This window comes from Odocoileus virginianus, chromosome 13, assembly GCF_023699985.2.
Source record: "Odocoileus virginianus isolate 20LAN1187 ecotype Illinois chromosome 13, Ovbor_1.2, whole genome shotgun sequence".
NCBI classification, from domain to species: domain Eukaryota; kingdom Metazoa; phylum Chordata; class Mammalia; order Artiodactyla; family Cervidae; genus Odocoileus; species Odocoileus virginianus.
Genome location: NC_069686.1, coordinates 49,248,007 through 49,320,095, shown reverse-complemented (window position 1 = coordinate 49,320,095; position 72,089 = coordinate 49,248,007). Strand labels below are relative to the sequence as shown.

The following is a 72,089-nucleotide window of genomic DNA, read 5'->3' as shown; positions in this document are numbered from 1 at the left end:
ATTTATTCCTCCCTCTGTCTGCCATCTAACCACAGTGAGAGGACCCCGTTTTCACTGAGACATTGCTTTGAATTCTAATTCTAATTTGAGTTTTTATACATAATTTTGGTTCGTTCCATGGGTTTATCTAAAATTATTTGCTTGACTATCATCAATATCTATCTCCCCTTCTCCTTCCATTTTCACTATAAAAATCATTCTGGATAAGGCTATTAAGGAGTGTGAGGTATCTCTTCTCAATACTGGATTATAGTTAGTATTTTAAAACCAAATTAAACAAAATGAATTCCCTACACAAATGAAATTCCAATATGCATTCATTTCTTTTCCTGACTGGAGATAAAAAGCTGATAAAATGAGACTTAAGAAAATGATTCTAGCAGTAATATGAAAAAAAGGTGAACTTTTCAGTTTATCTGACTAGAGAAAGGCCAAATACTGTGAAAAGTTTTAATCAACTTTGGAATTCCAACCAGTGTTTCCTTTGGTATCCAAAAAATTAAAGGCAGACTATGAACAGAGCAGGCATTTTCAGAAGGTAAATATCACTCTGTGATCATTTTTTAGGGGCGTGGGGTGGGGGGAAGTGGTATGATGTTTCAGAGACAAGATAGCCCACACATGTATTCAGAATTCTCTAAAGCAAATTTCCAAAGGAACTAAATTAATACCACATACTTTAACCATCTTTGATCCAGTCTACATTTTGCTGCTGCTAGAACTATCCTAGTTGGAAGTATTTCTTTGGACTAACAGAATAGAGAGGTTTCTTATGTACTTTGTATATACGATGCCTCTTCCGTAAATCATATGTTTACGGATAGCAAATTTCACTTCGCTGCACAAAATGCATTCAGAACTGGTAACTCGGAAATGTAACAGCAGTTGTGTTTATGGGAGGCTGTTTTCTAGCTACTGAAACTGGCTCAAACTATGTATAAAGTCTGATTACAAAACTTTCTGGGAAAAGAGCTATTTCCTCAGGTCCTGTAGGTAACAACAACTCTTAGAGGCCTATATAAGAAATAATAAAAATAGACTTTGATGGTTTTTGCTTTTAAGCAGCCATCTTGATAAACAGATCTTAATTATTTTCTACTGCCTGAGAGCATATGGGTAATTACTATAATCTCCTTATGTTTTCCAAATAATTAGTGCATTATGATGGTATCATTTATGCTTAAAAATGGAAAATAGCTTAAATTTAGTGAAGGAGGAGCACCAAAGAGTCAGAGGAGGAGGCATACAGAGGGCTACATTTCTGAGAAGTGGCACCCTGCTTTCCCACCTGAAATCTTAGCCACATCTCTTAATGACATGTTTAAATCCAAGTGATCTTAGAATTTTATAACCAGAAGTGGATGATGGGATTTAGTGCTTTATATTTGATAAAACTCAAGCCCTTTAAGTACTTGCTCAAAGTCACCCATGCAGTTAGTAAGCAGAGTTGTAAGCAGAACCAGCAGTCACATGCTGCTCTACTTCCTAACTCTGGGTGCCAGAGAAGAAAGGGACTTCTTTTCTTTCTTCTCTGGAACCTGGCTGGCTCTGAAAAGTTCAGAGAACAGAGCAGTACCAGGGGTCCCAGCCCACTGATGGCTCTTTCTGATGAACTTACTGAGCCCTGCTGGATTCCCAAGAAATACCAAACAAATAACCTCCTCCTAAAACAAGGACAATCTTCATTATGACTGGAGGGAATTAATAATCACATCTCAGGTCCTTAGTTTTAAAATTTTATAATTACCAGTCTTCTTTTGACCCTTAAGCTATCATAAGAACTATAATGTATCATATAATATATAACATATGTAATAACGCCATAACAGTTACAATAATATATAATACAATGAAAATAGCTTTTATTTTCAAGATTTTGCTGTGATTATCTGGCATTCATTGAGCATTTAAAAAAATATTTTCTTGATGTATACTTGATTTTCATTGAATATTTAACATGTTCTAGGTGTTTTGCTTTATACTGTTTTTACAAGTTTTTAACTCTCACAATAAATTGATCTAGTAGGCACTTGTGCTAGTTATTATTGCCTGTTTGCTGTCAGATTTACTTCTGGTTTTTCCCTTGCTCTGTGCAATACTGAGAGGGGCTGAGTCCTGCAAGTTATATCACCTAAGGTTTCCTACCAACTGGCTTTCAGTTAATTTTAGTAAAGAAGGAAAGTGACAAAGATGAGAAAGTAGGAAGAGGAGAGATGCTGGACATTTCTGCCCATTTGTTTCAGCTTCAGGCAGCATCTTCAAGAGCGCCTGTGTCCCCTCCATTGTTCTGGCTCTTACTACACAGACTGGGCTCCAGGGCTTTGGTAACATGCGATCTCCCTTCATCCCTCCAACCCTACAGGCGGTAGGAGCTCCTGATGGGGTATCTCAGCATCTCAGTTGGCCATTTCAGCTCTCCTATTACCTTTACAATTAGCTCCCGATATTAAAAATTTCCTTTCCTGGCGGCTCAGATGGTAAAGCATCTGCCTGCAATGCAGGAGATGGGGGTCTGATCCCTGGGTTGGGAAGATCCCCAGGAGAACGTAATGGCAACCCACTCCAGTATTCTTGCCTAGAGAATCCCATGGACAGAGGAACCTGGCGGGTTACAACCCATGGGGTCACAAAAGAGTTGGACACAACTGAGCGACTTTCACTTCACTTCACTGGATCTTTTGACATGGATTCTGTTATTTGGACTTGAATCTCATGATTGTCTTCATCCTATAAATGAAGGCCATGAAGGTTGGAGAAGCCTGTCTCACACCAGAGACTGTACTATGTGTGAGACACTGCGTCAAGCACTTTTACATTTCACTTTTACATCTCATTCTCACAAAAATACAGTGAGGTAGATATTATTTCTATTTCACAGACAAGAAAATAAGGCTCAGGGAACATAAATAACCTAACACCTTACTGTTTATAAGCGGACCTGGAGCTATGCTTGTAACAGCAGGATCCTACAAGGCCTGCCCAGGGCAGACCCCTCCCCCATATCCTCTGTCCTAGCTCCTCTCTGAAATACCCAGATAATAGTACCTCATGCATAGTCACTGAGTTTTTCAGATGCTAAAAACAGAAAGGAAGAAATCAACTACTTGATGATCATAAACACACAGCTCCCAGATCTACTGGCACTCACCTAGAGACCAATAATGCTAACCCTATGACACCACCTTGTTACCTCATCAACCAATCAGAGAGTTGTGCGCAAGCTGGTCACATACCCTGGGACCCCCTCCCTCACCTGGCCTTTGAAAAGGCTTTGTAGAAACACTTCAGAGAATCCGGGGCTTGGGGAGCCTGAGCCACCAGTTTCCTCACCTGGCTTTGCTCCAAACTCTGACGTTTCAGTTTATTTGACCTCACTGTGCATCGGGCACATGGACTTATATTTGATAACATACTAAGATCATGGTGAGCGTACAACCAATTAATTAAGATATTCCTGAAGATGGTACTACTTTTTCCAAAGTCTGATTGGTCAAACTCTTCAGGAAGTTTATGCTGCAGACTGGCAAGGAAGGTCTCTGCTGCATTAGCCAAATCAGCCAGTTTACCTAAAGGCTATCCATATCACAGGGCTAAAGCAGATGTGTGCTGCTAATGGTTTCACAATCCACCCTCCAGGAGAAAAAGTATTGATTCCTTTTGTTTGCCAATTTCCATAGTGTAAATATTCCCAATACGGCTGATTTTAAGCAACAAATGTGATATCAATCAGTTCTTGAGATTCCTGAAACTCCAACAATAAACTCTACCACTCCAATAGCTAAAGGGATAAAAGGCACGTGGCTAGTTTTAGTTGACTTGGTTCTGTTAAGCACATATATTTTCAGATTAAGTCAGGAACTAAAAAGATAAGTTGATGAATTGCTATTCTTCAAAAGACATCATCAAAAAATGAACAGCATACCACAGACTGGGAGAAGATAGTTCATGTATATGTATATATACATTAATAAACATATGATAAGATGCCTGGAATATAAAAACAAATATTGCATAAATCAATAAGAAAAGGGGCAAATAACACAGTTTTAAAAAAATGGACAAAAGACTTTAACAGGCCCTTCATTAAAGACTATATTCAACTCTTACAGCTCACAAGTATTTGAAAACACTCAGAATCATTACTCTGAGGGAAATGCAAATTAAACCACTATGTGATACTACTATGATATATTCCCAGAGAGTTAAGGCAATAGTGACTGGTAATACCAGGATGTGAAGATGAGAATACCAAGATGAGGATGTGGAGAAACTAACATCCTCATATTTTGCCAGTGACTGTGGACATTTGCAAAACCTTGTTGCAATGCCTCCTACAACTAAACATTTGCTACTCTATGACATTTTAGTCATGGTAACAAAAATACGTGCCTATCTCCAACAAAAGACATGTACAAGAATGTTTCTATCAGCTTTATTCATAATTGCCCCAAGCCAGAATAGCCTATATATGTATTATGGGAAAAAACATTTAAAAATTATGAAATATTTATACACTATAATGTCTAGCATTAAAAAAGAATGAACAGGTGAAGCCCCATCCCCCAGAAAAATATGGGTGAATTTAAAAAATATGATGATGGGCCAAAGATGCCAGACATAAAAGAATACATTCTGTGTGGAGCTTTCAAATGAAGTTCAAGAACAGAAAAAAACTAATCTATGGGGATAAAAGTCAGAATGGTGGTTATCTAGAGTGGGGAGATAGGCAGTATTACCGATTATAGGCAGTAGTTAGAGACCTGGGTTCGATCCCTGGGTTGGGAAGATTCCCTGGAGAAGGGAAAGGCTACCCACTCCAATATTTCTGGCCTGGAGAATTCCATGGACTGTATGGGGTCACATACAGTCGCATACATGGGGTCGCAAAGAGTCGGACACGACTGAGGAACTTCCACTTTCACTTTCAATCTTCTAGGATGTATATATCCATAAGATTTCCTCAACCTGTACAGTTGATATTTAAGTATTTCATTGCCTGTAAATTATGAGTTTGATTTTTTTAATAAAAGTAATTTTAGGATGCTTTGAGCAAGTGCATCCTTTAAGTCTCTGAATCATTCACAGCCAAGGTCCCAGGGGAGGGAAGTTTTAGCCCAGAATATTCTTGAGCACCTGCCCCTGAATCAAATGCCAGAGAAGTTTGCTTACCATGACTGCTCTCTTTATAAAAATTTCTCTTGCATGAACCCTTAACCTTCACTAGAGCCCTAATTCAACATGAGACCTAAAGCTTAGGGTCACTGAGTCAGTAACTGAGATGATCTGCATTACAGACTCTGGCAAAGCATCTTGGATGAATTGTACTATTTTATGTCTTTCTTTCTTTTTTTGACAATTATCCAGTCCCTGATAATTTACCAGGTTCTAAATACTTACTAACCTCTGTCTTTGCAAGGAGATCTAGACTTTTTCAGGTGACTTTTTAAACTGTTGGTTTATTAAGTAGGAACTAAGTTATTAGAATATTTTTTCTTTGTCTTGTCTCATTATCACCTTAAGCATTTTGTACAAGCTTTATGTCTCTAGAACATCACTCTTTACACACATCACATCTACAGATTTCAACATTATTTGTCTGCACATACAACCCTCTTCCTGTTGAGTAATAACTCCCCAAATATTTCTTCTGCTTTATTTTGTTTGGTTTGTTTCATCTCTGGGTATTTTGGACCATTTCTTTTTCTGTTATAATTTAATTAAAACAAAGCAATGTTAATAAAGTGTGATTGAAACAACTGTGCCATTAAAAACAAGACATATGACATATCATCGCTTGTGTGAGCTTAAGCAATTTACATTCATAAAATATGGCCAGTTGTTACCTAGTCCAAGTTCAGGCAATAACTGGGAGGTGTTGAGGCAAGGCATAATGACTTTTTTCAGAAAGTCGAGCTTCTGAGAAGATGGCAGACTAGGGCCCTAGAGTGTCATTTTATCAGGGTCTGGATGCTAGTTTCTTTTATAGAGCAGAGAAGAGGAAGTCAGGAAGTGAAGTAAAAGCCTGGGGGGGGGGGGGGATGTTTTAATTTCTTCTTTCCTGTAGCCTTTCACAGATGGGCAAGGCCAGAAAGTCTCCCTGTGAGCTGAACAAAGGGCCTTTAACATTCAGGTAGAGGAGCAGGGTTCCCCAAGGTCATCATGTAGGCTTATAGCTATCTACAGCATCTTTTTACTGATTATAGCAACAAAAGTAATGGAAAGTGAAAGTCGCTCAGTGTCCAACTCTTTCAGACCCCAAGGACTATGCAGTCCATGGAATTCTCCAGGCAGAAAACTGGAGTGGGTACCCTTTCCCTTCTCCAGGAAATCTTCCCAATCCAGGGATCGAACCCAGGTCTCTGGCATTGCAGGTAGATTCTTAACCAGAAGAGCAACAAGTAATTAAAAGCAAAGGTTAAAGTAAAAGAAACAGATCTAACAAGGAGTCAGATTTTGTGCTTACCTGTTTCACAATGACATATAAAGTCAAGGGCTGCCTTTCCAGAGACTATATTTAGGTTATCAATTATTGACAGTCTTGATACAGTGGCTCTACTAGCTATGAATCTATCTACTTTTAGTTTCACGTGCCCACAATAATTAATTTTTCTTAAAGGTGAAGACTAATCAGGACTTCAAGGAATATTAAAGGTCATCTAGTTCACCTTCTTTCTCCATATTTACATATAACACGGAAAGCGGGGGAGGGAGCTTACATCATTTATCCAGTGTTGTTTAGTTAGTAAGGTGGTTAAGCTTGTATAGCACTGAGTCTCTTGCTTTTTGGCTTGTTTCTATACTCACGAGAAATTTAGCCAAATGTCCTGTTGAAACTAAGATTCCTGATACCCGTTACTTTTGCCTGAAAATGCCAGTCTAATTGAAGTCTAAATTTCCATGTACTATGATTTCATGATTTCAAACCTCCCTTCAAGACCACTGTTGGCAACCTACTTGCTAAACTTCAAAGAAACAAACACATCAAGTGAGCCAATCAATCTGTATAAAACATCTTCCTCCTCCTTTCTTGTCAAGAGAAAACAAAATGGAACTCTTCTAACTATTTGATTATGATAATTTAACAATATTACCATTGTCATATACATATATGCTAGGCTATGCAGCATATTACTGAGGATAGGATAGAAAGCCCGTCCAATAATAACAGTGTTCAGAAGACTATATATCAGGGTGAATGGAGAACCAAAGAATTCTATGTACAATAAAAATACCAAAATTAGAATTTGGTTAATGTTTATTCTTCTCTTTTGTTCATTTTTCTGTTTTTTGGTATAGAACATACAGAGTGATAAGAATAAACAAGGGAAATCCTTTGCTTTTTGATCTAGCACAGAGAGTATCATATTGAGAGATAACTGGAACAATATAGAATTACTCCACATTTTGTTTGTTGAACTGTCTCTAACATGGAACATAATCTTCATGTTGGAAAGGTAAAAAAACAGTGAGAAGTAATATGATGTAATTTAAAAAAAATGATACATGGAGTTCAACAACACAAATTTGGATCGAGACTCTTCTTTCATGAGTTATATGATCTCATACAACTTATTTGCTCTGAGTCTTGCTTGATGATATCAACAGTTTCATCCCCAGAGGGTCAGGAGTATTAAGTGAGATAATGCATGGAAGGCACTTTGACACAGTAACAGTCCAAGAAGTGGTAGGTAATAGGGGACAGAAGCCCAAAGTAGGTTAGAGAATATCTAATAATTCTAAATTTAACAATCTTTCAAGGCCTTGAAGAATCAGATCACAATGTACTGAAATAATTTCTAATAGCAATGCTAATTTCTAACAGCATAGCAGAGCAACGCTATGGCCACTAATCTTTGAGAAGTCATGGCAAATGACAGATGTGCTAAACTGCTTGCCCAAATTTTCAAAAAAAGAGGGGGAAAGAGGATTCTCAAAACTTAGTAATTTCAACCAGCAACTAGATGTTTTAATCTCCATGACATGCCAGATGAGTTGTGGATTATGAAATGGATATTCTAAATGCTATTTTAAAAGGAAGTTGTGATTGCTAAAACCAGCATTTAGTCAAGTGCAAGTCATGCTGAAAGCAACAAGGTTTCCTCTTTTTTTCTTGGAGGGGCTAAATGCCTAATCAGAGAAATGCCACAGACACAATGTATGTGCATTTCAACAGGGTATGTGACAAAGTTTTCAGAAACCTTTAATATACACTTATTAGTATCCAGAGGGAGCTATTAAAATATAGTACTTTCTAGATTATTTGTCATAGTGCCTTTTTTTCCCCCATCTGTAGATCAGCTGGAAGAAATTAAGTTAGACGTAACATTGTTGAAAAACACAAGTCTAGTCTAAGCCTGGATAGTAATATTCTTCACTGCTCAGGTAGTCTTTGAGATACTGTTTATCTCCAAACATCATTTTTTAATGGAACTCTGAGAAACTAGAGTATGTCCAAAGGAGAAGACCAGTGTAATGCATTATAGAAAGCTATATATTTTACAAAATGCAATATATTATAACGAAAATAATTAGGAAGTGTTATGGACTCAATATTTGTGTACCTTCACCACCCAAAACCATACACTGAAATCTTAATCCTTAATATGATTGTACTTGGATGTGGGGGGTTCTTTGGAAGGTGATTAGGTCACGAGGGCAGAGCCCTCACAAATGGGATTCACGCTCTGAGAGAAATTTCAGAGAACTTGCTTATTCCTTCTTCTGGGTAAAGATGTAGCAAGAAGATGGCTGTCTAAGAACTAGGAAATGAGTCCTCACCTTATATCTATCTGCTAGGTCTTAATCTTGGACTTTCCAGTCCCTATTTCATGAGAAATAGGGGCCTCCTTGGCAGTCTAGTGGCTATGAATCTGCCTTGCAATGCAGGGGACATAGGTTCCATCTCTGGTTGGGGAATTAAGATTCCACATGCTGTGGGGCAACTAAACCCTCAAACCACAACTACTGAGCCCAAGAACTACAATACAGAGAAAACTATGAGCTGCAATGAAAGATCCCAGGTGCCAACTGAGACTCAACATAGCCAAAAATAAATATTTAAAAAATGAATTATGAGAAATAAATGCTGTTGTTTAAGTCACTCATTCTGTAGTATTTTTGTTAGACCAATCTGAATGGACTAGGAATTACTATGGAAGAGACATCTTTGGGAGTAGGGCTATTCCTTAAGTCAATTTCAAAGTTTTTAAGGGTTAATTATATGGACAAGGAATTAGAATCATTCTGTTTAAACAACCAGAGACAAGAATGTTATGTAGAAATTATAGGGGAGCAGTGTGTGCAGATTTTGGCTGAATATAAAGACGTGAGAGCACTGGTCTTAGGATTTGACAGACTGGAGTTGCATGCTTAGCCTATCACACCCTGGATACACTCAGCAAAGGACCCAACCCTCAGAATCTGTTTTCTTATCTGTCATGTAGGAACATTCACAGAAGGACTACAAAGTAAAAATCTTATACTGAATTTGAAAAGATCCACAGAGTTCCTGGCACATTAACAGTCTGATTAATGTGGAATAATGTGGAATAATGTGGAAAAAAATAAATGGAACTCTGATTGTGTTAATAAGAGTTAGTGTTATCCAACAAGAAAAAGGCTGAAGAACCTCTGATTATGGAAAGCATCTTCAGAGTGAAAATGATCAAACACTTTTTCAATCATTTAAAATAACTGAAAGCAGCACATGTCAGAGAGAGTAGCTGTGACACAGTTTCTATCTCTCTGAACTAGCAATCACATGGGAACCAGCCAGGGAAATGAGGCAAATACATTAATAAACCATGACACAAAGACAAATGCTATCAAAGTTACAAGAGGCTCAGAAATGAAGTACATGAGTGCTAATCCTTTTGAGGGAAATATGGAAGGCTTCGTGAAAGTAGTAGCTTAAGAAGAATGGGAAAATTTTTAGTGGGTGGGGCAACAGAAGAAGCAGCACTTTGTATACAGGGAGAATCTATTATGAAGAGAGGTCCAGGCAGGCAAACACAGAGACATACTCAGCTAAGCAACACAGTTTGCAGGGATCCAATGATGAGTCTCAAGAAAACGGAAACATAAATCTCAATGATTTGGAGGTGGGGGTGGGTCACAGAATGAGTCCTGGACTTGGGGATCAGTGAGGAGATAGACAGTAGAGGGAGAGGAGTGACTTTATCAAAACTGTGCTTTCAAAAACTGAATTCGGCAGTGACAATAAACTTGGTTAGGATCTGTGTGACTCCCAGTTCAGGAAAGCCAGTAAGAAAAATAGCACAATAGGTTAAAAAAAAAAAAAAAAAAAAGGTGGGGGGGGGGGAATCTCAAATATCATGGAAGCAATGAGAATGGAGAGGAAATTCTTAGTGAGTCACATCTGTAAAGCAGGTTGTTGGGGAAGATGTGACAGTAAGTTAGACGGTGATGGCCTCAAGTGAAGTTTTAGTTAAAGGTAGTTTTCAGTAGAAAGATCAAGATTAAGGTTAATTTTTCTCAGCAGAATAGCATACAGTAAACCCTTATTAAATATTTGTTCAGTAGATGAATTACGTGAATGAATGGTCTGGATTGAGGTCTAAATAGCAGAGTGGAAAATGGTAATAGATGAATTAAAGCTTGTGGGTCAGTATGAAGAGGGTGAGGCGGGCTGCACAGAGATGGGAGTTAAGCAGTTACACGTATGGAGGGAGGCCTGGGAGCTAGATCATGGGTCTGCTTACTGATGCAGGAGATGCAGGAGACATTCCCTGGGTGGGGAAAAGCCCCTGGAGGAGGAAATGATAACCCACTCTTGGGTTGTCTAATACTCCTGTGTTTTTACCTGGAAAATTCCATGGACAGAGGAGCCTGGCAGGTTCAGCTCACGGTGTCACAAAGAGTCAGACATGTGAGTTACTGAGCACCAGCACACAAGTACAGCCAGAGCCCAAGGGTCAAATCCAGGCCAGCACCTGATCTTGTGCAGCCCACGAGCTGAGAATTTGCATGGTTAAATGATCAGAAAAAGTCTGAAGAAAAGTAATATTTGGTGACAAGGGAAAATAAATATTAAACTCAATTTTCAGTGTCCATAAATAAAATAACTGCTTTTTTGTTGTTTTATCATTGCAGAAAGGACCATTCTGCCCCTTAAGCAGTAATAACATGCTAAAAGGACTTTATAAATATTATCTATATAAATCTCACTACAACCTATGAAACATAACTCATTCCCATTTTACTGATGAGCAAACTGAAGCTTGTATTTCAGTAAAGTTCCCACAGTTCATTCCAGACTTTCCATTCCCCTTGAATAAACGCCCTGGCTCTAAGTGAGACCATGAGGTGCTTATAAAAGAGGGTTGAGGAGTGTGCTGAATGCTTAGAGGGCAGCTTTGGAACAGAATCAGAAAAGGAGAATGGTTTAGGCAGACGCATTTCTAAGACACGTATATGAATTAATTTAATTCTCATAATTCTCCATGATTTGTACCATATTATTATTAATATCCCATGTTGGTATAGGGGTGGCCTTCTTAAAGACCATTTCCTAGATAAAAGGCTCAAACACTTTGAGTCTTTTGACAGGGGACACAACATGGCCTCCAAAGACTCATCCAGCCCTAAAAGTCTAGGATCCCTTGTTCAGAAGTACTTAGGGAAGGCTTCCAATGGATTGAAGGGCTCCAGGGTCCTGCATTCTTTCCCTGCAACTGGGTTCTCACACTCCTCATCCCCTCCTCCACCCTCATCCCCCAAACAGGCTTCTCAGACCTTTCAGTTAATTTGAGGTTGGCTGAAATGTTCACTTAGGGTTTTGGTATAACATTTTATGGAAAAACCTGAATGACCTTTATGGCCAACCCAAAAGCTCCATTCCTGAATCACAACAACTAACCAGCAGCTGGAAGAAATGCAGCCGAGTTTCAAGTTTAAGTGTGCTGGGATGTGAAGGCAGGGACCCCTCCTGAGAAAGCCTGGAGGCAGATGACAACCTTTTGTCAAAGACTCAGCAGCTGTGGATAGGAAGAGAAGTAAAGCCTTGAACTGGCCTGTATCTTTTGTCCTTGGTGTTATCACTTTGGTGGCCACTTCCCCACTGGGAACTTTTCCAAGGCAGCTGCTGCCAAAACAGGAAGTGATTTGAATGTTGTCTGCTTTTACAACATTCTGAACTTGAGTTTTAAAGCAAGGTTCAGCAGTGGATTTACTGCTCTGCATTAACCACCTCCTTTTCTTCTAAGATAACTGTGCCCGGGTGAAGTCTCAGGGACAAAGTCCTGTACAAATACTGACTTAGTATCAGCTTTTCACACCCAGGCTTGCCAGCACTTTCAATTCAAAGCAGGCCTGTTGTGGGGTTTGTTTTTTTTTTTTTTTGGCTAGAACCTGGTAGGGGTGAGGAGAGAAAGAAGGAACTAGGAAGGGAAAGGAAGGAAGTTAAACGTCCCTTCCCCTCCCTGTCTCTCAGAAAACCAAAAATGGCATCTTCCATGAGGAGCCTGTTTACTGACCACAGCAGATACGTTGAGTCTTTCCGGAGGTTTCTCAGCAATTCCACGGAGCACCAGTGTATGCAGGAATTCATGGACAAGAAGCTGCCGGGCATAATAGCAAGGTAACAGCAACAGAAAATACAGGCCGTCTTTTGTGCAAGGGACAAGCCTGGGCGCGCTCTGTGCAGTGATAGATGGGTCATGCCCGGGCGGCAGGCTGGGCTGCGGGATAAGAGGAACTGATAGCTGCGCCGCAGCTTTGCGCCCCTGCCCCTTCCGCAGCGATTCAGTGAGCGGATCGCTAGAAACATTCAAAAGCTCTGATTTGTGCGGATTTCAAGCTGCTTGGAGATAAGCGTTAACCCTTTGAAGGCACAAATTCATGTTCCTTTGGGAAAAGATAAGATCCAAATCTCTGAGATGAGATTTTTTGGCCCTCCTCCAAATTTTATGTTTCAAAAAAGCCCAGAGTCCCGTGTTCCTCGCATTTGAATCAAATAATTACCAAATACTGTTTACCCCTGGAGACTGAGTGGATGCCTCTCAATTCTTCTAACACCCATTTAAATTCATTTTCCTTATCCATTATCATAGTTACCACTCTCCAAAAGAAAAATTGTCTTTTTACTTTCAAGTTAATATTAACAATGTGGCTCTACCAAAGCATTTTTCCATTATCAGTGAAACTCACTAGTTCTTATCCTTCTGGCAGACTGCTTTTTTTTTTTGGTGATTAATGTGTTCAATTTGTGCCAGAGCTGATAAGCATTATGAGAGTAACAGATTCCACATGGTAAAGATAATCAAATCACCTATCTGGGGGTGGATTGCTGTAACCTGACTCTGCTTCAGGAAATAATGATGGAAAACTGGGAAAAATGACTGTGGATCCAATTTGCAACAGCAAAAAAACCTGATATTTTATTCTTTTTGTTGGATTTTTCTTTTATAGGCCTGAAATTCTTTCACCAGGGCAGTTAAATCTGCCTGACTAGAGAAGGCATTGTTGGATGTATAATATATGGAATTTTGTTTCCTTTTCTATCTTTTATTTGTCATGGTTCAGTTCTTAATTTAAAAAAAACCTGATTGTTATATATTAATAAATAATAGGATAATAGGACTTCCCAGGTGGCACAGTGATAAAAAGTCCACCTGCCAATGCAGGAGATGAAGAAGACACAGGTTCGATCCCTGTGTGGGGAAGATCCCCTGGAAGAGGAAATGGCTACCGACTCCAGTATTGTGAAAAAATTCCGTGGACAGAGGAGCCTGGTGGGCTACAGTCCACGGAGTTGTAAAATGTTGGACATGATTGAGTGACTGAGCACACACACAATAGGAAAATAAAGCAAAAATCAAAATAGATAGAATATAAACTGTTTTTTATCCAAAAACAAGTTATAGTTTCTTTGGGTCTTTTTGCTCATTTCCAAAATTAAAGGTAATGAGTTGATTTCTGAATTCTTTTGCAGTACTAAGCATCTGTGTTCTAGTCTGTGGTTATGCAGATCCATAGTTTACTTCAGCCATCAGTTTGGTTTGAAGACATGATGGATGCACAGAACATAATGAATGATGACCCCCTGTCCTGTCTTCAAGTGTATACAATCTAATTGGAATACTGAATGTGAAATCTGTGAACTACTGAATATTTTCAAAGGCGTAACTAAGTTTGCCTTATAGTGGTAATATCCAATTAGAAATCATCTGAATCATATTTTTTTTAAGTAATTTTTTTCTGAAGGTGATGTGAAATGAGATTTAGCTAAAGGACTTTCAACTTAAAGTTGTTTATCAGTTATCACAGGCAACATGTCTGCTTAATTTTTCATTTTTATTAAAGCAAGATGTGCTTATATTTTAAAAAGTCAAATGATTCTGAAAAGTTTACAGTAATATCAACAACAAAAATAGTGGTTTCCTGCCCTAACCACTCCCATTCCTGATTCATGCTCTCTAGAGAAAATGACTTTCAACATTCTGAAATCATTTAGTTATTTCTTATGGAATTTTCTTTGCTAATTCTAAGTAACATGTTATTCTCTTTCTTAATTTTGATGTATTAAAAGTTCTAAATAAACATGCACATCTCTCTCCTCACTATATGTACATATATAGCATGTATATATATGTGTGTGTTTATACATGCATATATACCTTACATATGTCTAAATTTTTATTAGTTTATATCATATCATTTTGTCTGTACATATTATTCATAACTGAACAATGCATTTATACTATCATTACATTCCATTTCATGCATAACTTTTTGTTTTTCCTAGAGTTACCTGTTGATTTTAGTTTATATCCTTAGTTTTCTATGTACCTATCACTATACCCCAAACAGAAATATTAATCTCTCAATATATTCCAACAGATCAAGTAATCTGCTAATTTTTCCTCATGGGAACATTGTTTCTGGACTTCTCTGTTCTTTTTTTTTCCAGTTTGGCTTGATTTGGTTTTGGCCTGATGAGGGAATTTATTTCACCTTATAGAAATTCTCTTCTCTCTCCAGTACTAAATTCTCTGATTCCGAATTCCATGCTGTGTTTTTCTTGGTTTCTTTAACCTTTTTTCCCCCTGCTAATCCTTTAAGGGTTTTCTAAGAATGAGTGCACGGGAAGTAAATTTTTGGAGACTTTGTATGTTTAAAAATGCCTTCTCTCTGCTCATCTTTTTTAGAGTTAGAGAGTTAGGGTATAAAACTCTGCACTGAAAATGAATTTATACCAGAAATTTAAAGATATTTTTCCATGGTCTTATAACCATTAGAGGGCTTCCCTCATAGCTTAGTTGGTAAAGAATCTGCCTGCAATGCAGGAGACCCAGGTTCAATTCCTGGGTTGGGAAGATCCTCTGGAGAAAAAAATGTCAATCCACTCCAGTATTCTAGCCTGGAGAATCCCATGGACAAAGGAGCCTGGCAGGCCACAGTCCATGGGATTGCAAGAATCGGACACGACTTAGCGACTAAACCAGCACCATAGCCTCTAGTTACTACTGAGAAACCTAATGCCATTCAAATTCTTCATCTTTAACCTGTGACCTTTTGCTTCTGTGTTTTGCTTCTGGTTCTTTGTAAGGATCTTCTCTAATATCTAGTATTCTGAAATTTTAAGATAATAATTTATGGTGTGGGTAGTTTTCACCCATTTTTGTGGGTAGTCCCTGGGTGGGGACTTTCCATTTGTGGGTAGTTTCCATAAGATTCAGATCCTTCAGTTCAGGGAAGCTTTGGTATTATTTAATCATTCCTCCCCTATTTTTTTTTTTTTTTGTCTTTCTGGAACTTTTATTCATCAAACAGAGGACCTCCTAAATCAATTCTCTAATTTTCTTATATTTCCAGTTTCTCCCAATTTTATCTTTCAGCCCTCTTGTTTGGTATTGTGTTTTTAAATTCCAAGAATATTCCTTTTTTATAGCATCCTAGTCATCTTTCACAGATAGTCTACCTTCTTTTATCTATTATTAAATTTTCCTCTGCTTTCTGTGTGTTTCTCCTGAATTCGCCTTTTCTGTTCCTTTTGGTCTCTCTGTCATTGCTTTCCTGGTAGCTCAGTCAGTAAAGGATCAGTCTGCAATGCTTGAGACCACCTGAAAAGTAGGAGACCCTGTTTCAATCCCTCTGTTGGGAAGACCCCATGGAGAAGGAAATGCCAACTCACTCCAGGATTCTTGCTTGGGAAACCCCATGGACAGAGGAGCCTGGCGGGCTACAGTCCATGGGGTTGTAATGAGTTGGCCACGACTGAGTGACTAAACCACCACCACCACGATGTTAGGGAAGCTCCCCAACTACCTGATAACCCTTGGCTATCCATCCAGTTAAATAATGAGGCACTAAAAATTGGTTCAGATCCTCTTTGTGTACGTACTGAAACAGTCTGTTGAGCAGCCGACTCATTGTAGTAATTAGATGTGGACTTAGCTCTTGATGGAGGATTCTCAGATACCAATATAGATAAGCTTATCAGTGAGATGGGTTATTTCCTCAGGGAGGACTTATTCAATCACCTGTCTGGAGGTAGAGAGCAGAGTGGGGAGGGCTATAGTATATAGCTGTAAATAATGGCTTATTGTTGTTGTCACATGTAATGCATTTAGATCCTTGCCTGGAAAATAGCAAGTTTTCAATAATTTTTAGGTATCATCATACTATACAAAATGGAATAATAATAGTATCTAACTCACAGAGGTGTTTTAAGAAATCAAAGAGTCAATTCATTACTGCTGGCCAATGAAAAGTGTGAAACTGAAAATGTTAGTTGCTCGGTTGTGTCTGACTCTTTGCACCCCTATGGACTGTAGCCCATCAGGCTCCTCTGTCCATGGGAGTCTCCAGGCAAGAAAACTGGAGTGGGTTGCCATTTCCTTTTCCAGAGGATCCTCCAAACCCAGGGATCACACCCAGTCTCCCACACTGCAGGCAAATTCTTAATCTGCCTCTGAGTTACTAGAGATGGCCAACCACTTCAGTTCAGTTCAGTTTGATTGCTCAATTGTGTCTGACTCTTTGTGACCCCATGCACTGCAGCATGCCAGGCCTCCCTGTCCATCATCAACTCCGGAAGTTTACTCAAAGTCATGTCCCTTGAGTCAGTGTTGCCATCCAACCATCTCATCCTCTGTCATTCCCTTCTCCTCCCACCTTCAATCTTCCCCAGCATCAGGGTCTTTTCAAATGAGTCAGTTCTTCCCAGCAGGTGGCCAAAGTGTTGGAGTTTCAGCTTCAGCATCAGTCCTTCCAATGAATATCCAGGATTGATTTCCTTTAGGATGGACTGGTTAGATCTCCTTGCTGTCCAAGGGACTCTCAAGAGTCTTCTCCAACACCACAGTTCAAAAGCATCAGTTCTTCAGTGCTCAACTTTCTTTACGGTCCAACTCTCACATCCATACATGACTGCTGGAAAAACTATAGCTTTGATTAGATGGACCTTTGTTGGTAAAGTAATGTCTCTGCTTTTTAATAAGCTGTCTAGGTTGTCATAGCTTTTCTTCCAAGGAGCAAGTGTCTTTTAATTTCATGGCTGCAGTCACCATCTGCAGTGATTTTGGAGCACAAAAATATAAAGTCTGTCACTGTTTCCACTGTTTCTCCATCTATTTGACATTAAGTGATGGGACCAGATGCCATGACTTTAGTTTTCTGAATGCTGAGTTTTAAGCCGACTTTTTCACTCTCCTCTTTTATTTCCGTCAAGAAGCTCTTTGGTTCTTTGCTTTCTGCCATAAGGGTGGTGTCATCTGCATATCTGAGGTTATTGATATTTCTCCCAGCAATCTTGATTCCAGCTTGTGCTTCATCCAGCCCAGCATTTCTCATGATGTACTCTGCATGTAAGTTAAATAAGCAGGGTGACAGTATACAGCTTTGACTCACTCCTTTTGCAATATGGAAACAGTCTGTTGTTCCATGTCCAGTTCTTACTGTTGCTTCTTGACCTGCATACAGATTTCCCCACAGAGACTGAGACAGAACTTTGTTTGGTGTCTTCTGAGGAGGTATGGGTCAGCAGAGGACTGCTGTGGGGGCAGGGGCTCTGGGTGCAGTAGACCTGGGTATGGCATAAGCCCTCTTGGAGGAGGTCACCATTAACCCATCATAGAGCCTCCAGAACTCATACAGGACTGGGGAAACAGATTCTGCAGGTGTACAAACAGAACCTTGTGTGCACCAGGATCCAGGAGAAAGGAGCAGTGACCCCACAAGAGATGGCCAATAGGCACATGATAAGATGCCCAACACTACTAATTCTTAGAGAAATACAAATCAAAACCAAAATAAGGTACCACCTCTCACTGATCAGAATGACCATCACTAAAAAGTCAACAAATAACAATTGCTGGAGAAGATGTGGAGAAAAGAGAATCCTGCTACACTGTTGGTAGGAATGTAAGCTTGTGCCCCCACTATAGAAAATAGTATGGAGGTTCCTTAGAAAGCTAGAAATAGAATTGCCATATGATTCCAGCAATCCCATTCGTGCACATATATCCAGACAAAACTGTAATTCGAAATGATACGTGCACTTCTATGTTCAGAGAAGCACTATTTACAATAGCCAGGACATGGAAACAACCAAATGTCCATCAAAGATGAATGACTAAAGAAGATGTGGTGTATATCCACAATGAAATACTACTCGGTCATAAAAATGAACAAAATAAAGCCATTTGTAGTAACATGGATACAACTAGAGATTATATTAAGTGAAGTGAATCAAAAAGAGAAAAACAATACCATATGAGATCTCTTATATGTGGAGTTGAAAAAATGGCACAAGAGAATCTATCTATGAAACAGAAACAGAATCATGGCCATAAAGAACAGACTGGTGGCTGCCAAGAGGGAAGGGATTTTGGGAGGGAGGGAGCAGAAGGTTGGGTTTAGCAGATGTAAGCTTTTATATATAGAATTCAAGGTCATATAGCACAGAGAACTATGTCTGATATTCTGTGATAAACAATAATGGAAAAGAATATAAAAAAGAATGTATATATCAATGTATAATTGAATCACTTTGCCCTATAACAGTAATTAACACAACACTGTAAATCAACTGTATTTCAATAACAAAAATTTAGAAAAATGATTCATATAAATTACTTAGCTGTTCTTAGAATAAGTTGGGTACTTGTCATGTGCAGACACATTTCTAAAGGATTCACATAAATTATGTCACTTAATCCTCACAACTCTTTCAAAAAGCAGATACTACAATTATAACCCTATATGGTAGCAGGTATTATTATCCTATTTCTTAGTAATGAAGGTACAGAGAATAATTCATTCAAGGTAACATGTTAGTAAGCCAAGATTTCAACTTATGTGCCTAGGTGCTCTGCTCTGTAACCTAACTATTCTTTCCGCAGATAGAAGCATCTTCAAGAATTAATCAAGTGCACAGACAGGGATGGGTATATTAAGACTTATGATCATGAGTTGGAAGATAATTAGAACTGAGGAAGGCAACTCATTCACAGATGTCCTTGACTGTCTGCTTTCTAGTATTTTTAAGAACCCTGGTTGAATCTGTGTTCTTCCTATCTCTCCGGGCAGCCTCCTCACTTTAGCCAAAAACCAAGCTTGTTTAGCATCCTAAAACACAAAGAAACACCATGCTTTCAGTTTATGTTTCCCCTTCAGTCTCCTCTTTTTCCTTTTAACTCTTTCATCCTTTTTCAAAAATCTGTGTCTTCTTTCTCTTTATCTATTTCACTTTTAATCCCACTGCCATCTGACTCCAGCTCTCAACCTCCTTTAAAGCTGCTGTCATCAGATAGTCATATTGCCAAATTCAACAAAGAGTTGTCTTTTTTTTTCATTTATTTTTATTAGTTGGAGGCTAATTACTTTACAATATTGTAGTGTTTTTTGTCATACATTGATATGAATCAGCCATGGATTTACATGTACTCCCCATCCCGATCCCCCCTCCCACCTCCCTCTCCACCTGATCCCTCTGGGTATTCCCAGTGCACCAGGCCTGAGCACTTGTCTCATGCATCCAGCCTGGGCTGGTGATCTAGGGTGAAAGAGTTGTCTTTTTTATTGTTTAGTTGCACACTCTTATGCCTCTGACACTATCATTGGCTTTTTCCTTCTCTAATCCTCCGATCACCTCTCTGAGCTCTGCCGTTTCCCTCTGTGTCTTTGTGCGTTCCCCCATTATCCCATTACTTTTAAAGCCTGGTACTGTGTCACGATCCCACTACTCTTCTCCTTTATTCTTGGGTTATACAATCTATTCTCTTAGTTTTGACCATTACTCTATGATAATTCTCCAGAGTACATCGTAGATGCCATCTCTCTTCTACCCAGCTTCAATATTGCATATTCAAATATCTGCTGGATTCAGGTTTATCAAAACCCTAAAAACACAAAACAAACAAAAAACTGACAAAATGTAAACTTATCATAAAATTACATCCCCCAGCTTCTTTTGCGATACCACACTTCACCTGGTCATCCAAATTGGAAACATGTGGCAGTCACTGTGCATCTCCTACTTTTTTCTGACCCATTATTTTTTTTTTTAATTTTACATCAGTCTGAAGAAAGTCCTACTATTGCATCCCAGTCCATCAAGTCCTCTCTATTCCTATACAGAGTCATATACTTGGCTTTTATTATCTCACAATTCAACTTGGCAGAAAAGTAGTATCTTACTCATTTTTATATATCAGTGCCTAGGACAGGCACATAATAAATGTTTAATTAACATTTGTTTATTGAAAGGAAGTTAGCAAGAGGAAGGTAAGAAGGCAACTATCATAGAGATAGTATGAATCACCTTAGCCTTTCTGCCATCTACAATGAAAGAAGTGTGTGTCACTCAGTCTTGTCTGACTCTTTGCAACCCTATGGACTAATGACCACCAGGCTCCTCTGTCCATGGAGTTCTCCAGGCAAGAATAGCGGAGTGGGTAGCCATTCCCTTCTCCAGGAGATCTTCCCAACCCAGGGATTGAACCCAGGTCTCTTGCATTGCAGGCGGATTCTTTATCATCTGAGCCACCAGGGAAGCCCATTTACAATGAATGGCTTATTATAATGATCAGACTCAAAAGTCACTTTTTCTGCTTTTATTCTCCAAATAGCCTTTAAACAAATGCTATTTCCTACCTCTGAGATGTTTATGGTGCTATTTTTAAAAGTCTCCCAGTTTAAGACTGTTAATGAGTGAGATCTTTACTTCCAAAGATTTTATAAAGACAGCAATATAACCACTGAAATGATCGACACCTTTCATATTGGCCTAATGTTTGTTCTGTTCTTTTCATCTGTTCTCTTCAACTAGACTTGATAATCAGATTTTATAAACTTCCTGGCACATTTTTCTTAAACTGCCTATTTTTTTTTTTTCAGGATTGGAGACACAAAATCTGAAATTAAGATTCTGAGCATTGGCGGTGGTGCAGGTATGAACAATGCATTTTAAAATTTGGATTTCACTCCAGACATCATGAGGTTCCCTCATAGCTTAGTTGGTAAAGAATCTGCCTGCAAATGCAGGAGACCTGAGTTTGATTCCTGGGTTGGGAAGATCCCCTGGAGAAGTAAATGGCAACCCACTCCAGTATTCTTGCCTGGGTAGCAGGTTATAGTCCATGGGTTACTGAGAGTCGGACATGACTCAGCGACTAAACCACCAGACATCATGCTGTTTGATGGCAATTTTGTTCATTCTTTAGAAAAGCCATTTTCCTTCACTTTTGGAAGAGATTAATTTATTAAAACTAGTCAGAACCGTATCACTTCAACTAAGATTAATGTCCCCATATATTTATGGGGTCTAGGACATCAGATTTCATTATTATCTGTAGTAGGGATAAGTATGATTTTATTTTCTTAAACATATAAAGAGCATGGAAAAACATAGAATAATTTTGAGGATGGCATTGAACCAAATGATTTAACTGTTCATAGTAAAGGAAAATTTCAAAAGACATTCCTTAAACTTGTGCCACTTGAACGAGATCCATAGACTGGTTGATGGTTTGCGAACTTTTGCTGGTGCCTGAGGAGATAGGCATGCCCTGGAATGTAAATCAATGCACAGCTTCTTTCATTGAGAAAGCATCACTATGGAAAAAAAATATGCTTAATGACACAGTTAATTTACCCTCTTGTGGCCCCACTCTTTGAGTTGCCGTGGCCTAAACCATTCCTTTCCTCTGACTCAGGTCCACAGCTGCTCTCTAAGCATTCAGCACACTCCCCAACTCCCTTTCATAAGCAGTTCATGGTCTCACTACTTAGAACCAGTACTTTTATCCAAGGGGAAATGGGAAGTCTGGACAGGCAGATTAATGAGGGTATAGTTTCTAACTCTGCCATTAGTGAACTGTGTGAACTTGGCTGAAACATAAGCTTCAGTTTGCCCATAAGTAAAATGGGGGCAACGAATTATGTCTCACAAGTTGTAGTGAGATTTATACAGATAAGTTTATAAACTGCTTTTATAATGTGCAGGTAGGTCCTTTCTACAAAATAAAATAAGAAAATTTATCTCCAGACTTTGCCACATATCAAACTCCTGAGTAGTGTTTGATTTAAAGTTGCTAGTTGTCTGAAAGTCTGAGTTAATATAATGATAATGTGTTTAATATATAGTATATATAATAATATATATTAATATAATATATAGTCATTATTTATAATATGTTATATAATATATTAATATATAATAATATAGAGTCATATATATTATTTATGTGTTGATATCCTTATTATTGTTTTCTTTTGAAACAATCATGGAGTGATGGTTAGTAAAGGTTACCACTTGGTAACAAGTGAACACTACGTTACTACTTGTCACATAGGGTTAAATAGTGATTTCTTGAGTCTCTTAAGTGTAATTGTTCTAATCCTACATGAATGAGTTCAGTTGTGGCAACACAACACATCTTAACACAAAGATAACCAAGAGCCCTCTAATAGAATAGAATAGTTTTTTTATGTCATCTTCTGCTCATTTTTCATAAAATACACTGTGATATAATGTAATAAGGACTGACTGTCAGAGGAGTTTTACTTTATTATCATCTTTCAGCAAGAAAACAGAAACCAACAAGGACAGGTAATGAAAGATACTGTCATGAATGATCTAATACATTGTGTTTAAGCTAAAATACTCTATTATTGCTTGTGATATTTTATGTCCTAAGGATTATAAGAGTGATGAATTGCTCAAAGAGTGTCCTATTAATTCATTTAACCAAGACAGTCATTTCCAGTGTGTTTTGCATATGAATTTAAGGCAACCACAGGCAATGAGACTATCATTTGATAGTGTCACTTGTGCTTGGACAAGAAGAGAAGCCCTACAAGGAAAAGTAATTAAAAACAGTCTCTACCATGGCCAAGTTAATTGACCTTTTAATATAAAGTTAATTGAATTTCTAATGTAAATTTATCCAGATGCTTATAAGCTATCTAGAGAAAGGAACATTTGCCCCACACAGTGATTCCTTACATAAAGGTGCAAATAGGGGCTAATATAGAGAACTTTTTAAAACAGAGGGAGCAATGCTTGGTGTTCTTCTGACTGAACCTTAACATTGTATTAATAACAAGCTCTGCCTTGGGGGGAATATGGGTGCCCTTTAAGGTCACTCTTCATAAGAAACTGATCAAAAACATAAGAACTGCAAGAGAAATTCAAGCTGTAAATACTTAGCCCTCACTGCTCAAGTAAGATATGAAATCAAAAGTGATACACTTAAAATCCCTAGGTCTAAGAGCCCTTGGCGTGAAACAGCAGAAAGGTGTTTGAAGGGAAAGGACACCCCATTCAGTTAGTTTGAGTGTTTATATACCAACTGGGAGATACTTATCTAATAGTTTGTCATTGACTAAATGCAAGTACTGGGTGCACAGAAGAAACACACTTTATTATACAGTGAGGAACTTTCTGCCCTTGCCTTAGAGAAATGGTCTCCCTGCATGTTTCACGATTACAGTGTTCCTGAGACTTTGCATTACCCTGTGGCTTATGTCGGAGAAGGCAATGGCAACCCACTCCAGTCCTCTTGCTTGGAAAATCCCATGGACGGAGGAGCCTGATGGGCTGCAGTCCATGGTGTCGCGAAGAGTCAGATACGACTGAACGACTTCACTTTCACGCACTGGAGAAGGAAATGGCAACCCATTCCAGTGTTCTTCCTTGGAGAATCCCAGGGACAGTGGAGCCTGGTGGGCTGCCATCTATGGGGTCACACAGGGTTGGACACGACTGACGTGACTTAGCAGCAACAGCAGTGACTTATGTATCCTTAAATATCCACTGCTGGACTCCATTCCCCAGCAGATAAGGTCACTGGCCCTGTCTTATACCTTGTGTCTGTTCCCGTAATGCATCTTACAGGGTTCTGCTCCAATCTTAGCTTATGAGCCTCTCTGGTTTCACTTCTTAGATGTTTTCTTCTTGGGTGCCCAGCTACCTCTAGATCATATTCTGCATATATTTAATGCAAATATTCTCTCTGCATTCATAATGGTGCTACCACTTCTTACCATCACAATGAAAAAAAAATCTACCAAAAGAAACACACTAAAAACTTCCCTAAATCAGATCCTGCATTTATATCACTTAATGTTCATGCTCTTTGGGGACCTATTTGATTTTCTTCTCAGAACCATGAGTAGGGGTGCTATGCACCCTTTCTGTCTTCTGTCTCTTCTATTTGTTGTTGTGTTGCTGAGTTGCTTCAGTTGTGTCTTATTCTTTGTGACCCTATGGACTGTAGCCCACCAGGCTCCTCTGTCCGTAGGATTCTCCAGGCAAGAATACTGGATTGGGTTGCCATGCCCTTCTGCAGGGTATCTTCCTGACCCAGGGATTAAACTCACATCTCTTACATCTTCTGCATTAGCAAGCAGGTTCTTCACCAATAACTCTACTGGTATTTGGGTTGAGAGGGATTTCATAGTCTGAGGGAGAATGTAAGGATTTTGAAAAAAGGTATTTGGCAATTCAGTTCAGAAACCAACCAATTATTAAGGCTCTGTGCAGTTCAAAAGAAAGGAAATTGATGGAAAATTTTCCGATGTTGCCCGTAACTGATTTACCACATCAATAAAATACAATTGATAAGCTGCATTATTATTCATAGATTACATGTTTAATGTTAGGAGAATGTTTGAAATATATACTATGGGTATTCAAAAAAAGAAAGAGAGGAAACCAGGAGAAAAAAAAATCACATACAGAAATACAGACCATGTAGTTTTTACAGAGGCCAAATGGTGGGGGTGCTGGTTTAGTCGCTAAGTCGTGCCCAACTTTGCCAACCCCATGGACTGTAGCCTGCCAGGCTCCTCTGTCCATGGAATTCTCCAGGCAAGAATACTGGAGTGGGTTGCCATTTTTTGCTCCAGGGGATCTTCCCAACCCAGGAATAGAACTTGGGTCTCCCGCATTGCAGGCATATTCTTACTAATTGAGCTATGAGGGAAACCCAGAGGCAAAATAGGGAAGTGTAAAGTTGTATATGTGCGTGAGTTTGTATGCTTTAATGAAATAATGTGAGCAATGGGAATGCTTTATTTGAGGTATCAGAGCATTTGTATCATGCTGATTTCAACAACTGTTTTTAGATATTGAGAGCAACCACATTGTATTCTAAACCTTACAGAATATGCTTTTTGATCCATTGTCAACATTGATGCTTCCTAAAATTAAACTACCCAATGGAGCTTCTTTATTATTCAACTTTTAATGAGTACTGTCTTTATGTTTGATGGTACACAGAGAAAAAGGAACCCATATTCTTTTTGGTAAGGGAGAGTGCTATTAATTTGCAGTGCACACACTTATGCCTGGAAAAATGTTCCAGAAAGCAGTAATGGGCAATGTGTTCTCCTTGCTCTGGGCTCTGCTAAAAGGAGAATCATTTTATCTGTTGCATTGTTCAATTCTTATGTTCAAATGCCAGAAAATTTTATAAGGTTTAAACAGGACTATAACTTAAAAAATCTCATGTATCCAACTTTCTACTTCTTTTTATCAACCTATTATGTACCAAATGGAGAACGAAATGGCAACCCACTCCAGTATGCTTGCCTGGAGAATCCCATGGACAGAAGAACCTGGTGGGCTACAGTCCATGGGGTCGCAAAGAGTCAGGACATGACTGAGCGACTTAACTAACTAACTAACTATGTACCAAATCAGCTGTCATACCTTATATAATAGTGTATATATTTATACAAAATTGTTCAATCCACTGAAGCAACTCACATATAAATACAGGTGGTATGGACCCTCTTATATAATTTTTCTGATAATAATTATGCTGACATGTTTAGAGGGGTTAGGTGGTTTTCTTGTTCTATGACATAATAAACATCAACATTAAGACAGAGATTAAAATATAGAAGAGAATTTAGAGATCATCAAACCCTCATTCTACAGACTAAAAACCTGAGAACAATCAAGAAAGAATAAAACCTAGGTCTCTTAACTAAAAAACAACAGTCCGACAAACTATACTAAACAGATATAAAAGTTAATTATTGACTTGGCAAAAGAGAGATTGAGTATTTAGTAAGGACCAGCTTTTTGGAAATCTAATTTTATCAGAGTTTTAATCTTGTTTTTTTTTTTTGTAAATGACATGTTAAGGTGACCCTGAAGTTTAATTTTCTAAGCTAGGTGGATAGAAGTAGAAATGAATGTAATTAAGGCAAGAACTGGAAAAGTTGGTATATCCAGTTTAGAAGCAGAAGCTGGTAGGAAGTGAAGGTTATTGTTTCCAGTGGCCTCAGGAAAGCTGACAGTGTACATCAGCAACTAAGGAATGATTGAGCAAATACAGTGAAATGGAGGATTTTTTTGCCTGAAAAAAAAAAAAGAAGAAGAATTTGAATACATTTGTTTTTAAGCAAACCACAGAATATTTGGCCCTAAAGAGCCAGTGGTTGAAAGAGAAAGTTTTTTGATGTTGTTCAGTATTAGAGTTTATAAATGATCAAGATAGGTGCTTTCACTTCTGAAAGCATGTATCTTTGGATACAAAGAGCTACCTGTCATGTTAGGAGTATTAGCTTAGGCTGGAGAAATACTTTTCACATATGCTATTCAAGGGACTCAGGCATTGACATCTTGGGTATTTGGGCTATTAAAGGCGCTTTCAGTCCAGTAAACTTATGATCTTATGAGTAGCCGTCTAGAAAGAGTGGGGTGGCACCACTTTTGTTTATACTAAAGAAGTGAAATTCAAATAGAACTTCTAGACATGCAGATTATTTTTAGTCTGGATTTGAACAGCTTTATAACTTGACCTGAGTAAGAACTGTTTCACTTATGTACAGCAATTCCTTCACAACCAGAAGGATATGGACCTGGGCTCTAGTTAATCACTAACCTGTAGGATTTAGGGCTGTCTACTTCAGATAATTTGGGACCTCAGATGTAAAGTATTCTTAAAAGTATTCATAACTATGCCATTTTAAAATAAACTATCCTCCACATGTAAATTTACCAAAATACTTTATCTCATTGTATTGTATTTAAAACTTTGAATGAAGTATTGTTAAATACAGGTATGCTACAGAATTGAGAGGCATGAGCATAATACTACAATATTGGCACCACTGTCATTAAAACCAAAGTAAACAAGATTGTTTTGGCTAATTCAATAAGACCTGAAGCAGGAAAACAGGAATTAATGAGCAGAGTAAAGACAAAAGTATCATTATCTGCAGATTAAATGACTGTATACTTAGAAAAGCAAATAAACTCAGTTGTACAGCCTTACAATTAATAAGAATGCACAATAAGAATGTAGTAATGGCCTGATACAGGTAAAACAGGAAGAAAGCAATATGGTAGATCTGCATTTCTTTCTGCCAGCATTTGAATGTTCATTTACAGGTTGGCTATTTACAATGTACTTAGAAAGTTCATGGCATGTGGCTCTCGGTAATTTTGCTGAGGGACAGATTTGTATCTTCCCTGTTCTCATGCCAGTTTAGGACTCATTCTCTTAGTGGGTAAATGTGCTTCTACTTGACATACATTATTGAATAAAACTTTGTGATTTAATATACACAGTCATATAACCCTGGTATAGGTTGTCAATTTCCATCCTCATTTCCATCCTGATCATATATGCCACAAGGAGGTTGGGGTGGGGGAGCGGTCCTAGACATTGGGGGTCAAAACCCAGGGTCTTTGGAGGCTTTGTCTCTATTAACAACAGTAAACTGATAGAAATGGGAGAAAATATTGGATTAGTAAACTGCTGCCGCTAAGTCACTTCAGTCGTGTCCAACTCTGTGTGACCCCATGGACTGTAGCCTACCAGGCTCCTCTGTACATGGGATTTTCCAGGCAAGAGTACTGGAGTGGGGTGCCATTGCCTTCTCCAATTAGTAAGCTACTAACTACAACATATAAGAAACCTATTTTGAAGAAAATTTTTACTGACAACAAGTTGACAAGATTTAAACAGCAAATATGCCATAATGAGGTTACTAGTGGCATGAAAGCTTTCATGTACAAAAGCTAAGAGTAGGAAATGAGATGAAATTTTCCTGAAAGTAGCATGGCATTATGTATCAAGAACAGTAGAACAGTTCTAATATTCATCTAATGCACAAGGAGCTTGTGACGCTAGTTGTCACAATACTGACATACTTTGTAAACAGCCAATCCCTGTGGTCCCAACAAGGCCCCTGCTGCTCTTCAGTCCCTCCTTGGAGAGTCTGTACATCCTCCCCATTCTATGTATCTCAGCCCCTGACCTCTAAGGTACCCAGCAATTGGACTGGTCTTGCCTACCCAGGGGTCTTCTGAGAATCTGCTATAGTTCTTCAGCCTGTATCCTTTGAAAGAGCTGGCGTCTGAGACCTGGTGTTCGGGGTTTTGTTTTAATATCACCAAAGATCAAGTTTCTCATTTTAACCATTAATTCTGGTTCTTGGTATGAATATGTGGAGAGATTTTTGCACAATAATTCATGATTCATTGTCAGATGCCTCATAATAGCAAAAAATTTAAAACAAAGTGTAACTAACTATATACCTTTTAAACATCACAATATTGTAAGTATAGAGCAGCGAATATTTTTGTATTTAAAAAGTGTAAATTGAAAAGTAAGGCAAAATTTAGTCTATTTTTGAGTTGTTTGTTGAATATCACTACACCTCAATGTTCAGAACCCTTTGGGACACTTTCTTTAAGCCTGTGTCTCAGAGAACATTTTGGTAGTAAGACTTTACTTCCGCAGTTGCAAAGCATTCAGGCGGTATTCTTCCTGGACCAACAGCCAGAAGACACGAAAGCAAATGGCAATGCCCTTTTGTGCTCAGAAGTTATATTTATAATCCCCTTCCTGAGACTCTCCAGCTATTTTAATATTCTACTCTCATCTTTCCATACCAACAGAACTGCCTCCATACTGAGGCTCCCAGTGTAGAGGTGGGTGGAGAAAAGTAAGAAAGAAAGAGAGAGAGAGAGAGAGAGAATGGGGAAGGGAGAGTTGGGGGGGGGGGGTGGGGCACAAGAGAGAGAGACAGAAAGGGAGAGGAAAAAGAAAAAGACAAGAAAAGGGGTCTCATCAATAATCTTTTATTTTTTGCACTGCAGCTGAAAATCAAGTCAGATTTTGCTCTGCTTGCAAACTCATTGCTGAAATTATTTTTCATCACTAAGCAGAGAGTTATCTGGGCAATTTTTCTCTCCAGAGACAATTTGTGTGTGTGTGTGTGTGTGTGTGTGTGTGTGTGTGCCTGATATTCTGGTAGAGGGAAAAAGGAAGATTATAATCTTAATGCAACATGTAATAGAATAAATTTTTTCCTGCTGATAATCTAAAGAACTCATATATATTTTGATGTGAGAAATGAAGCTAGACTAGATGGAAATCAAATGGCTGGAGATACCATGACTAGCCTTTAATCCTCCATTTTCTTGACCTGGAGGATGTTTTTATTTGGGGCATGGCCTCAGGGTTCTCCAGCTGGGCTTTGTGCTTCGTTTAATGTAGCTCAGTCAGAAAGACAAGCCATAACGAATACATGATGAGTGCTCTTTCAAACTGTCTTTTTATTATGGAGCTGTCCATTTATAAAGGCACGTCTTCATTTCCTTCTTTCCCAGCCTCCTTCAGACTTCTCTTAAATGTCACCTTTCCCAGGAAGCTTACTTGACCACCCAACTGAAAATCACGAACCCTCCCATCATGGCTTCCCCTTGCTCTTTTTTCCCTTGGTTTTAGGACTTACCGCCATCCGTAAAGGTTGAATGTTTTGGTCTATTTTATTCATTGCTGTATCTCCAGTGATTAGAACCTAGCATTTGTTAGGTGCTTAAAAGTATTTGTTGAATTAATGTATGGTAGCTTCAAACTTATTGAATTATTACTATATATCATGAACTGTGGTAAATTATATCCATATAATGCCTTTAACATTTACAATGACCCTGCAGCATAGACCATATTATTCCTAATTTAGAGATATGTAAAGGGCAGAGATATTAACAAATTTGCATATTTCCATTGAATACTAAATTTGAGTCCAATTTTGTCTCTTTATAGCCTCTAACTTTTCCTTTTTTTTTTTTTTCCTTTTTAATCCAATGACCTTGGAACATTCCTCTGCTATCTCATTAAATATATTCTTGAAATTCAGGAAATGAAGAAAAGTTGTCTGGACAATATGGACTCCACCCTTTCCCTATTGAAATGGGAAATCAAGTTCTGTTCATGGAACTGGAGCTGAAGAATGAATTCTAAAAACTTGCAAACATACAGGCAAAGTTTATTTTAAAGGATAAAGACACAAAACTCTAAGCACAGACACTGAGAAGGGGTGAAGCACCCCAAAAGGTGCAGATACAGTAGTTTGTATCTTTATTAGAATTGATCTGTTTGTTTTTGGTTGGTTCGGGCCAGATGCATGTAATTTCTGACCAATCAGTTTAAATGTCGCAATATCTAGTTTGTCATTTTTATGGCTTTCTTTTGGTTCCCAGTTTCTCAGTTTCCCCAGAAACTGTGTCGCCATCCCTCAACCCATTCTTAAGACTCCAGACCATCATTTCGGGATCAGATGTATGTTTAAGAGTTAGTGGTCCACCTGGAGTTTTTTTTTTTTCCTTGATAAACTGAACAGCAGTTAATGATTGTCCTGTCCTGGGTCTGAATGTATTATGACCCTCCAGACCAGGAAAGCATTCTTCTGAATGCCTAGAAACTGGGACAAAGAGTTTAGCTTTAGGTTATAGAAGTGAGATGCTTACTTGAGAAGAAAAAAAATTGAAATTAAAAAGAGGGAACTGAGGTCTCAGAGTCCTATGCTGTCTAACAATTTCTGCCTCAGTATTTTTGAACTTTTTCTTTAAGTTCCACTGTCAGAGGTTTCAATTATATATCCTTCTTCAAATAGAGGCATGATGTGTTTAAAATATGGCCCATATGAAAGCAAGATATAATCACAAAAATATCTGACTGTAAAATTAAGTGAAACACTCAACGTAGGTCAGAAAGGAGGCATGGGAAGTCATTCTAAAGTTGTGGCTGATTTGATGGACAGGAAAATACAAAGGAAAGAGATTTGCGAGAAGGCAATTTAAAAATTTTAGTTTTCATTTAACTTTCCGAATCAAAAAATCAGCATATTCTGTTTGATAGAATGTAACACAGGAGTGAACGGAAGAGGAAAAATAAATAAATAAATCCACAAACCAGGCTAATAGAAAACAATTTTTGATTCATGCCAACACATGTTAGGATTTCCTAACTTTGCTCAAGCTTCACTTATTGATAAACTGAGAAAATCAGTTACATCATCATAAAATGCCAAGACTCCAAAATCAATGATTTGCTTTGATAGACACAAAAGGAGGTGAGGGTGGGGGAGAAAGAAAAAGAAAGGAAGATTGTATTTGGGAATAAAGTTGCTTAATCACTATAATTTTCCATTTGTCACAGGAACCTTTGCAGATTTTGTTCTAAAACTAGAAACACACTGCAAGGTTTTAATAAACTGAAACAGCTGTTGGCCTAAAAGCTTAGGATATCAACAACAAGTAGTGTACAATTGTCAGAATCATCATTAAGCAATAAGAGACCATATTAGAGCAGGGATTGACCATAAAATGAACAAGTATTGCTTTATTCCCCTTTAACATGGTTTTCTGGACATGACAGTTAAGATTCCCAGAAGGCTTTGTTATACACAATAAAAGCAGCAGGCTGCTGGCTTCTGCATTCCTGTTTACCCCTGAATTTGCTGAGAATTTCTGAATTATTTCATTGAGTCACATCTAGTTACCTTCCCCCATTCTTTCAGCACGTTAATTTGGCTTGCGTGCTCTTTCTCAAAAATTAGTTTATTTATTTTTGCTGCTCTGGGTCTTCATCGTGGTACATGGGCTTTCTCTAACCGCATTGTGTGGAGGCTTCTCTCTAGTTGTGATGCATGGGCTTTTCATTGTGGTGGCTTCTCTTGTTGCGGAACTTGGGCTCCAGAGTGCATAGGTTTCAGTAGTTACAGCGTGAGGGCTCAGCTGCCCCAGGGCATGTGGCATCTTAGTTCTCAAACCAGGGATCAAGCCCATGTCCCCTGCATTGGAAGACATATTTGTAACCATTGGACCACCAGGCAAGTCCAGCTTGTTGTGTGCTCTTTAAAAGCATTTATAGGGTGCTTAATATCTAATATTGGAACACATTCACACTCTTATGGCCCCTACTCAGAAGGATTCAGTTGAGAAAGAGCAAATGATCTTCTTCCTTTTTTTTTTGCCATTGTTTGAATCTCTTACTGCTGGCTTATGGTACTTCCCTGATAGCTCAGTTGGGAAAATAATCCGCCTGCAATGCAGGAGACCCCAGTTTGATTCTTGTTGGGAAGATCTGCTGGAGAAGGGATAGGCTACCCACTCCAGTATTCTTGGGCTTCCCTTGTGACTCAGCTGGTAAAGAATCTGCCTGCAATGAGGGAGACCTGGGTTCAATCCCTGGGTTGGGAAGATCCCCTGGAGAAAGGAAAGGCTACCCACTCCAGTATTCTGGCCTGGAGAATTCCATGGACTGTATAGTATAGTCCATGAGGTCACAAAGAGACAGACACGGTGGAGTGACTTTCACTTTCACTTTCATGGTACTATAGTCTGTTAACCCTTCACATGCTTTTCAGTGATTGATGATCAAACTGGCTCAGTTGCTCAAACTAGCATTTGAGTCCTTAATACCCTTTAACAAACTCATTGGAATCAAGCCTTTGCTTGTTTTACTTAATTCTACAGCAAGATATATTTTGTGATTATATCTTGCTTTCATATGGGCCACATTTTAAACACATCATTCCTGTATTTGAAGAGGGTCATATAATCGAAACCTCTGAGAGTAGAACTTAAGGAAGAATTAAAAGCTTTCAGGTTAATTGGGCCAGCTTTGGAGAAAACTGGCACATAGATTTCTTCATTCTCCACTTCAGCTTCTTTCCCCTGCTTCCTCCCTACCCTAATCCCCACCCACTCCCATCAACAGTACCTGGTACATTCATTATACCATTAGACCACTCTTTTTTCCTATTCAGGCATCTTTTGTTCCTGATTTATCTGCCTCATCTCCTTCTTCCAGTCTGCCCAGTTTTATGACCTATGCTTTTTTTCACCTGCCATATCTAACCTTGGAAAGGTTCTGTTAATGCCATTTATGCCAAAATGTTAAAGACTAGTGTCATTTTCATGTGCTAGTCTTGCCAGCACATAAGTATTTTAGTGAAGGTCAACATCATAACTAAGAGAATAAAAGTGCAAAACTTCATTTGGAGGCATTAGTAATAGAGAAAGAAGAGAGATTTTTAAAGAGAGGGACTCAATGATAACAATAAAAATAATGAACAGCTCACATTTATTAAGTGCCAACTCTCTTTTGCAGTGTGCTTTATGTGCATTGCCTCATTTAATCCTCACACCCAATAAATTATGTACTATCATTATTGCTGTTTTTCCGATGAGGAAAATACAGTTTGGAGAGAAAGCAAATGGCTGAAGGTTGTAATATCAAGTCGGGATCACAGGTGTGGAATTCAAGTCTATCCAATTTACCACAGTCTCTCTCACATCGTCACCTACAGGCTAAAGTTTCATCAGGGCAGGTATTTATTTGCTCCTCTTATCATTTGCTAGAGCCTAGTGTAGGAGAAGGCAGTGGCACCCCACTCCAATACTCTCGCCTGGAAAATCCCATGGACGGAGGAGCCTGGTAGGCTGCAGTCCATGGGGTCGCTAAGAGCACAACTCAGCAACTTCACTCTCACTTTTCACTTTCATGCATTGGAGAAGGAAATGGCAACCCACTCTAGTGTTCTTGCCTGGAGAATCCCAGGGATGGGGGAGCCTGGTGGGCTGCCGTCTATGGGGTTGCATAGAGTCGGACACAACTGAAGTGACTTAGCAGGCAGCAGCAGTGTAGTGCCTGGCACACAGTAAAATAATCAATGAATCATTGGTACATGAGTGAATGAATAAATGTCTATTTTGCCATAACCTCCTTTCCATTTACTTCTCTGGAATCTCCTATTTCTTGGAGGCCCTGCCTTATCTACACATTATAAAACCCTGAATTGCCAGCAGTCCCACATATACTATTCTACTTCCTGTCCTCTGCCTGCAATTCCCATTTCCCCAAAAGTCCCCAGGCTAACTTCCACTTACCCTGTAACACAGGGCTCAAGAGTGGTCTGCCATGCAGCTTTCCATTTCTCTGGCCTCTTGTCTTATCCTCTCCATCACCATCTCCTTCCTTCTTCCTTCCATGGCCCAACCCAAGCCAGGGTTCTTTCCATGTCTGTGTCTTCCACGAGAACATGATGTTTTTGAGGGCACATGTCTGATACAATTTTTTATCCTTCTTTTATACCTGATACATTTTATATAATTCTGATCTAGCCTAATTTATCAATTCTACAGCATATTTTTTCACATTTTAATATCTCAGATTGGTATATATCTTCCAGCTGGTGAAATCTTACAATTATAATTGACAGGGTTGTTTTTATTTTCTGACTTAGTGATATAAAAGAAGGGTTGCTTCTATCCTATAATCAATGGCATCTTAGATTTTACTGTAATACAGTCAGTCAGTCAGTTCAGTCACTCAGTCATGTCCGACTCTTTGCGACCCCATGAACCGCAGCACACCAGGCCTCCCTGTCCATCACATCCCGGAGCCCACCCAAACCCATGTCCATTGAGCTGGTGATGCCATCTAACCATCTCATCCTCTGTTGTCCCCTTCTCCTCCTGCCTTCAATCTTTCCCAGCATCAGGGTCTTTTCAAATGAATCAGCTCTTCACATCAGGTGACCAAAGTATTGGAGTTTCAGCTTCAGCATCAGTCCTTCCAGTGAACACCCAGGACTGATCTCCCTTAGGATGGACTTGTTGGATCTCCTTGCAGTCCAACGGACTCTCAAGAGTCTTCTCCAACACCACAGTTCAAAAGCATCAATTCTTCGGTGCTCAGCTTTCTTTATGGTCCAACTCTCACATCCATACATGACTACTGGAAAAACCATAGCCTTGACTAGATGGACATTTGTTGACAAAGTAATGTCTCTGCTTTTCAATATGCTGTCTACGTTGGTCATAACTTTCCTTCCAAGGAGTAAGCGTCTTTTAACTTCATGGCTGCAGTCACCATCTGCAGTGGTTTTGGAGCCCAGAAAAATAAAGTCAGCCACTGTTTCCACTGTTTCCCCATCTACTTGCCATGAAGTGATGGGACTGGATGCCATGATCTTAGTTTTCTGAATGTTGAGCTTTAAGCCAATTTTCTCACTCTCCTCCTTTACTTTCATCAAGAGGCTTTTTAGTTCCTCTTCAGTTTCTGTCATAAGGGTGGTGTCATCTGCATATCTGAGGTTACTGATATTTCTCCCAGAAATCTTGATTCCAGCTTGTGCTTCCTCCAGCCCAGTGTTTCTCATGATGTACTCTGCAGATAAGTTAAATAAGCAGGGTGACAATATACAGCCTTGACGTACTCCTTTTCCTATTTGGAACCAGTCTGTTGTTTCATGTCCAGTTCTAACTGTTGCTTCCTGACCTGCATACAGGTTTCTCAAGAGGCAGGCCAGGTGGTCTGATATTCCCATTTCCTTCAGCATTTTCCACAGTTTATTGTGATCCACACAGTCAAAGGCTATGGCATAGTCAATAAAGTAGAAATAGATGTTCTTCTGGAATTCTCTTGCTTTTTCGATGATCGAGCAGATGTTGGCGATTTGATCCCTGGTTCCTCTGCCTTTTCTAAAACCAGCTTGAGCATCTGGAAGTTCACAGTTCATGTATTGCTGAAGCCTGGCTTAGAGAATTTTGAGCATTACTTTACTAGCATGTGAGATGAGTGCAATTGTGTAATACAATAAAAGGTATTAAATACAGTTTACCACTTCTGCTTCAATGACTATACTAGAGCCTTTGACTGTGTGGATCACAACAAACTGGAAAATTCTTAAAGAGATGGGAATACCAGACCACTTTGCCTACCTCCTGAGAAACCTGTATGCAGGTCAAGAAGCAACAGTTAGAAGTGAACATGGAACAACAGACTGATTCCAAATTGGGAAAGAGTACATTAATACTGTATATTGTCACCCTGCTTGTTTAACTGATATGCAGAGGACATCATGTGAAATGCTGGACTGGATGAAGCACAAGATGGAATCAAGATTGTGGAGAGAAATATCAATCACCTCAGATATACAGATGACAGAACCCTAATGGCAGAAAGCGAAGAGGAATTAAGGAGCCTCTTGATGAAAATGAAAGAGAGTGAAAAAGCTGGCTTAAAACTCAACATTCAAAAGACTAAGAACATGACATCTGGTCCCATCACTTCACGGCAAATAGATGGAGAAACAATGGAACAGTGACAGACTTTATTTTCTCAGGCTCCAAAAGCACTGCACATGGTGACTGCAGCCATGAAATTAAAAGATGTTTGCTCCTTGGAAGAAAAGCTATGACCAACTTAGACAGCATATTAAAAAACAGAGACATTACTTTTCCAGAAAAGGTCCATATGGTCAAAGCTTTGTTTTTTTTCCCCCAGTAGTCATGTACAGATGTGAGAGTTGGACCATAAAGAAAGCTGAGTGCCAAAGAATTGATGCTTTTGAATTGTGGTGTTGGAGAAGACTCTTGAGAGTCCCTTGGACTGCAAAGAAATACAACCAATCCATCCTACAGGAAATCAGTCCTGAATATTCATTGGAAGGACTGATGCTGAAGCTGAAATTCCAATACTTTGGCCTGACTCATTTGAAAATGCCCTGATGCTGGGAAAGATTGAAGCAGGAGGAGAAGAGGACAACAGTGGATGAGATGGTTGGATGCCATCACCGACTCAATGGATGTGAGTTTGATCAAGCTCCGGGAGATGGTGAAGGACAGGGAAGTCTGGCATGCTGCCAACCACAGGTTTGCGAAGAGTTGGACATGACTGAGTGACTGGACAACAGCAACAACAATATGAATGAATGAATGGCAATCATAACCCTCCTCAAAACACATTTTTAACCTAGCTGTTCTTCATCATAGACACTGTGTCAGGGCAACGGCTGAGTATTATTCTTTATTTATGCTGGACTTTCCTAGAGATAGTAAACTACTTGAAATTATTTTTTTCTATTCTATTCTATTCTTTTCTTTCTGCACCAAGGTGAACTGTTCTATATGCTTTTCTTCTAGGTGAAATTGATCTTCAAATTCTCTCCAAAGTGCAAGCTCAGTACCCAGGAGTTCATATCACCAATGAAGTTGTTGAACCAAGTGCTGAACAAATCACCAAGTACAAAGGTACTTGTAATCCATGATGTGTGTGTGCGCGCTCAGTTGCTTATGGTGCTGTGTATCAAATCCTTTTCTGAAAGGCTTGTCATCCCACATGCATCCCTCCAGTCACTAACAGCATGGTTACTGTGGTACATTCTTTGTAAGCTTATTGAGAGAAGAACCTAATTATTTTCTAGGCAGGCATGACTTAGATACCTCAGAATATAAATAGTGACTAGAATCCTTTTTTTTTTACTGTCTCTCCATCCATCCACTGGTCATCAACCATTATTTTTTATGTTTAGAGACAGTAATTAATTCATTCAGAGGTATTTAAACAGAAATCTACCCTAAAGGCTTATGTGTAATTGGTAACAGCAAGAATCAGCAAACTTTTCTTTGAAAAGGGCCAAATAGTAAGTATTTTAGATTTAGGCCACCTGTTCAGTCACTAAGTCATGTCCAACTCTGTGATCCCATGGACTGCAGCACACCAGCCTCCTCTGTCCTCCACTATCTCCCAGAGTTTGCTCAAATTCGTGTCCACTGAGTTGGTGATGCTATCTAACCATCTCATCCACGTGATCCCTGTCACAACTAATTAGCTCTGTCACTGAACACCAAAGTCAGCCAGAGACAATCCATACACTAATGAGTGTGGCTATGTAGCAGTAAAATTTTACTTATAAACATTAAATTTGAATTTTATATCATTTTTACCTATCATGAAGTACTATTCTTCTTTTGATTTTGTTCAACCATTTAACAGTTTAATGGCACAAAATATGAAGGACAGAAGCATGAAGTCGGGAAGGAGAGTAATGTATATTTTTAGCTTGCAGTCTATTTAAAAATAGGCAGTAAGTCAGATATGGTCCATGCCATGGTTTACTGATTTCTGAGTTATAGAATCATATCACCTGTTTTATGTCAATTCTCCATTGATAAAATTCACCAGTTGATTTTCCATTAACACTTGAGATAATGTGCCTATACACAGCTTCCCTGGTGACGCAGTGGTAAAGAATCCTCCTGCAGTGCAGGAGAGGCAGGTTCGATCCCTGGGTCAGGAAGATCCCTTGGAGAAGGTAATGGCAACCTGCTCCAGTACTCTTGCCTGGGAAACCCCATGGACAGAGGAGCCTAGTGGGCTACAGTCCACGGTGTCGCTGAAGAGTCGGATGTGACTTAGCAACTAAATAACAACAATATTGCCTATGTCTGGTCAGTGTTCTCATAATTATTTCTTATTGGCTCTTTAGTTATCTCTAATTTCATTTAATGCTAGAGGAAAAACTGGAATGAACTCTCTGGTGTTCAGGAGCTACATAAAAAAGAAAAATGTGCTTTATATCTGTTGTGTATATAATATTGATTGCATTAAAATTCTAAATGGAAATGGGTTCCAAATTTGCAATTAAAATTGATGGTGAGCCACCTTTTCTCCATATTTTAGAGCTTGTAGCCAAGACATCAAACCTTGAGAACATAAAGTTTGCTTGGCATAAGGAGACATCATCTGAATATCAAAATAGAATGATGGAGCAAAAAGAACTTCAGAGGTGGGACTTTATTCATATGATTCAGGTAAGAAATATTTATTGTTATATACTCTCAGAAAAAAAGATTCTTCAGAAATATTTCAGGGTACTTAATATTCTAACTTTTAAAAGAAAAATCAAAATCTGATTTCTGATTTTATAAGTGAACATCATCTGTCCAAACTGAGAATGGACCAACATCCCAGAGTTTTTCTGAATCCTCTTGCATTTGCCTTCTGTTCATGACCTGGCTAGTGTGTATGCGACAAAGGGGCAGGCTAGATGATTCCTTGGGTCAACAAAGTATTACTGACATCAGTCTTTCTGCCAGAATTTATTTCTGTGGCCCAGCACTAATAGTGTATTTCTTAGAGATACAATAGTGTATTTCTTCTAAAGGGAGTGCCTCTTCAGTAGATAATATTGGGACATATTTCCAGAGGTCACTGATGTATCTGAATAGCATATAGATGGGTAGACTTTGGGTGCTGGCTACCATTAGAGGATGTACATATTTTAGAAAAACCATGATGAACAAGATGCTTTCTGCTTTCTATAGTCTACAAGCACAGTCATCCCAAAGGAATAAGCTCTTTTGTAGACTTTTAAAAAATTGAAATATAACTGATTTACAATGTTGTGCCAATCTCTGCTGTATAGCAAAGTGATTCAGTTATACACCTATAGACACTCTTTGTTTTTATATTCTTTTCCATTGTGGTTTATCACAGGATATTGAATATACCTCTGTGCTATATGTTTGGACCTTGTTGATTATCAGTTCTAAATGTATTAATAATAGCCCGTATCTACGAACCCCCAAATCCCAGTCCATCCCTCTCCCTCTGCAACCACAAGTCTGGTGTCTATGTCTATGAGTCTGTTTCTCTTTTGTAGACAGGCTTATTTGTGCCATATTTTAGATTCCACATGTAAGTGATGCTATATGGTATTTGTCTTTCTGACTCACTTTCTGACTTACTTAGTATGACAATCTCTAGTCCATTCATGTTGCAATAAATGGCATTATTTCATTCTTTTTTATGGCTGAGCAGTATTCCATTGTATATTTGTACCACATCTACTTTATCCATTTGTCTGTTGATAGACATTTAGGATATTTCCATGTTTTGGCTGTTGTAAACAGTGCTACTGTGAATGTGGGGTGCAGGTATCTTTTTGAATTATAGTTTTGTCCAAGTATAGTCCCAGGAATGGGACTGTTGGATCATATGGTAATTCTATTTTCAGTTTTCTGAGGAACCTCAGTATTGTTTTCCATAGTGGTTGTATCAACAGTTAAGGGGATTCCCTTTTCTCCACACCCTCTTCATACTTGTTATTTGTAGAGTTTTTAATGATGGTCATTTTAACTAGTGTGAAATGGTAACTCATTGTAGTTTTGATTTGCATTTCTCTAATTAGTGATGCTGAGCATCTTTCATGTACCTACTGGTCATCTGTATGTCTTCTTTGGAGAAATGCCTGTTAAAATATTCTGCCCAGTTTTTGATTGGGTTGCATTTCCTGCTGTTAAGTTGTATGAACTGTTTGTATATTTTAGAGGTTAAGCCAAAAGGAACAGACTTCTAAAAATCACAGGAAGAAATGACTTTAGGGTTGGCATATCTAGGCAATTCTACATCTTTGCTTTCTTAGCAGACAAATCTTTTAACTATAAGGGAGTGCTTTCAACATTGCCCAGCAAACCTAAGATGTTTCTCTACTAGACTTACTTTTCTATCTTCTCATATAGTTGGCCCTTGCATAACACAGATTTGAATTATGTGGGTTCATTTGTATGCTAATTTTTTCTTTTTAAATTATTTTTTTCTTTTGACCACACCACAGGGCTTGTGAGAGCTTAGTTGCCCAACCAGGGATTGAACCCATGCTCCCTATAATGGAAGCATCAAGTCCAAACCACTGGACCTCCAGGGAATTCTCTGGATTTTTTCAGCAGTAAATGCTGCATGACTGGATATGGAACTCCAAAAACAGAGAAAATGCATATGTTATATGTGAATTTTTGACTACACAGAAAGTTGGTACCCTAATCCCTGCCTGTTCAAGGCTCAACTGTGTAACTATTTCATACTTTCTTCTTTCTCCTTACAACTCCTGTAATCCCTTCTTTGCCACTGGTTTCCAATTGATGACCTCCCTTCCTACTCTATAGTGAAATGAGAAATGATCAGGTAGAAAATCATCTTTTACTCACCACCTTTATAGAGATGCACCTGTATCCACCATTTCTTGCTTCTTATTACAAAAGCTTCCCAGGAATCCTCTGGTACTGTTGGTGGGAATGTAAACTGATATAGCCACTATGGAGAACAGTACGGAGGTTCCTCAAAAAATCTAAAAATAGAACTATCATGCGTGCTTAGTCGCCCAGTCACGTCCGACTCTTTGTGACCCCATAGACTGTAGCCAGCCAGGCTCCTCTATCCATGGGGAGAATACTCTATGTCTTCTCCCCATGTGGGTTGAGAATACTCAACCCACTCCAGTGTTCTCCAGGCAAGAATACTGGAGTAGGCTGCCATGCCCTCATCCAGGGGATCTTCCCAACCCAGGGATTGAACTCAGGTCCCCCACATTACGGGTGGATTCTTTACCATCTGAGCCACCAGGGAAGCCGAGAATGCTGGAACGGGTAGCCTATCCCTTCTCCAGGGGATCTTCCCAACCCCAGAATCGAACTGGGATTTCCTGCATTGCACGTGAATTCTTTACCAACTGAGCTACCAGGGAAGCCCAGAACTACCATATGACTCAGCAATTGCACTACGGGGCATATACCCAGAGAAAACTTTAATTCAAAAAGATACATGCACCCCAGTGTTCATAGCAACGTTATAGAGACAGAGGTGTAGAGAACAAATATACGGATCCCAAGGGAGAAAGGGGTGGGTGGGATGAATTGGGAGATTGGCATTGACACATATACACTACTGATGCTATGGATAAAAGCTAACTAATGCAAACCTACTGTACAGCAAAGGGAACTCTACTTAAGGCGGTCTGAAAGGGAGGGCATATATGTATATGTACATCTGATTGATTCTGCTTACAGTAGAAGCGAACACAACACTGTAAATCAACTATACTCCTCCCAAAATTAATTTTAAAACCAACAAAAGCCTCCCTTTATCAAAAGCCAATCCCTTCACGTATGCTCTGAATCCCACTCCTCACTTGTTATAAAATGTTGCGGCTTCAGAGATTGTTCTCCAGTTTCTCTCAAAACCTCCACATTTGTTCTTTCTTTCCTATCTCTGCTTCCTCTGAACTACCACTGTCTTCCTCTTGGAGTACTCTGCACTTTTCTGTGTTATATCTCTGTCTCCTCATTGCTCCTTACAGCCCTAACATTCTCATGGCATCTTTCAGCTTAATATTCACAGTCAACTGCAGAGAATCTGTGTCTATTAGATCAAATTTCAGAGCATCTGCTCTGATCAGCCTCCTCTTTTTGAGCCAGGTCATGTCAAGGATTATTAGCGATCTTGTGGACCAGCTGTATCTGTGTACCCGTCTATGTGTTCCCTGTGTGAACAGCATGGAGTGACATGATACTAAATATGGCCTCTGAGACTACACAGGCCTTGTATTTCATTCATTCATGTGAGGGAGGCATAACTCCCGATTATTTTTGCGTTGTGCAATAAATTCTATCATGTGTGTGTGCATGCTCAGGCATGTTCAACTCTTTGTGATCCCATAGAGCCTGCCATGCTCTTCTGTCCATGGAATTTTCCAGGCAAAAATACTGGAGAGGGTTGTCATTTCTTACTCCAGGGTATCTTCCCAACCCAGGGATTGAACCGATGTCTCTTGCATCTCCTGCATTGGCAGGTGGATTATTTACCACTGCGCCACCTGGGAAGCCCATAAAAAAATTGAATAAAATATTGAATTCTTGTCTGAAAGAGTAGAAGATAAGACATAAAAAGTAAGTGTCTATGTGGGGTAGATTCCAGGGCTATAAGCCCTCAGGGAAAAATTTCCATTGCCCATGTATAATTCCAGGCTCTATCTGTGTTAGGTGGAAAGGCCTTTCCCTGCAATTCACCAGAGATTGTTCAGAGTTATTTAAAATGGGTGGACTGACACCTATCCCCTTGTGATGATGCTGCAACCTTAGGCTTTATCCAGTCCATTTTCCTAGAGAATCTGTCAACATCAAAGCTTGTTGCATTTTCTGTGATTTAAAAAAAAAGCATTGGTGAGCATATGGTAAAGCTAGTGCAAAGGGCTTAATTTTGAAGCAACGTTCCATGAAATGGAATGTTTTTATGGTGCCAGCACCATTTTCTCCCAGAAGAACTACAATTCACAAAATATAGAGAAAGCACAGAATCAATGCCCCCATGTGGAGCAGAGACTGTCTGAAGCTATAAATGTCTGTGTTACGGAAACCAGAAAGAGCAAATTTTAAACTATTTGATTCTCGTTGAGGAAATACCATAGTTTCCCCTATCCCCAAATATTTTCTCTCATTATTATTCTATCTCTCCATATAACATCTTTAACTTCTAAATTTCTTACGTATTTTGTTGAGTAAAAACCCACTCAACTTGAAAATCAAATCTTCTAGTGAGTATCTAGTCTGAGCAACAAAGACATTGACATAGAAACGTGCCTCGTTTCTCTTTTCCTTCATTTCTAGATGCTGTATTATGTTAAAGACATCCCAGCCACCCTGAAATTCTTCCATAGTCTCTTAGCTACCAATGCTAAGATGCTCATTATTCTTGTGTCAGGTAAGTTATTTTCCTTCCACCTAAATTTTCAAAAACCAATAGTTCATGGATGCATGTGTTTGAAGGCTGATGGTATATTTCATCTTCATTATGAAATTTTTGACCTGGCTTATGGTCATAGTCAATTAATTAACACAGTATTAGGAAAGTCCTTCAAAGTTTCAATTTAGGATTTCCAGTAGAAATAAGTATCTGTTTCTTCTTCCTCTCGAGAAAATATATCTTTGTTGTCCATATATAAATTATTTTTTATACAACATACAGCAAATACAACTGATAGGAATTCTTTTGAGGAGACTAAAAATAGTCTCCTATATTTAGTCTCCTAAAAATACCTCCTTTTTGTCCTTCAAATGTCTCTTTCCCTTCTGTGATGTTTAAATAATAAATAAAATAAAGGTTGAAATATTTGTGGCACTGTCAAATATTTGATTAATTTGCATTTCTAGAGCCACCGTCAATGTTGTTCATTATAGGTTTTCTCAAATAACTATCAAAAATAGCTAATAGGTCACTTGCTTGGTTTTGCGCTGTTGTGTTATTTTCCAAAGACGTTATTTGATCATACTTTGTTTCCAGTGATGCAATTAAGTATCACACAGAGAACCTAAATAAACAGATTAGCAAATAAAACACTGACACTGTTGAATTCATTAATTCACTACTTCATTCAGCAGTCTTTATGGATTGTTCACACAGTGCTATTCAGGTTGACTCTAGATATATAGCAGCCTCTATCTTCCTAAATTTATACCAGACCATATAATCAAAAACCATGTCATAAAATTCATTTATTCTTAAATATGAAGAATGGCTTTAAGGATGGCAAACACAGTTGTTGCCTATAATACAGCTTTGAATTTATGTGGGATTTTGGCAAATGAAAGATCCTGTACACAACCTCTTCTGCAAGGGAACATTTGATGTACTATTTTTATCTCAGGTTAGTTAAAAATACTCATTTATGTGGGAAAGTTCTATCTCCCCATTTAGGAGGGCTTATGTAAAGTGGATGCTTCCCACTAACCTCTCTCCAAATGAGGACACTTGGATAAAGCACTTTGAACATTTAGGAATACAAAAGTAAATTTAGTTATCAACACTGAGTTGATAACTCAGTCTATTCTTGATAATTTGTATCAATAATACAGAAAGTGTTGCAGACAGAAATAACAGTTCATCAGCAGTCATATATGTCTGATTTTAGAATATATTTCACATCAAATGAAGATCCACTTTATTTATATTTCATTTATCCTTAAATATTTTCAGAAGTTATGTATTTGAGTGTCCGAAGGCAGCTCTCTTGTGAATATACACCTACCAATAAGAAAAAACCAGCCTAAGGTTTACAAAGTTGAGCGAGTAGTCTGCAAGCAACTGAGAATTGATAGTGCTCTTATGGATACAGTATTTTGCTGGCTACATCATGAATATAGTTACTAGAATCAAAAACCATTTAGCTTTCATCAAAAAAGTATTTTGAGTCAAAAATTATTCACTCTGCATTTGCTGGTAGAAATATTTTACTAACTTTTTCAGTACAGAACTTACAGTTCTTCATGACTGCACAGTGTGGGAGGCAGGTGTCGCAGAGAAGAAAACATTGTTAATGGATAATCCTTTTAGCTCACTGCTTTTCCTAAGATACCAACTCTTCACTTTCCCCTTTCACCCCTTCTTACTTGTTACATAGAGCAGTTTAACTCCCCTTTGCTCTTCCTCTCTGACCTAGATAAACCTGTTCACCTATAAACCTATCTTAACAATAATGTATTTCTCTTGAGAAAAATTGTATTGGCCCCTTGGTGTAAGGAAGTAGCTAAAGTTCCCCTTTTCAACAAGAGCAGTAATTGCCTTGTTGCATTAATAAAGCTGATACAAATATATATGGGTCAGCTTTTAGAAAAATAAATTATGGTCAGTTTCCAACAGTGAAAACAAATTTAGTCACAAGAAGATTTGTCTTCTATCATTGTCAATTAACATGTATAGAATTGATCCACACTGTCATTAGTAACTTGTTCATTTCATAGAATCACTACAAATCCCTATGTGCCAGACCAGTCTGCTAACCTGTGGATAGTAGACAGGTGTGATCCCCAGGTCATCTGAGGTGCCTGATCAACTTCTGATCTCATTCCTGTTTAATAAAACCCATTATCCTAAACTGCCTTCTCAACCCAAACTAATTCTTGAAACCCCATTCTCCGTACTTACCCAATGAAAACATGCCCTAAACTTGACTGTTACCTTAAAACTTGGAAGACCTACACCAAAATGGTTCACACAAGGCTCTATTTTTACTCAGGTTGTTCATGCCCCTTTGTAAATGGAATCTATTCATTATTACCTAGCAGTGGCTCTGGCTTGGTAGTAAAGAATCTGCCTGCCAATGCAGGAGACCTAGGTTCAACATTGGGTTGAGGAGATCCCTTGGAAAAGGAAATGACAACCCACTCCAGTATTCTTGCCTGGGAAATCCTATGGACAAGAGGAGCCTGGTGGGCTACAGTTCATGGGGTGGCAAAAGAGTCAGACATGGCTTAGTGACTAAACAACAACCTAGAAGTGAAGACGTTTGTTGGTATATTTCCTTTGTTTCAGCAATATTGTCATCCATGGCCTTATGGCAATATAGCAACCGAGTGCTCCTTGCAAACAAACTCGGAGAAGCCTAGCACTAGTCACTCAATTAAATTTCCATGAGTACCCAGTGAGCTGGTATCTCAGCAAGGCACATAATGGTGTCCGGATTAACATTAAAGGTCATCTTAAATATGCTCCATAGCTAAGGTTTCTGCCTGTCCATTCCAGTTAGACAGTGACCTGTGACTGAACTGATGTATTCTCTGAGAGAGAGAATAACTGAATTACTCAGTTATTTGAGTACCATATGGAAACCCATTTTTGTAATTTATTCAATTGTAAGATAATGAAATATGGGATCTGTTTCTAGACTTAATTATGCAGGGCACCTAGCTTGGTTAAGGTGACAAGTGTGTTCAGCATATTCAAAATATAGCTTGGTTAAGGTGACAAGGGCGTTCAGCATATTCAAAACATAGCTTGGTCTCAGGCTGTCTGAATAGGATAGCTATTATGCAGATTTGGATCATTCAGCTTTTATTGAGCTCCTCTAATCCATCATTAGGTAGACATAAATTTGAGTGAACTCTGGGAGATAGTGGAGGACAGAGGAGCCTGGCATGGTACAGTCCTTGGGGTCGCATAAGAGTTGTCCATGACTTAATGACTGAACAACAACAGTTCCTCACTGCTAGGCTCGAGGTTGCAAAGAGAACTATTACTCCTCCTCTGCCTTTGATAGACTCCTAATCCAATGGAGGAATGAGAGGTGTAAACACTTTCAGCAGTGCGCTAATTTCTTATCAGAGGCAAATGGGGAGTTTTTAAGGAGAGTTTCTGGAGAGCAGGAGTTCTGCTCTCTAGACCCAGAGTTTTGCAAAACCGTTGGCACCTAGAAGAACACACCCAGTGAATGTATTTGAATTGAAAAATGAAAGTGTTAGTAGCTAAGTAGTGTCTGACTTATTTGTGACTCCATGGACTGTAGCCCACCAGGCTCCTCTGTCCATGGGATTTCCCAGGCAAGAATACTGGAGTGAGTAGCCATTCCCTTCTCCAGGGGATCTTCCCAACCCAGGGGTCAAAACGAATAATTATTTATTATTTCTTCTTTACAATATCCTAACTACAACTGATTCTGAATGTCCATCCAAAAAAAGAGAGAGAGACAGAAAGAGACCATGTTTTAGCTAAAATTTACTACATGATAGACATGGAATCAGGGAATATAGTGAGTGCTAGAGATTTGAAGATGGACTTAAATACAGGAGTAAAAGACTCAGTAAAGAAGATACACATATTTACACACAAACAGTGCATGCTAAAAGAGGCAGACAAAAGAACAGATAAGTAGGCAAGTGAAACTAATTAGGAAAAGGAAGAGAAATTATATTCAGAATTAAATGACAGTGTTTTACTGGTCAGCCTATTTGAATATATGGTGCTTGAAGGAACAGGAACTTTCCTCTGGTTCCAAAGAATCCACTGAAGAATTAGCCCATATGAGTAGACAGTCGTTTATTTATAATGAACAGAAGTTTCTGATTATAGAGACAAAAGATCTGATTTGGGGATGAAAAAGAAAAGAAATAAGAAGAGGTATATTTTTTAAATGAGTATCCCACACTAAAACAAAGTCAGTGGCATGTTTTTCTGCAAATGTAGTAGCCAGGCATTAGTTGAGAGAGTTGCTGTTAATAATTAAAATGCAACTTATCTGGTTAAGGGAGATCAGTGACGTTTTGTTTCCTGACCTCTCCTTATGTGACTAAGGAAGGAGGCAAATCATAGTGTGTTATTTTTAATACAGTGTGTGGTGGGGAAGGACCTGGTTTATATCATGTTGAATACAAAAGTAACACCATATGTTGTGCCCACCGAGAGCCATTATGATAATGTATCAGTCAGAAAGTGTAATTGCTCAGCTTAGAAGTGGCTCTGAGTCACCAAACACTGACACCAACAAATGCTCTGCAATTAGTGTTTGGCTCTTTTCTCTCTGCCAGGTTTAAAAAATAATACTGATAATGCTAACAGAGCCTCTCCTTAACCACTGAAATATTTATTCTCTTATAAAGTCTTATTTGTAGGCAAATTCTTATTTGGGCAGACAATCACTGTCTTTGGAATGAAATATTTTTTTAATACATACTCATGACCCTCATTTTTTTTTTTTCACTGAACTGAGGTTTCTTATTTTTTAATTTTTCTGCTTCATTCCAATTCTACCTTCTCCTAAAGCTTACCCTGAAGTTATCACTTTCTTCTGCAGTATTAGTGGAACATCAGTTATCTAGGCTATTTATTATTTACCGTTTCCTGCCTTGGTTATTCTCTTCTATTGAACTGAATCAGGAGACTTTAGCCAAGCTCATGGATGAGCCCCAAATCCTGCAATTACATGAAGAACGATGTGGGTAGGTAGTGTTCGTATACTTTTCTGAGAGTCTGATTACTTTCAATACATGATAAAGGAGCTTTTGGAATCAAAACATTCACGCCTTTGAGATCTTAACTCTTAATCATGGAAACTCATAGAAAATAGAGATCCATTCTTAGATTGCTTTGGCCAAGTCCAGCTTAATTTCCTGACACTTCAGCAGTGTTTACTAGATGCCATTCATGGTTTTAAATGCCTTAATTAACTCAGTGAACATCCTTGGAACAATCCTATGAATATATTCTAGTATCATCCTTGATTTACAGATGATAAAACTGAGACACGGGTTCATAAAGCTGGTAACAGGAAAAGCCAAGCTTTACCCTCAGAAAATCAGGGTTTAGAGACCACTCTTAGTGCACTGTATCCACTGTATATATAACAGCCCAGTATTACATGCTTATGTTAGAAGGTCCATACAATTCTCCTTTGTTTTAATTTTTATTATTATAGATTTTTGAATAGCAATTTTGTTTTTTCACAGTCTCAAGGTTACAACCAGTGGAAATATCTAATTAATTTCATTTAATGTTCATTTATTTTCTAAGTACATATTACACATCTGCTATGTGCTTACCATTGTGCAATGATTTACTTCAATTATCTTATTTAATATTTGCAGTTGCAACAAGTATAGTTATCTCTGTCTTATAAATAAGAAACCTGAGGTTCTGAAAGACTGAACAACAAACCTCATGTCATTCATGAAGAGTCAGAGGAATAATCCAATCTCTCTCTTCCTCAGGTTCTGTATCTCTTAGCTGCTACACTGGGCCAGATTTTCAATTAAATACATCATACACTGCTAATATACCTTCTAAAGCTAGGGACAGAATTTTTAAACTCAACTGAGGTGTTGCAGTCCAAGGCAGCATCTTGTAAGTGTACAGACCTGAGAGGCTATCTCATCTTTGGTTTGAGTAAATTATCATTGTATTCGCTCTGCTCTTTCTTGCATTTCAGTTTTTACTCAGACCCTTTCCTCTGAACCAGACTAACGTAAACAATTGCCTTCCTCTTATCACAACCTGAATATCCAAGAGACAGCTCAACTTTTATACTTCCAAAACAAGATGCCTGGTAAAACATTGAAAAATGTTCCTCCCTCATTCTTCCCATTTCTAATAATGGCAGTTCTCTTTTTTCAGATACTTGGGCCAAAATCACTGAGGTCATCACTGATTCTTTTCTTTCTTTCACAATCCAAATTATTATTGCTAACAATATACAAATCACTAGCAAATGGCATTGGCTCTAGGAGTGTAATATATAATGTATATATAGATATACATATACACACACACATATATATATGAAGCAGCCATTTCTCATTATTTCCAATCTTGCTGTTTCAACTTACCATCATCTATCACCCAGATTTTTGCAGCAGCTTTCTTATTGTTCTTCCTGCTTCTGTCCTTATGCCCCTGTTCTCATCTGTGTGGCCAGAGTGACCTTAAGAAAATGTAAATCAGGTCAAGTCACTGTAATGCTGTGTCATCTGATATGTAAGTCACAGTTGGCTATTGAAAGTGAAATGAATTAAAATGAAATAGCACTTAAAATTTATTTCCTTAGTCAGACTAGCCATAGTTCACACGTTCCAGAACCATAAAGTGGTTAGTGGCCACCATGTTGGACAATGCAAATTTGGAATATGTCCGAGAGTCCATAACAGTCTATTAGACAGCACTACAACGGCTTCCATCTTTTCCTATATGATTTAGCACCCAATCCACTCCTCACCATCACCCAACCTCATCTCGCTCCACTCTCCCCTTGGTTCAATGGCAATCTCACTGGCTTCCTCGCTAGTTGTTAACGTGCCAAGCATGTCCCTGCTTCAGGTCCTTTGCAGTTGCTCTTCTCTCTACCTGGAGTAACCTTCCCCCGATAGATTACTACAAATCTACATGCCTTGCTGGCATGTCTCTGCTCAAATGTTACATTATTAGAGAGAATGTCTGTGACCATCCTATATAAAGCAGCAATCAATCCAACTCTGTGATCCCCCTTATCTCTTGCTTAGATTTGTTTTTCATTAGCACTTTGCACTATCTGATATATAGCTTATTTATTTAACTTTCCCTCCAACCCCTTGCACTCCTTGAACTGAGCTACAAAAGTCAAACATTCCTACTTTTTAAATGGACTGCTCTATTCCAAGCATCGAATGTACTGCTTGCAGAGTAGGTAAATGAAAAGAAGAATAACTGAAAGCATGAATGTTTTTTGGTTGCACAGGAGCCAGCAGCTGGCAAAAGCTTTGGAAAAAGTATGGATCTCGCTTACCCCGGAATGACCTCTGCCAGTATGTCACATCGTCTGACCTCACTCAGATGCTGGATAAGTTGGGGATTAAGTACGAGTATTATGACCTTCTGTCCACCATGGACATATCCGACTGTTTTATTGATGGCAATGAAAATGGAGACCTGCTTTGGGATTTTTTGACAGAAACCTGCAACTTTAATACAACAGCACCACCTGATCTCAAAGCAGAAATTATGATAGATCTGCAAAAGCCGGAATTCAGTATAAAGAAAGAGGGAAAGGTTCTTTTCAATAACAGTCTGAGTTTCATAGTTGTTGAGGCATAAATACACATCATGAGAATGTTAAAAAACTATAATTTGAACAATGTTGATCATTTGTGTATTAAAATTATAAATATATTTCATAACATAAACAGAAGCATCTTCTCTTATATGTAAAACCTAGAAAGTGTTAAGATACTCTTGGACTTCCATATAGAATCATACATGACACTGCTGGTCTTATCTCTCCTATAGGTAAAGAGATGACATGTGGGCTATATACCACATAATCTGAAAAATGAGACAACTAAGTTTCAGGGGGCTTACTGACAATAAAATTGACTCCAGTTATTAACTGTGATGGAATTTTCTAGAATACTAACAAAGTATGTGCTATAGATTTTTAAAATACTGGTAATACAAGTAATAAAATACTAGTAATAATACTATTACTGATATATTAGACATTAAGAAAGCATATGTTTATTGACTTTCCCCTTTTGTAAAGAAGTATTTGTCTGTATGCATTTCTTTGCTATAGTTTCTATCCTTACCTTTAGTGATTACTAAAAGTAAGCACCTAGGATGTTACAAAACTAACTCTGTCATGTGTTGTCATTTCCTTCGACTCTGGTTTCTCTGTTAACTCTGTTTATGGTGTTGTAGTTTTTTGTTTTTAGATATACTGAAGTTTTCTTTATTCATTCAGATTTAGTTTTTTTTTTTTTTTTAATGTCTGGATTTTTGAAACATTTTACAAGGCCTCCTAAAACCAAGGTTTTAAAATATTAACATTTTATCAAAATGATTGTATAATTTCACTGTATAAAAGTGTTTGATCTGTTTGAAGTTTACATAAAGAGTGAGTTGAGAACAAACTGATTTTTCACAAAAAAACCATGTGTATCAACACAGTTGACAAAAAATAATCCCACTTACTTAAAATAAATTTTTTATCATTTACTAAATTCCTAGAAAATATTTGAGTCTATTTCAATACTTCATAGTCCCTTCTATGACAAAGATCTCCTCTAAGAGCAAGAATCTTTAACAGTAAGATTTCAGAGAATTTTTGAAAAGTTTTTGATAACCTTTAGTTGGTTAATCCAGTGCTATCAGAATTTAACTTTGAAAGGATTCCTAAAGTAGCTGAATGTTACCAGCTCCCACAGAAAATGAAAAGGTTGGTAGTCTGATGTGGTTTCATGGTATAAAATAGATTATTTAATTTTATATGAAAATTTAGTCTAAAGATTATTTATATTACTGAAGATCAGTAGTAGCCTGAATATTGCATGTAAACCTATTAGATATGGGCTCCATATCGTGGCTCAGTGGTAAAGAATCTGCCTGCAATGTAGGAGACACTTGATCCTTGGGTCAGGAAGATTCCCTGGAGGAGGGAATAGCAACCCACACCAGTATTCTTGCTGGGAGAATCCCATGGACCAAAGATCCTGGCAGGCTATAGTCCACGGGGTTGCAAGAGATTTGGATACAACTTAGTGACAAAACACAACAACATATTTAATAATAAACGTCTATCATTCTTTTAAAAAAAGCATACCTCTTAAGTAATTAAGTAATTTTATAATTAGTAAAAACTTACACTTTTAAAGTAAGTAAATAATTCTCTCTGTTAAAAACAGAAGCCTTCAACATGGTATGATATTCACTCTTTCACATCACAGAGCTACCACTTAATGCTGCAGTATAGTCACTTAAAAGTTAATGCCCCTCCTTCAGGCCCAGAGAGTACACTGGAGTACACAGTCTATTTGCACCAGCAAAGTGCCAAGCTTTATTGTTCATAATAAGTAAAATTGACTTGCAGACTCTATTCTTGGACAACTTCATCAATGTTTTTTGAATTGCCAGTTCCAACAAATGAAACGACAGTTATCCAATCACATTCCTGAATATGAACCCTGAACCATTAATCATACTGATATGTACTACTGACAAAGGAAATCTGTGAAGCAGGCATGATTGATGGATATGGACCATGATGACCTTGAAAGACTTCACCAAAAAGATAGAAATCAAAACTGCAGAGCAAATGATAGCTGTTTCTAAAAAGCACATGTGCAAAGCAAGAAGAGAACTAACACGCTGTTTCAAGATGAAAAACAATAGCAGCATATAGATGGATGTTTGTAAATATAGTCTTTTTTCTTCATATAGTCTTTACTATAAAATACAAGGAAAAATAAATTTTCATCTGCTTCAGTCTAATGCAATGGGAATAATCAAGTCTTTTTATAAAGAGAAAATCCTCAGGAGTTCGGTACCAGTCAGTGATGCAAAGATACAAGGGTACAGTAGGGGCAAGGGGATGGAACTCTTGGCTTCTGCTTGTATTGCATATTACAAAGGGCTTGAGACAGTCACATATTTAATTTTCTAGTCTGTTGTTGGGCTTCAGAAAAAGAAGCCTACAACATGAATTTGAAATGTTGTTTTATATGTCACTGTACATCTCCCAGTGTTTAATATGGGGGCTTCCCTGGTGGCTCAGATGGTAAAGAGTCTCCCTGCAATGCAGGAGACCCAGGTTCAATCCCTGGGTTGGAAAGATCCCCTGGAGAAGGGAATGGCTACCCACTCCAGTATTCTTGCCTGGAAAATCCCATGGACAGAGGAGCCTGGTGAGCTATATAATCCATGGGGTTGCAAAGAGTCAGACACAACTAAGGGACTTTCACATTCATGCATATGGAAGATGCTAAGGAATAGAACACTCAGTGAATTCTTTTTCAAGCATTTATCTTATACCTATATACTTTTATAACCAGAGCTTGAGAAAACCAACAAAGTTGTCTGTTACACTTTTTTATAGTGTTTCTGAAACCTTTCTGTATTTGTTAGAGAGTACTGCCAAATCCAAAGAGCAGATATTAAATGGAGAGAAATGTTTTAGGACCTTGACTTTGTTTACTATAAAAATTGACAAATTTCTTAACTGAAAACTCTGCCAAAAATATACAATGGAGAAAACATAGTCTCTTCAGCAAGTCATTTCGGTAAAACTGGACAGCCACATGTAAATCAATGAAGTTAGAACATTATCTCACACCATACACAAAAATAAACTGAAAATGGCTTAAAGACTTAAATTTAAAACACAACACTATAAAACTCTTAGAAAAGAACATAGGTAAAACATTCTCTGAAATAAGTCATAGATACCAATGTTTTCTTATGTCAGTCTCCCAAGGCAATATAAGTAAAAAATAAATGTTGTTTAGTCGCTCAGTCATGTCCGACTCTTTGCAATGCATGGACTGCAACATGCCATGCTTCCCTATCCTTCCCCATCTCCCAGAGCTTGCTCAAACTCATGTCCCTTGAGTCAGTGATGCCATTCAACCATCTTGTCCTCTGCCATCCCCTTCTCCTCTTGCCTTCAATCTTTCCCAGAATCATGGTCTTTTCCAATGAGTCAGTTATTCACATCAGATGGCCAAAGTATTGGAGCTTCAGCTTTAGCATCAGTCCTTTCAATGAATATTCTATTGATTTCCTTTAGGATCAACTGGTTTGATCTCCTTGCAGTCCAAGTGACTCTCAGGAGTCTTCTCCAACATCATAGTTCAAAAGCATCAATTCTTTGGCATTCAGTCTCCTTTATGGTTCAACTCTCACATCCATACATGACTACTGGAAAAACCACAGCTTTGACTAGACGGACCTTTGGTGGCAAAGTAATGCCTCGGCTTTTTAATATGCTGGCAAAGTAATGCCTCGGCTTTTTAATACGCTGTCTAGGTTTATCGCTAAGGAGCATGCATCTTTTAATTTCATGCTGCAGTCACCATATGCAGTAATTTTGGAGCCCAAGAAAATAAAGTCTATCACTGTTTTGATTGTTTCTCCATCTATTTGCCATGAAGTAATGGAATCAGATGCCATTATGTTAGTTTTTTGAATGTTGAGTTACCTAATAGAACTTATAAGCTTTGTATAGCAAAAGAAACCATAAACAAAATGAGAGGACAACCTGCAGACTAGTAGAAAATATTTACAAATTCTACAACCAACAAAGGTTTAATTTCCAAAATATACAAACAGCTCATACAACTGAACAACAATACAATAAAAAATTGGCCCAGTACCTAAAGAGACATTTCTCCAAAGATGACAAACAGATGCCCAGCAAGTACATGCAAAGATGCTCAATATCACTAATTTTTAGAGATGCAAATCAAAAATACAATGAGGTATCACCCCACAGCAATCAACAGGATCATCATTAAAAGCTCTACAAATAACAAATGCTGAAGAAGGTGTGGAGAAAAGGGAACCCTCCTCTACTGTTAGTGGGAATGTTGATTGGTGCAGTCACTATGAAATACAGCATGGAGGTTCCTTAAAAAATGAAAAATAGAGTTACCATATGGTCTAGCAATCCCACTCCTAGCATATATCTGGAGAAAACTAATTTGAAAAGATCTATGAACCCCAATGTTCATGGAAGCAGTACTTAAAATAGCCAATACAGGGGAGCAATCTACATGTCCATTGACAGGTGAATGGATAAAGAAGAGGTGATACATACACAATGGAATATTACTCAGCCCTAAAAGAGAATGAAATAATGCCATTTGATATTTGCAGCAACACAGATGGACTTAGAGGTGATCACACTAAATAAAGTAATTGGGAAGAGAAAGACAAATACCACGATATCACTTACATGTGGAACCACAGTATGACTCAAATGAGTTTATCTATGAAACAGACTCACAGACATAAAGAACAGACCTGTGGTTACCAGGGGAGTGAGAAGTGGGGGAGAGACAGATCGGGAGTTTGGAAGTAGCAGATACAAATTACTATATATATATATAATAGATAAACAAGGTCCTACTGTGTATCACAGGAAACTATATTCGATACCCTGTCATAACCATAATGGAAATGACCATGAAAAAGAAAAAAAATACATATAATTGAATCACTTTCCTGTACACCAGAAATTACTACAGCACTGTAAATCAACTATACTTGAATAAAATATTTTTTAAAAGCCCCAAAAACAAAACAAAAGAAGAAAACTCTGCCAATCTGGACAAAAGAAAAACTTTAAATTTCTGGTGTGTATCCATAAAAACAGACACAAAAGGTCATAGAAAACACTAGATCTTACATCTGTGAAATAGCACAGTCCCAAAAGAATATTTAATGTCTTTATAATATTTCTTTAATAAAAATAGCTTACACAGAATATTTTTTCATTTTAAAGCACATTTGCATGTATTTAGCCCATCAGAATGTTATTTCTAAGAAAATAAGGATTTCTTGCTAAGCCCCACAGGGGATTGCATAAAACAGTCTTGTTAGATGGTAAGGCAGAACCAGATTTACTGGGTTCAACTCCTGGTTCTGATAATTACTCACTGAGAGATCTCAGGCAATTCATTTTCTCTGTTATCTTACATTTATTCATCTTCAAAATGAAGATCATAATCCTAATAGCCACCTCAGAGGACAGTTATGAGGATTCTAGGAGTTAAGCTACATAAATATGTTCCTAAAGTGGCAGGCTCATAGGGAATTCAAAAATATTGATTAATTATTATTAACAGCACATAAAAGTTCAACATAAAATGCAGAATGCATTTTTAAAAATTAAAATTAAGGAAAATTATGACTGAGGCCAGAGAGAGAGCAAGTACCTGGAGGAATCAATCTAGTCTCTGACCTTGACATTTCTAGCCAAAGGTAGATGGCCTCTCTGTTAAAGCTGAGCTGGTGCTTCACAAAGCCCAAGTGCCACCAGAGCTGGGCCACTCAAGCCCCACCTGAGGGCATCTGCCATCCTGATGCTATAAGTACCAGTGCTCTGTACTATGAAAAGGAGCACCATCTCAATCCTGAGAAGACCAAGGGTGGTCAGCTGCCCCAAGGATGGCACTTCAAAGGCTGGCCAGAAATTGACTGCAGCAGCTTCTCTTGAAAAATACAAAAGTGATCCTTTTAATTCTGTTAGAACTTTAGAATTCCAAATCTAGGGAAATTAAGCATTTCTTCTTTCACTCATTCATGAAATATACATTCCACCAATACTAATTGTATTAGACACTGTTCTAGGCAAAGGTGTTGATGCAGTAAAGAAAGTTCCCAATGTCAGTGAACTGATTTGCAGCGGGAGGGTGAACTGAAAAGTAAATATTTGTCAGATAATGACAGTCACTATTAAGAAACCAAATCTAGGTAAACAGAAAAGCATACCGGTGGTGATAATACTAGTTGGAATAGCCAAGTAAAGCTTATTTTTTTTAAAAGGTAAGATTTGAACAGAGATTTAAATGAATTGAAGGAGCGGCCATGCAGACTTTGGAGACAAGCATTTCAGGAAGAAGGATGTAAAGTACAGCGTCCCTGATGTGGGAATGAGTTTGACACGTCTTACAGTCAGAGGGCTAGGTGACTTTCTATAATAAGTGAGCTGAAAAGTCATGAGATCGATTCCAGTCCAGAGCATCTACTGCTGTAGCCATGCGTGGGAGGACCTCACTAGGATGCCACAGCTAGAGAGGGAGAAACAGAGCAGCCCCACAGAGATAAGACCCGTAGCCTTTGAACAGGAGATGCACATTGGCTGTCTGAAGTCACGCTCCTTACCATTTCCAATTCCTATCTGAGTTCAGCCTGAAAACAAGCACCCCTTTCTCCAAGGTATCCATATGGGTGTCTGCCTCTTGCCCACCAAACGTCCTAGTTAGAAGAGCTTGTAAGATCTCACTTCAGTTCAGTCGCTCAGTCATGTCTGACTCTTTGCAACTGGACTGCAGCATGCCAGGCTTCCCTGTCCATCACCAACTCCAAGAGCCTGCTCAAATTCATGTCCCTTGAGCCGGTGATGTCATGCAAACATCTCACCCTTTGTCATCCCCTTCTCTTCCTGCCTTCACTCTTTCCCAGCATCAGGGTCTTTTCCAATGGGTCAGTTTTTCGCATCAGGTGGTCAAAGTATTGGAGTTTCAGCTTCAACATCAGTCCTTCCAGTGATCACCCAGGACTGATCTCCTTTAGGATTGACTGGTTTGATCTCCTTGCAGTCCAAGGGACTCTCAAGAGTCTTCTCCAACACCACAGTTCAAAAGCATCAGTTCTTTGGCACTCAGCTTTCTTTATGGTGCAGTTCTCACATCCATACATGACTACTGGAAAAACCATAGCTTTGACTAGATGGACCTTTGTCAGCAAAGTATTGTCTCTGCTTTTTAACCTGCTATCTAGGTTTGTCATAGCTTTTCTTCCAAGGAGCAAGCGTCTTTTAATTAAATGGCTGCAGTCACCATCTGCAGTGATTTTGGAGCCTGAGAAAATACAGTCTGTCACTTTTTCCATTGATTCCCCAACTATTTGCCATTGATTCCCCAACTATTTGCCATGAAGTGATAGAACTGGATGCCATGATCTTAGTTTTTTGAATGTTGAGTTTTAAGCCAGCTTTTTCACTCTCCTCTTTCACCTTCACCAAGAAGCTCTTTAGTTTCTCTTTGCTTTTTGCCATAAGGGTGGTGCCATCTGCATATCTGAGGTGACTGATATTTCTATCTGCAGTCTTGATTCCAACTTGTGCTTCATCCAGTCTGGCATTTCTCCTGAAGTACTCTGCACATAAGTTAAATAAGCAAGATGACAATATACAGCCTTGACCTAATCCTTTCCCAATTTGGAACCAGTCTGTTGTTCCATGTCCGTTTCTAACTGTTGCTTCTTGACCTGCATACAGGTTTCTCAAGAGGTAGGCAAGATGGTCTGGTATTCCTATCTCTTTCAGAATTTTCTGCAGTTTGTTGTGATCCACATAGTTGAAGGCTTTAGCATAGTCAAAGAAGCATAAGTAGATGTTTTTCTGGAATTCTATTGTTTTTTCTATGATCCAGTGGATGTCAGCTATTTGTTCTCCAGTTCCTCTGCCTTTTCTGAATCCAGCTTGAACATCTGGAAGCTCTTGGTTCAAGTGCTGTTGAAGCCTAGCTTGGAGAATTTTGAGCATTACTTTGTTAATGTGTGAGATGAGTGCAATTATGTGGTAGTTTGAACATTCTCTGGCATTGCCTTTCTTTGGAATTGAAAACTGACTTTTTCCAGTCCTGTGACCACTGCTGAGTTTTGCAAATTGCTGGCATATTGAGTGCAGCACTTTCACATCATCATCTTTGACGGTTTGAAATAGCTCAACTGGAATTCCATCACCTCCACTAGCTTTGTTCGTAGTGATGCTTCCTAAGGCCCACTTGACTTTGCACTCCAGGATGTCTGGCTCTATGTGAGTGATCACACCATCATGGTTATCTGGGTCATTAAGATCTTTTTTGTATAGTTCTTCTGTGTATTCTTGCCACCTCTTCTTAATATCTTCTGCTTCTGTTAGGTCCATACTGTTTCTGTCCTTTATTGTGCCCATGTCTGCATAAAATGTTCCCTTCATATATCTAATTTTCTTGAAAAGATCTAATCTTTTCCATTCTATTGTTTTCCTCTCTTTCTTTGCATTGATCACGTAGGAAGAATCTCACTTAATTCTTACTTAATGAATTTGAAAGACTGATTATTATTATTATTCCATTTTTGAGGTAAGACTTTCCTGTTGGCTCAGACGGTAAAGAGTCTGCCTGAAATGCAGGAAGCCTGGGTTAGATACCTGGGTCGGGAAGTTCCCCAGGAGAAGGGAATGACTACCCACTCCAGTATTCTTGCCTATAGAATCCCAAGGACTGAGGAGTCTGGCAGGCTACAGTCCATGGGTCACAGAGTCAGACATGACTGAGCGACTAACACACATACACACATTTTTGAGATGAGGAAGCTGGGATGCTAAATTAAATGAATTGCCCAGCTCTCAAAATCAGTTTGTAAAGGAATATAAGCTAGTCTGTATTCACATTGTCCATCTATATATTGGGGAAAGTAAGTTGATGACCCTCTGCCATCATGGTAGTGGTGGTTAACTTGCTAAATTATGCTCTTTTGCCACCCCATGGACTGCAGCCTGCCAGTCTCCTCTGTCCGTGGGATTTCCCAGGCAAGAATACTAGAGTGGGTTGCCATTTCCTTCTCCAGGTTCAGTTCAGTTGCTCAGTCATGACTGACTCTTTGCAACCCCATGAACTGCAGCACGGGATCTTTCCAAACCAGGGACTGAACCCGCTTATCCTGCATTGCAGCCAGATTTTTTTACTGACTGAGCTACCAGGGAAGCCCTGGTCATCACAGATGCAGATTATTTTACAGAGTAAGACTCATCAGACTTTATTTCCTTTGCCCAAATGTCCATCTGCACACTGAATTGGATCTCATTGCAGAAAAGAAGAAACAGGATGGTGAAAGGGTAGTATTAAAAAAAAAATCACTTCCTTGAATGGTGAATTAGCACTCTTTCTAAACACTATGCTTCACTAATAAGTTAGTTTTAAACCATTCCCAAATGCCTGGGTTCTCTCATCCATTTGCTTCAACTTTTGATTTTTTTTCTCTATTCCTACCAGGGGGCTTCCCTGGTGGCTCAGTGGTAAAGAATCTGCCTGCCAATTCAGGAGACATGGGTTTGATCCCCGGGTAGGGAAGATCCCCTGGAGAAGGAAATGCTAACCTCCACTGCCGTATTCTTGCTTGGAGAATCCAATAGACAGAGGGGCCTGGCAAGCTACAGTCCATTGGGTTGCAAAAGAGTCAGACACAACTTAGCAACTAAACAACAAAGACAAAATTCCTCAGGTCCCAGGCATCACCCATTTGTTTCATGTTTAAATAATCTGCCACCTATATCCTAGATTCCCTGTGATTCATACACTGTGCAATATGCATTCATAGTATGCGATCAACTAATGCAGGGGAGTTAAAGCTCTGGATTGTGTAATCCATTTCTCAATGTGATATACACTGTGAAAAGGCAACTGCAGTAAAAGGGAGGTTGATTTAAGAGGCTCCCTGGGCAAGAAGAGTCACAATTTCCAAATGTGCCAAAAATTCATTAGGGCTCCATGTCAGATTGCTGCACTCTCTGTAGCAATGGTTTAATAAACAGAGTGATGCACTGTTCTAGAGGCTGCAATGACATGTTGTGGATATTTGATATGAGCAGTGTCTTCCCGTGATCATATTCTTCTCCTGTAGAATTATCCATGTTTCCTGATTTGTCTTAATGATACCTGAAGGACTTTGCAAATAATCTGCCTATGGTAGAAAATGTTGAAATAAATCACAGAGGCTATCAACCACAGTCCAAGCTTGGTGAGTTCTCCAAAGACACTTAATATAGAAGATGCTGGAAAATGTCAGCACCTCTATTTATGTCCTACAGCTAACTAATTTTATGCTAATTTCATTTCGATACTGTGATTCCTTTTTCTACGTGTTGATGGATGGGTTTCATGAGTTAATTCTCTAGTCTCTGATGCAGGCGGACTGGACATAAATCCTAGGGTTTTGTAGAAGAGGCGCTTGCGCCATGCTACTTATTATCAGCACGAGCACATGGCAACCTTGGCTTATTTTTCAAGAGACTGCTACCATTCCTCACATTTTCCAAGTGCAGACTTCATCTACCCCACAATAATTTTTAATGGGAGAAGTGTAACAGTCTTTGTGTTTTGTTTATTATTGATTCTTATTAGGTTTTTCTTTTATTTCTCCAGGTGTGATTGGGAGAAGAGTTTGGACTTCTTTCTCAGTTTATAAAAGATAATGAGAAAATGGCACAAGGAAATTAGCTAGGGCTTGATGCTTCAGAAGACACCTCATGGGAATGATTTGTCTGGACAAGGTTGGCAACCCATGGGTTTGCCATCTGTGTGTCCTAGGAATGGTGGAGTAAATATTGGCTTCCAGGCTTAGCTGCTTCACTGTGTTTTCTTTGGTTTCTCTAGTTTATAGATTTCCAGCTTGAAAAAGAGTTGATCATGGAGAAAGAGTCTTTGTTAAATAAAACAGACCTTAAAGAATTTTGAGGATTACACATTAATAATAGTTCATATTTACTGAGAGATTATGTGTTAGGTGTTATGTTACATTATTTAATCTAATCCTTGTAATGAGCTTATGGAATAGTTATTATTTTATCACAATTTCTCAAATAATGAAATTTTATAAAGTTGCTTATATAATTTACCCCACATTATCACAGCTAATGCCAACCCATACAGATAAAACTCCAGAGATCATTTTCTTAGACTTCATAGCTTGGCTGCCTCTAATGGTGATCTTCTTTGATTCTCCCTTGATTCCTTTCTCCCCTGACTCTCTAAGCTTCCTTATAGGAATTATCTCCTAGCTTTGAATTTTCATTCTATCTCCTGAGGACTGATCTCATCTAGTGGCTCTAGTAGAAAGAGGACACTTTTTTGACTTGATCAACTTTGATCCAACATTTTATTATTTTCAAAAGCAGCTCCTATGTGGCTGTGGCCTGCCTTCTTGGGCAGAGGACAATCCCAGAGGACTGGTTTATTATTTTGATCTCGTGTACACATATTTTCACTTAGTATCTATAACACAAGAAACCTTGAAATGGCAAATCACAAGGCCAGTCCAGTTCCAGTTGGCAGAGAGTTGAATGTAATATGGGAAATATTGTTTCCTAACAGCAATTCTTCCTTCTTCTGTGATAATATAATATCTAATATTAAATTAGGTGCGTGGCTTCTTAGAGGAAGACTATATTTCCCATACTCCCTTTGTGCTACATATAGTCACATGACTGAGTTAAAGCCAGTGGGATATGAGAAGTGACTTTGTGGTATATGCTGACAAAGGAAGATGCATGTTATCTTCATCTGCTTTTTTTTTTTTTTTTGCTTCTGGATGACTGGAATGTGGATGTGATAGTGAGCTCCTTCAGACTATGCAGACAGAGTAGCAATGCCCTAGGAAATGCAGAGCAACAGGAGCTGGGTCCCTGGACCTGATGGAGCAGAGTTACTACATTAGGGAGTGGACTGCTTACCTTCAGACTATTATGAGACAGAAATAACTCTCTGCCTCCTACATACAAGGCTAACTTATTTGAAATAATAGTGACTGACTCCATGCCCTATCTTAACCAAGTCCTTCCCATCCTTTTCAGAATCTTTTTTAATCTATAAGGCACTCCAAAGACATATTGAGGATATAAGAAAAATAACTTTGAAAAATGCAACACAGATTAGGTCTAGGAGGCTATTTTTGCAAAAAAAAAAAAATCATTTTTTCCCCAAGTAGAGTCAAAATATCAAGTGTACCTATTTTATCAATTACCTGAATTCTAGATGCTTAATCTTCATGATATCAAATATTCACCTAGCAGATAACTTAGTTATTCATCACAGTATTGATATTTAGTTCATTTCAACAAGTTACAGAGATATCTACATCAATAAATTCTGTCAATCATACTCACTCCCTACTTTTAAAATTTCAGTGGGAGGCTTATTATATATGCAAAATTCTTTGTTCCACCCTAGATCTGAAAACCATGTGTGAGGCCCAGGAATCTGTCTTTTTATGAACCAGCCAGGTGACTGTCTGGCCCATCAGAGCCTCAAAACCTACAAGATATGGAAGTTTGTATGGAACATTGGTAATAAAAATATGTAATAATAATTGGACTATTGTAATTAGTCCAATTGTAATAATTGGACTACCCAGGTGGCACTAGTGGTAAAGAACATGCCAATGCAGGAGACTTAAGAGACACAGGTTCAATCCCTGGGTTGGGAAGATCCTCTGGAGGAGGGCATGGCAACCCACTCCAGTATTCTCACCTGGAGAATCCCATGAACAGAGGAGCCTGGCAGGCTATGGTCTGTAGGACCGCAGGGAGTAAGACATCACTGAAGCAACTTAGCACAATAGTAATAATTATAGAAATCTTACATCATTCACTGATATACCTGGACCAGTATCCTCTAAATGTTGCAAATAGCAACATATAAAATGAGTGAGCACTGATTATGTGTCAGGAACTACATAAAATTTTTGACATGCAGTTTCATTTAATTTTCAAAGTAAAAAGGCATTTTTAAAAAATAAACTGTTCTCATTTTATAGAGTAAGACAATGAGGTCTGATAAGTGGAAATGGACTTGAATACAATCGAAGGCATAGCAGAACTGGGTCTCTGCTCCAAAGTTCAAGAGCGTAACTCTGAGATACTAAGGCCTCTCCACATTCTTACTACTATCACTGATCAGGGAGAAAAGCCATGTTTCAAAGGTTATTCAAGTAAGGACAGTAGTGAGTACACATGTGTTCATTAGTCTACACCTGCCGTTTGCAAGATACCATATCGGTCTCAGGAAAAAAAAAAATGAATTCAGGAATTAAAAGAAAGAGCATTAAAAATATTTTTTCTAAGTTTAAAACGCAAGCTTTCTATAAAACATCTTGGCCGTTAACATGTTCATACACATATTTGATAGATGGAAAAAGCTTTCAGTAATTTCCCAAGATTGTATCTACTCTGTTTCATATTTAAATACACTATCATTTAGCTCAAAATCCTTTAGTGAATTGTTTCATTTTTTGTAATTTAATTGTATTGATTTTTTTTTTTTTTTTGGTCTATACTTGGCTAAGCTGTGGTAAGCATTGTTCAATTTTGTCAATTTTTGTCAAAGTGTATATATGTATATAAACCATTTATGTGTGTGTGTGTGTCTGTGTGTGTATACCAGCCTCCAACCTGCCCATTTGCGCCCGAACATAAATCATTTATATGTACACTTCCACATATTACAGCTATCAATCTCTGTGGAAAGTAGAATCATGATGTGGATTACAAATTCATGTTAATTTAACATGTATACTTGTGGATTTTCTTAATTTAAAATAATACTTACATAAGCAAGACACCAGAAATAAATCAAATCTTAAGTGGGTTCCTAATTACAGCAGGAAGTTAAAAAAGAAATTAACATGCAAAAATGTTACATTTACCTCAAAGACATCAATATATCTCATGCTTCTGTTTTACAGAAAGAATTTTTAACCAACAGTGCTACTCAGGAGAGAAAAAGTCTCCTTTTTCAATTTAAAAAAAGCTAAAATTAAATAGATTAATATCTAATTTTATACCTTCATTTATATTATGTGCAAAATTATCTTAAATATTTGTTATGGATGAAGAGGCTTTCTACCAAATGGGGCCTTTTCATAGTATAAAATGTTAACATAAATTGTTGCATAAATCATTGCCTTGTAGACTACCAGAAGGCGCATATAAAAACCCATATCTTTACTGCACATATTTCCCATTAACCATAATCTATTAGTAATTGAAGTTCATTACAAATTCTTGTAGACTTTATTGCTATCATGCTGCATGACATACCGAACCTGGCTTGCATAACAAGAAGTCCTTGCTGGGAAATATCCTATTAACAATGACAGTGCATTTGTCATTGTGATAATAAACCCAAGAGCTGCCTGTAGATTATAAATTATCAAGGCGCCATTTGTGCTGCCCTGGCTTGAAGGTTTGTCTGTGCTTCCATTTTAAAACCCTGATTTTCAGTGAGTTGTAACTCAACTATCAGAATCTGCGGTGAGCTGCAACTCTGCATCCAAAGACTCAGCTCAAGACTCTTTTTGGAACAATTCTTAAGTATGATTTGCATTTTCCAATCGAAAAGAACAGAAGTCTGCTGGCGTGTGTACAACAGTTTTGAAGGGACCTGTGAGACATAATCATTTTCCACCAAATACGTTTAGATCTGACCCAGATACCTAAGTATTTAAAATCAGAGTTTATAACCATCACAATTTTGTGCCTTAAAAAGACATTATTTAATTTTTGGGAGAGTAGCAACTAAACTCAAATGTCAGGCATTCAGGGTAATGACATACGCCAAGTGATTTTTCCTTCTGTACAAGAGCCCCCCATTTCTACCCCTTTCATAAAATAACCTGAAAAGTCAAAGAATTTACATGGTGCAGTGAGAAAACATCACTGAGAAGGGAAAGGATCACGGGAAAAGCAAACATAATATTGAAACAGAAATAGCTGCAACTGTGTAAATAGATATGCCTTTGGCTTGGAGGCGAGATTTACCAGCCTGTAGTATTTCTCAGCCAAGGAGCTGGGAGCCTGCAGGGCCAAAAGGGGCTTTCTGCATTACAAGGGCAACCGGTTCCATAAACTTTGATCTTTCTTACTTTAAACTGGGGAAATAGATAATTACAGTTACCTGAAAACATCTCCCAGGTCCCAAATTAAGAGCATGCATTTCTATGACTGTGATCACTATAACCAAGAAACTCAAGTCTTGGGGTTCTGCACAGAGGGAATGATTGACAGGGGCTAACTTTGGACACTTGTACACAAGACCAAAAGTTAGGTTTGATGGGAAAGTGCTGGTGAAGAAGCTCAATCTGTCTATGACAGCAGTTACTAACTGCTCAGGTGAACTGACAATTAAGAAAAATATAACACAAGATAAAGTGAGCCAGAAATGCAAGACTGAGCTATAGAAGCTACCTGGGGGAATGTGATACAATTAACGCTTACTAAAGAATGAAAGAAACAAATTTCAGAGACAGGACAGTTTTGTGCAGGATCTTGAAGCATTACATCACTTTTTTTTTCTTCTTTTGTTTAGCGACTCTGCTCCCACCCCATCACCTAGCACAAACGCCTTTTCTGGGATAAGTCATAAAAAGAGGAGAATAATAGATTCCTGTTTCAAGAATGACCATTAACTTAGGGTTGGATGGACTAATTTCTGCTTGCACACTTGTAGCCAGAATGTACCAATTGCTTAGAGGGAGTGAGGAGCAACTAAACTGTAGCCAGAAGGAATAAATCTGCTTTTTATTTCAGGGAAACTCTAATATTAGGTCCTTCTAGTCTCTTTCAATGGCACATTGAACCTTCAGTTTTATTCAATCATTAAGTGGAAAAAAGCAGAGCAAATGGGCTCTTTTATTGAATTTATTCCCGAATGTCTTTGAAAGAAAAGGCAAATAGTTCAGGGGATGTCCGGGCAATTTCTGCATAGAATCTTCACTAAGAAGGACTGGATGCAAAAATCCTAAGTTCATGTCACAGATAGTATGCTAAGCAATCTATGTATCTCACTGTGTTCCTGCAAATCATGAAGGTTTTAATATTTCCATTTTATAGAGGGAAAAACTGATAATCTGGCAAGCTGTAGAACCTAAAGTAGGTTAAGATTTGCCTATCATATAGCTATTAAGTGGCACAGTGCATCTATACCACATTATATACAGGCTGTGCCACACTCTATTCTCCCCAATTGCTATTTTTTAAATTAATCTCAAGAAATAAAGTTGAGCATTGAGAGAGCCAGCTCCCACCAGCCAAAACTTAGTTTATGTTATTACATACTATGCTTTATTTTTCCTCCCACTTCCCTCCCTTCCTTCCCCTCTCTTTTTCTTTCTTTTCTCCCTCCCTTTTTTTCTCCCTCTTTCTTTCTCCAAGTAATTTGACTGAGGCTTTCATTCATGTATCATTCTGCCCTTTTTATTCTCAAAAGCTCTTCCAAAAATACAGTGATTTCATATTTAACTACAGGCAAAAAATTAAATAAATGTTGCTTACTCAAACATTATTGGTTCTATCAAATTTACACAATATTCTGTTTGACTTGGGCTTCACTTGTGGCTCAGCTGGTAAAGAATCATTCTGCAAGGCAGGAGACCCCGGTTGGATCCCTGGGTCAGGAAGATCCGCTGGAGAAGGGATAGGCTGCCCACTCCTATTCTTGGGCTTCCCTTGTGGCTCAGCTGGTAAAGAATCCACCTGCAATGTGGGAGGCCTGGGTTTGATCGCTAGGTTGGGACAATCCCCTGGAGAAGGGAACAGCTACCCACTTCAGTATCCTGGCCTGGAGAATTCCATGGACTGTATAGTCCAAGGGGTCACAAAGAGTCGGACACAACTAAGCAACTTTCACTTCATTTCACTTCTGTTTGACTTATTTAGAACAAAATCCATGGTTCAAGACATACTTTTCACTTGACAATGCTTTTGATCTCTTTAACAATGAAGCACATAGAGTTTGCCCATACCTAGATAAAATATTCTGCCATCTTAACTTCAAATTTCACCATGTGCTCAGGCTCTTCCTTTCCTCTGTTAGCATCCTTGCCATCTGGTGATAGATCTCTGTTCTTTCAAATGCCATCCTAGGGCTCTAATAAATCACATTTTTTTACTAGCAAGTTTTATGTCCTTTTTATAATGGTAAACATGACTTGCATGATACACAGAGTACTGAAATATTCTGAACAAATGGACTAGGGTCATTTTGATTCCAAATATTTGCCCAGGCAATAGTTTGCCATTTGGAACCAACATGGAAGCCAATGAAAGCATGATGAACCATCTGCTCATTCTCTCTTTCCCACACTCAAGAATTTAAAACAATTATTCCCATTACCATAGCACCTTTCTTGCAAAAAATTCACCAACTGCCAGGTACATTATTTCATTTATCAACCCAAGCATCTTATCAAAATATATATATTTTAATAAAAAAGTAAAAAATAAAAAAAAATAAACAAATAAAAAATACATATTTCAGGAGAATGTAAAAACCTACTATGTATCAGATCCAATGATATCGCCAGAGTTTTCTCATCATGGGAACCAAAGAATAAAGATAGCATATATCTTACTCCAAGGATAAAGCATATGACTTCAGTAAATAGTGATTTCCTCTCTGCCCAAACAAATTCCCATGTCTTCATCATCTAAAGATGGTTTGAATTCAGAATGACAACTGTGGTTATCAGAAAAACAGGAATGTTAGACTTGAGAGAATTCTTGTTATTGGGGGATGGAAAAGAAACACATAAGCCCGACTCAATGTCAAATATGTAAAGCAACACAAAAGATCCTTTTTAAATATGGAGATCTGAGAGTACAGTGTATCTGGGTCTTCCATCCTGGGTGAAAGCAAGGGAGACTGCAATCCTCAGAGAGCAATCTTCCCATAACCATAGGCATCTATGCAAAGTAAAACTCGCTTCTAGCACAGCATGGCTCAACCTGTAAGAGGAGGAGAGGGAAATGGAAGACACCACACTCCAGGATGTTCTCAACAGCCCCAGAGTGGCACAGAAAAGCATTTCTAAGATCCCTATCCACTCCGCCCTCTCATACTCAAGGTGTGCAAGGGTCAAGAAATAGCCACTAGTCTTCATCAGAAGTTTTGTAGATACTGAGAAGATGCACCCAGAGAGGGCTGCTTGGGGAGAGGGGCTGGAAGGCACTGAGAAAACAGCCGTCAGGAAACGCTGCTGAGAGAAGCTGCAGCACTGTTTTGCCCACTTGCCTCTCACTATGCAGATCAATATTAGTGCTGATTCTCCCTGGGAGGGAAAGCCAGACTCTCCCTACCTCCACACTCACAGAGAGGGATGGGTAGAGAAAGACTTTGTGAATTTGACAGTTTCCTCCAAATGGCCGAGTGATCCATTATTTGTCTGAATTTGGGCAAATCAATTATTTGTGCCACCCTTGTTAGTTGCTCAGTTGCGTCCAACTCTTTGCAACCCTTTGGACTGTAGCCCACCAGGCTCCTCTGTCCATGGGATTCTCCAGGCAAGAATACTCGAGAGGGTTGCCATTCCCTTCTCCAAGGGATCTACCTGACCTAGGGATCGAACCCAGGTCTCCTGCACTGCAGACAGATTCTTCACTGTCTGGGCTGCCAGAGAAGCCCTTTTCATGTTCCCATCCTTAGGTGGAAATGAAATTGAAAGAGACAGGAACTAAGTCCAATTTGTGAAAAAAATCAGTTAAAATTCTGCTGTTGTAACTTGCAAAGTATCTGTCACTCATGGAAGAATTCAACTAACCCTTGAAATCTATTGATACCAGGGCATGACATGTTGTCCTTGATGGGAGAGTGGAAGGAGTATTCCCATAACAATAAGACAGGTTTGATTTCAGATATATTGTTTTACACTCTAATAAGCCCTTCATCCCACTTTCATGCAAATTTCTTTTAATCTGTAGAGATCTTGCTATCCTGAGCCAAACTCTGCTTTCCACACAATTTCCATACATTATGTCTTAGGCACAGTGCATCACAGTGCAGAGAAGATTATTGCTTAAACACAGCCCGGTACATATGTATTCAGGCCTGTGCATCTTGCCTCATGAGAAAAAATTAGTCCCTCCATAATTAGACAAAGTTATTAGTCAGTAGTGAAAGAAACTCAAAGTTTCAACAAAAGAAAGCCACCCCAGAAGTCCTGGTCTCTACCATTACACAGATCATATAGAACTCATCATTCTTTATATTCCATACGTGAAATCCCACGAAATCATTTTCTGAGCATATCTTCTAACTGTGCTTGTGCTCAGTCGCATCCAACTCTTTGCAACTCTTTGGACTGTAGCCCACCAGGCTCCTCTGTCCATGGGATGCCCCAGGCAAAAATACTGGAGTGGGTTGCCATTTCCTCCTACTGGGGATCTTCCCAATCCAGGAGTCAGACCCGCGTGTCCTGGGTCTCCTGCACTGCAGGTGGATTCTTTACCACTGAGCCACCAGGGAATCTTCCCAGTTCCTAAACTTTTCCACTGTGACTTATCGAATGCCCGGTCTATTGTAACTGAAGATCCCTGACTCTCTCTTGAGAGTACCTCTTTCCCCATATCCCTTTCAGATGGTAACTGTTAGCTCTTCTGCAGTCTACTACACTGGGCTTGTAGGAGAAATAGTGTCCTTTTATCCCTCATTGCTCCTTCCTTTGTATTTTCTCTTCCTTCTCCACAAAACCACCTTGGATCTGAGATGATCAGATGTTTCCACACACCACTCCTTGTAGTGATCACCAACTCATACTCATGCCACTTCTGAACTTTGGAAGACTTTTGATCCTGGCTCTTTACCACTTTCTTTTGCACCACTCCTCTTCTTGGTGATATCAGTGCTCTTCTAGTCCAGTACAATCCTTCTAGTACCCCAGCTTCTTAGTCCCTGAGTTTTTCTCTTCCCAGGATCCACTCCTCTGTATTCCTCAGCCTTCTGTTCTCATGAACATACCATAGATCTTGTCATTATCTGAACTGTGTCCCTTCCATATTCTGTGTTCCCATAGAATATGGGATACATACTCTCTGATAACCACCTATCTTTCAATCCCACTCCTTCCAGTCCCTTCTCTTCAACCTACGTTTGAGTCCATTCAGGACCTAAAATCTATTGATGATAACAATGGTTCACTTTGCCTGATTCATTTGGATTTACTCCCTTTCTCATTCAGCCAAGTTCTGTGACCAATAATTATACCCCCCTCCTTTGCATATATCAATGGCTTCTTTACCCCCTCTTCAGCTTCATTATAGGCAGAAACACAGCCCTTAATCAAATCCAACTGTCGACTCCATGCCTGCAACTGTGCATCTCAACATGATTAAAGAAAAGCATAAAACTATGATAAATGGCTTCA

At 38.6% G+C, this 72,089-nt stretch overlaps 1 protein-coding gene across 1 annotated transcript; it reads left to right on the top strand.

Moving 5' to 3' along the window:
- The first annotated feature begins 12,363 nt into the window (after positions 1-12,363).
- On the top strand, positions 12,364-52,636 carry HNMT (histamine N-methyltransferase). The gene is made up of 6 exons (XM_020912270.2): positions 12,364-12,598; positions 21,361-21,413; positions 37,709-37,816; positions 39,249-39,379; positions 44,009-44,102; positions 51,376-52,636. Exons 1-6 carry the CDS (start codon positions 12,462-12,464, stop codon positions 51,729-51,731), a joined length of 879 nt encoding a protein of 292 aa, XP_020767929.1. The 5' UTR covers positions 12,364-12,461; the 3' UTR covers positions 51,732-52,636.
- Positions 52,637-72,089: the final 19,453 nt, after the last annotated feature.

Excerpts from the sequence above, each read along its gene's own strand:
- HNMT (XM_020912270.2), top strand. The coding sequence starts at position 12,462 with ATGGCATCTTCCATGAGGAGCCTGTTTACTGACCACAGCAGATACGTT. Across the intron at positions 37,817-39,248 it reads ACAAATCACCAAGTACAAAG|AGCTTGTAGCCAAGACATCA; the intron begins GTACTTGTAATC and ends TCCATATTTTAG. Across the intron at positions 39,380-44,008 it reads ACTTTATTCATATGATTCAG|ATGCTGTATTATGTTAAAGA; the intron begins GTAAGAAATATT and ends CTTCATTTCTAG.